Source organism: Melopsittacus undulatus, chromosome Z, assembly GCF_012275295.1.
Source record: "Melopsittacus undulatus isolate bMelUnd1 chromosome Z, bMelUnd1.mat.Z, whole genome shotgun sequence".
Lineage (NCBI taxonomy): Eukaryota > Metazoa > Chordata > Aves > Psittaciformes > Psittaculidae > Melopsittacus > Melopsittacus undulatus.
In genome coordinates this window covers 97,587,944-97,647,060 of record NC_047557.1, presented here as the reverse complement: position 1 = coordinate 97,647,060, position 59,117 = coordinate 97,587,944, and the positions used below count along the sequence as shown (strand labels likewise).

The 59,117-nt window shown below is 39.8% G+C and overlaps 2 protein-coding genes across 2 annotated transcripts; both read left to right on the top strand.

Annotated features, from left to right (window-relative positions):
* Positions 1–3,288: 3,288 nt before the first annotated feature.
* On the top strand, positions 3,289–44,347 carry LOC101876300 (polycystin-1-like protein 2). The gene is given in 43 exon segments (XM_034073116.1): positions 3,289–3,589; positions 4,126–4,290; positions 7,201–7,386; positions 8,129–8,239; positions 8,659–8,806; positions 10,483–10,712; positions 11,350–11,754; positions 12,836–12,934; positions 13,651–13,700; positions 14,810–14,924; positions 15,527–15,734; positions 16,458–16,578; positions 16,829–16,970; positions 17,666–17,866; positions 18,110–18,255; positions 18,720–18,914; positions 19,769–19,894; positions 21,261–21,443; positions 22,524–22,648; positions 23,472–23,598; positions 24,748–24,882; positions 25,565–25,772; positions 26,166–26,401; positions 26,830–27,060; positions 27,284–27,385; positions 27,601–27,779; positions 28,125–28,271; positions 28,789–28,988; positions 29,109–29,335; positions 29,865–30,078; positions 31,328–31,556; positions 32,066–32,294; positions 32,722–32,818; positions 34,663–34,803; positions 35,458–35,643; positions 36,486–36,813; positions 37,272–37,405; positions 38,286–38,413; positions 38,768–38,928; positions 40,358–40,568; positions 41,845–41,946; positions 43,028–43,159; positions 44,080–44,347. Coding segments are annotated over 43 exon segments (7,467 nt in total). The 3' UTR covers positions 44,206–44,347.
* Positions 44,348–44,605: 258 nt separating this feature from the next.
* Positions 44,606–52,469, top strand: GCSH (glycine cleavage system protein H). Its single transcript, XM_034073081.1, has 5 exons — positions 44,606–44,732; positions 48,112–48,191; positions 49,356–49,419; positions 50,967–51,098; positions 51,655–52,469. Exons 1-5 carry the CDS (start codon positions 44,606–44,608, stop codon positions 51,750–51,752), a joined length of 501 nt encoding a protein of 166 aa, XP_033928972.1. The 3' UTR covers positions 51,753–52,469.
* The last annotated feature ends 6,648 nt before the right edge of the window (positions 52,470–59,117 follow it).

Below are 59,117 nucleotides of genomic sequence, written 5' to 3'. Positions count from 1 at the left end.
ACCAGCCTTTCAGGTGGATAGCTGTAACCGAACAAGGATTAACAGGTCTTGGCTATATGCAAAAGGCTCACAATGCTTACATGCAGACTTCTCTTATGTGAGTCTGTTCCAGTTCTTCAGAACTATGCAACAGGCAAAGAAAAAACAGCAGATTAATGGTTTTGGTGTATCCAAAATCTGTGTAGCTGACATTATGCCTGACACATGCCTGAAGTTTCTGGAGTGGCTTTAAAATACCTGTTAGGAATCAGTTACACTTCCATGGGCACCCACAAAAGGAGAACTCAGTGTAATTGCCAGCCACCCCTTTGAGACAATGAGAGAGCTTGCATTAAGCACGTCCAGGACTGCCTTTCCACACATGAAAAATGAGGTTATACAACTGACTAATAAAGTCACTTCTTAACTATTTAAATTATTTAAATTTAGCAAGCTATACAAAAGCAATAGCAGGGGGAAAAACACCACCACCACTGCCCCATTATACTTTGGAGCTTCCATGTAGATTTATGGCATAAGAAAATCGTGTCTTAAAAGTGTCTTTCTGCTGAGGAAGAATGCAAATGCATGTTTGCTAGAAAATGGTAAATCCAAGGAGCACTGTTTATTTGTAATCAAGCCATTTTTCACTTAGTGGTGAAAAAAGCTTTCAGGAATTTTCTTTCTTCTTGAGGACCCCAGCTGCTAATTTTGACACTTTTAAAGCAGTATTTTCTCTTCTGTAAATGCTTTTCTTTTCCTTGTGGTAAACAAAACAAACTGACTGCTTTACTGGTACTAAAATACAGGAAGTCAACAAACTGCAAAAGAGGGAAATTGTCTTTCTTCTATTCCCCATCTGCTGCAGGCAGCTGAAGAGTTACTTATAGCAACCATAGATTAGGAAGAAAAATCACATTGCTGTAGAAACTGCCAACAGTAGATTCACTTGGAGAGCTTGGCTTTATTTGTAGACGTTTCCAAACATTATTTGTTCTTTTTTCGGGCCTGTTTCAAAATCTGTCAAAGCCAGAGACAAGACTTCCTTTAGTTTCAATGGCTTTGGAGCAGATTCACAGATGATGGATAGTCTGTGGCACCTCCAGCATTTGTAGGACTATGTTTATGCAGTCCAATTTCCAGTTGCAGAGAGAGAACTGGACAATGCTACAGAATCCATTCATCACAAATGTGAGCCAACAGCACCTACTGGATAGTGGTGCCTAGTCCGCATCACTAAGATTGATACATTTGAGTACGATCTCCTTCATCACACATACATTTTCAGAAGCAGGCTGTTTCTCATATCGAAAAGGACAAAATGGGAGGGCTGGCTGCCACCTTCTGCAGAGCCTGGAAAGTCAGTCTGGCCCACGACTCTGAAAGAAGTATCATAAAACGTACAGCAGCCAACAGACTGAACAGCAGCCGCCCTTACCCTGGCTTTTGCAATAGCTTCAATATAAAGCAGTTGGGTTGGGGGTTCCCAAACTGCAGCCAATGAAGTTTTTTATGCAGGCCAAAAGGAACTCATTTGTGGACATACTCAGCAGAACCCCCAGTTGATAATCACAGTTATATGGTCTCTTCCAGGAAGGGGATGGGTGTCTGGGCACTCACTGGGCCATATCCATCAGCTAATTAGTGTATGGATTGGCTTCTGCAGAGCTCGGAAATCCAGTCTGAATATTCATATCTCAGCTGTGCCATATATCCTCCTTATTAATCAGCCAGAAGTAATGAGTGATCTGCTCCAAGGGTTCCATGGTTCCATAGCTAAAGTAAGTCTTGATTTTCAAGTGCAGTAGGAAAAGAGACATCCCTCCACCACAGTGCATTTTCTCCCCCTTTCCTCTCCTCCCCACAACTGTCCTACACATTAAACTTTATCTTGAAAGCCCTGACCTCAGTTCTGCTTTATTTGTGAACAAGATGAGTGAACTGAAGGTCCAGAAAGGATTTGGGATTGAAAAACACTCTCAAATGCTTACTGGATGCAGTACACATACTTCAATTTGCAAGAAAGCTTTAGAGTTAGAGCTGCCTGGCATGCTGTCCAATATGTGCATTACCTTCAGCTCAACAGTGCAGTGCAGGTAGCATTTCTGCAATGTGGGAATTCAACCAAACATCTCTGCTCCCTGCCTCCCTGCGATTCAGTAGCTGGCTCACTCATCCATGTCTAAATATAAGTGCATGTTCTTTCAGTGTCAGGTTATGGTGGCATAAATTAATAATAACTGCATCGAATTCAGTGGAGTTAATGCCAAGCACAGGAGGATTGCAGTAGCCAAAGACCCTTATTTGGACTGTATTTCTTGTCAACCAGTGGCCTTGTAAGCCTGCTGGGTATCTTTGTAAGGAAGTTCAGAAGCACTTAGGGATTTCAGCTCCTAAATGTTGCTGGGCTGGCTTCCCAAAGTCCATCAGCAGCCTTTGGAATGTGCACATAGGGCTCCCAAGTAGTTGTGATGATTGAAGCATCTTTTCTAAATCACTGTTTTAACTTCTGGCCTTTGCTTCTACCTTCCAGCAGGTATAAATACTGTAGCCCTATATAGTTAAGAGCTTAGCTTTTAACAGAATGCTTTTAAGGTATTTCATTTGGGGTGTGGAATTCTAAACAGACACAACACTTCAAAACAATGCTTACTTGGGACAGTAGAGATTAACCTGTGCATGTGTAAACAGGTGGACAGGACAGGACACAATAATTATAGGCATTGCATTAGCATCCAAAAGAAGCACCTCAAATTATAATTATTGAAAATAAAGCTATCCAAAACTATTAAACGTATCTAGAGGACCACTGCTTTTTCCCATCTCATAATTCCTTGTGTTTCTCCTTTTGCTCATTCTCCTCTCATTCTTACTGATTTATCACTTTGCTGTTGTAAAGACCTCCAGTTTTAATGGTCACACAATGATACCTTTGATGTAGGAGCTTTATCTCACTTTCCCGTATGTCCAACAGCAGCATATATCAACTTTATCTTCTCAGCTCACCAGAAAAGCAATACTCTAATTAATGTCTTCTTTTCAAACTTCACATGGAATGAGGCATTTATACAATAGACCTCACAATGGCCATTACAATAACTTATCATCAACACCTGTGTGTATCCTCAGACACAACCACCATTATGTGTTAGAAGCAATCTGTTTGATGCTGTATTCTCCTGTTATTCCAAGCAGCAAAGAGGAAGGAGAAACGCTGATGACGTGACATCTCAAGCTTTTGAAGGCAGCAGCAAAAAGAGAGGTGCTGTGATAAGCGAGAAGAGTGCCATGCAAGGCACTGTGCTGAGAATGTGGCTTGGGATCACAGTTCTGATTTCTCTCACTCTATGTTTGGCTGTGGAGGAAACAACTGCTGATGAAGGAATCCCTTGCTCAAAGTACCAGCTAGCTTTCAACCGTTCATGCTATGAGTTTGTTAGACTCCAGCGTACCTTCGCAAGTGCCCAGAGCTGGTGTGAGAGAAGAGGAGGGCACTTGGTCTTTATTGAAAATGAGGAAACCCAAGAGTTCTTGCAGAAACATATTGCCGAGGATCAGGAATGGTGGATAGGACTGACCTCAGACTCCCTGCTGAATGAAACTTCTGACGGTGGGTCACTTGGACATCATGTCTGCTTTAACAGTGTGTGAGTGCTTGCTTCGCATGGTAACAAATGCAATGGTAACAAATGCAAAAACTTAGTCCCTCCATAGGCACCTGCTGAAAAGCCACTGTCTCTTGTTTTTCTAAATTCAGATTTACTTTAAGATGGTTTTAATTGCCTGCTTCACTTCCCAGTTGCATGTTGTCACCCTTTCCATTGGGTCGTGTGGATGTATGAACACATGGTGAATTAGTTTCCTGACTTAGTGAAAAAAATGTGCTGTGTTAGGTTTCTAGGGGAAGAACAAGCTGAGCCAATGTGTTGCATTAGGAAGTGCTGCAAGATCTGGTGCAAGGGAAATGGTGGAATCTTGAGTCTGGGAGCACAGGGGGAAGTGGTGGTGGCTCCTGTAATGATTATATCTGATTAACATCTAGTTGAATATACCTGCATATACTAAACAGCCTCTGCTTCAGCAGGAGCAGGGCTACAGACTCTGTAACTGTATTGAACATTCAGGACATGCTTACTTTGTTCACAGGGTCAATGATTTGGCTGGACACTTCAGTTATAAGCTACAGTAATTGGTACAAGGATCAGCCATCTCCCTTCCCATCCACATGTGGGTATATCCTGAAGAATGCCAAGTACCAGTGGGGTGTGACTGAAAATTGCAGCCAGGAATTTGACTTCATTTGTGAGTTTGGTAAGATACATAACATCTGGATCTGAGAAGTGAACATGCCATGTTCCCAGCTGTGCATAAATTGCCTTGTTGCTTTGAAAGTGGCTGCTCTATAACTAAAATCAAGCTTATCAAAAGTGGACAAGCAAAAAGCCATATAACCGCAGCAGGCACTCTTTTTCCAGTGTGCTGATGTAAGGTCTGATAGAAAGCAAGGAAGAACCAGGCGATGTAGGTGCTTGACAGCTAGCCATTAAGGCCCATGTTTCCAGCAAAGGCTGGTAGAATAGAAGCTGATCTGAGAGTGCATCTGCGTGTGTAGCAGTCCATGTCTGCAGTGGACATAAGCTAGCTAGTTTAAGTCAGTTCGAGAGCAAGCTTTTCTTGTTTCTTCTCAGAGCCTTCCACCAGGTGATGTCTGAGAGCTTCCCCAGGATAATGAAGCAGAGAGGAACCTGTACTTCCTGGTGGCATTTTAGTCCTCAGGCAGAAAATCTGCAGACCTGGAACAAGCAGTCCTGGCAAGGAATGCCAGCAATATCATCCCATCCAACATGTAGATACAAGGAAAATCAGTGTTCCTCACTCTTTGCTCATAAGCCAAGCATTTTAAACTGCAACTAGAACTAAGGTCATAAGCAGTAAAAGGACAGTCTGGCTGTAGGTTCCCTTATATAAAAGCCTTCAAATCTCGTATGCCAATACAGGTATCCACAAGCCCTAGAATTGCTGTTGCTCTTGTCCAGTACTGTACTGCTTCCAATGCAATTAGCAAGTCTTTCCACAATCAGCAAAATTAATAATGTTTGGTCTCCTGTCCTGACTTTCTGTTCTACATTTTCTCCCTCCCCTCCTCCTTCACCACTTCCATGTCACTGCCATGTTCCCAGCATGTCCTGCCTCTACAAACACTTCTCACTCCCTCAGTTCCCTCCACACCAGTTCTGTGACTGCTCCAGAGCTCCAGCTATATGTGCTGGCAGTTGAACCCCACATTGTGGATTCAATAGACAATGGGCTATAATCCCTACTCCTATTAGAAGCACTGATGTGGCTCTTTCTCTTCTACCTAGCTATGGATTTTTATGAAATTTTAAGGTGTTTTGAGGTTTATGTCTGTAAGTCAAACTTTGCTGAAGATGACTAACATTAAAAATAATGGGGGAGAAGAAACTGGCAGACAGCACAATTCCTGAAGCTTATTTTCCTTGCAAAAACAGACTAGAATTGTTTTTTCCATTACATCCATGGTAGACAACTATCTGTTTGTAAGGAAACTGTCATCTGTTACCATAGGATCTGACTTCAAGCCCATAAAATTCAAAGTGCATTTGCATTACTGAGCAACCATGTCATGCACTACATCCATCATTCCATTACCCAGGAAACCGAGAACAGAGTGAGGCAATTATAGCCTTGTTTTCAGTATCTACAGCCCATGGCCATTCATACACCTACAGAATTTAATAACAGGGTAGAGTCTTCACATGCAAGGAATTACATCAAACATCCCAAAGAAATAAGGATCTTTCTAACTTCTATTTTCAATCTATTAGTTTCGCTAGGTGCTGAAGGTATGGAAGTTCTGCAGACAAATATAGTGATCCTTAACACCTTCATTTGCAGCTTCTGTGAAGCTTGGTTCACATTAACATTGAAACATCAAATGAAATGTATAGGTAGCTCCAAGTGGTACCACTGTTTGAACTAAATATCTCTAATTACTGATAACTTATTGACTTGATCATCTGAGCTAGGTATGTGTGCAACCAACCAGACAGACAGTGTTCTGTCCTCATCTTTTCTTTGATCATCTATCCTAGGACTATTTGTGCTTCTCAATGCAAATAAAAACTTTCCTTATTATTATTTCTTACTATTTCTTTTCTTACATTTGGTGCTGTGTAGGTTAGCGATTTGATGTAATAAAAATATACATATTGAAATAAGGTTTGTACTTAGGAACACAGACTAAGTTCTATGCATTTTTTCCATAGAAAAGCTGTTAAGACAGCAAACACTGTGAGAACACTACACAAAGCAAAGAACAAAAAAAAATGCTTGCGATGATAGTCTGTATGAGAATTGAACAGAAAATTACTTTTCAAGCTTATTTAGAAAGCTCTAATCTGTAAAATGATCATGTTGCTATAGTTACAGCCAGGCTTAGATTTAGCCTTTAAATAACAATAGCACACAATTACTGCAGTGTGTACACATCTGCACTGGTAATCAAGGTTCTTAAGAGGAATGATCACAACAACAATTGCAGGACAATGTTTAAACCTGAGACAGCTGAAAAAAAACATTCTTTTGCAACACTCTCCTATGAGAGCAGCCTTTCACATCCTCTTTACAGGGTAATAAGTATCCTGATTACTACAGGAAACTAAATTCTGAAAGACAATTAACTGTGCCAGATTAATCAAAGAATGAGGTGTATGCATTTAGAAATATGACCTTACTCTTTCGAGCAGGTGTGCTGAATGAAGTCAGTCAAACATCACACGGGAACAAAGATGTCTCTGTAGCAGAAATGGGATCACGTCCCATACTTAATATGCAAACTGTGCTCCAGAGCAATTCCCTGAATTGCCACAAGACTCTTTGGAAGTAAGGAATAACTAAACCTTCCTTACTGCAGGTCAAAAAAAATGATAAATGTTTTCCACAAATATATGTATACTTTTTGGTTAAATGTTTTTGTTTATTAAAAATGTTGTCTTTTCATTAAAAGCGGTAAAAAATATAGATCTATTATGCTGGATTTAAAAAAAATATTCTTTGTTCTTTTCTTTTTATAGTTTTCTTAATTGTTTAACTTAAAGGGAGAAAAAGGAAAACAGGGAAACAAAAGCATTTGCAAGAGAATTGTAGCAGGATTTTTCAGAAATTCAAAAGGTTAAATCTGATTTTTTTTTCTCTTATTAGAATCTGGACAGAGCATTGCTTGTGATAATTACAATGCCACTGTACAGTGTGGATCAGGAGAAGTTATTCAAATTAGAGAGAGCTTCTATGGACGGAAGACCCCCCACTACTGTGTATCGGAGACTCCTCTCCAGGATGATAAGGATGAAGACTGTAGTTGGATCAGTGTCAAAGATGAAGTAGCAGGTAGTATGTTATGGTACTGCTTGCCAGAAGCATAGAGTGATTGCCAAAGTTCCTGGTCCATATAGTACTTTATCTTGTAGTTCAGTAGAGTTAGTGAATGGGAAAGTGGATTATTCCTAAAATGAAGGGAATCACAGAGAACTTCTGGCATAGAGGAGGTTCTCACAAGAGGCTGGATAGAAAGGAGGGACTTTGTGAGGAGCAAAGAGAACAAGGGTGGACCTGGTTCCTCTTACTGTGTGAAGAAAATATGGGGTCACACCAATTCCCCAATGGACTCACTGGGAGATTCTAGGTTTGACAGAGATGGAAGAGAATATATCCACACAAACCTAACTCCAAACCAGGAGGGGTGACAATGCTGGCACCTACAGAGACACAAAGGCAGGAGGGATCTGATGCTGCTACCATGTGCTGTGTACACAGCACACTGCAGCTACCAGGCTCTTCTATCAATGTGACTATGGCCTGTCTCTATGGTGATTCTTTGGGCTTTCAGCCAAAATTAAACAAAACATGTAACTTCTTTTACCCTCTCCAAATCCAATAAAGTGGGATGGTGCTGGGAAATACCAGGCCATAAGGAACACAAAAAAGTCAAAGTGATACTGGGAGCTTGTCTAGAAATCAGTACCATGGTATTGCTCCCCTGCCCCTTTTTGTTTCTGTAATCGTCTCTCACCTGAGTTGTTCTGACAAAGACAAAACTCAGTAGTTCATATAAAATGATCCTTCTTTCCAGGCCAGTGTCACGGTCTTCAGGCCTGCCAGGTGGCAGCAGATGGCTCATTCTTTGGAGATCCTTGTCCAGCTTCCAGAAGCTATTTGTCCATTCAATACCACTGCAGGGAAGGTAAGTGGGAGAGAGCTATCAACCCCAAAAGCCTGTTCTGCTATTTGCTGTAACAGTGTGACCAATGATACTTAAAAATGACTGCTCCATCCTCAAGGAAGAGCCTGGAGAAGCAGTGACCACTAAAAATAGGCACAAAAATGTAGTGTCCCCGTCCTAACTGAGGGGTTGTGATAGGATGCAAAGACAGGAAGTAATCACATAAAACACACTTAAAGGAGATTATGTTCAGAAAGAAGAGTCTCGATCAGTAGATATGGAAAAGAATCAGCTCCTTGTCACACCACTAATACACTCATATTAGCAGCAGTATCAACTCTGTTTTGAAGACAGCCTGCTCTCAAAAAATGAAAATTAATTGCTTCTGTAAGAAATGTAGACAAAACAATGGCAGTGAATTTTTGCATTATGTGTTACAGGTCTGCAACTGGTTGTAGCAGATACGTGCTTTGTCTTTGAAAATATCACGATCAGTTTGACCTGGTTGCTCTCTCCATACTCTGGCAACATTTCCTGCATTATTAGCACTGGAGATGGACACACCATTGATCCTTACTACCCTCTAACGTAAGATATATCCTTCCTGTATCATCAAACAACCAGTAAATTTTGTTGCTTTTTTATTGAACATTCCGAGTTTCTTAAATAAGATGTCAAAAATTAAGTAAATTGATAATAGACCATACATACAAGACATTTGGATTCTACAGAAACTTGTTTTGAAATTAACACAGAATTATATGTCAAGCTGCCAATGACAATCTTTCTTCTGCTTATATTTTGACAAGTGATTTGTGTTTCTTACTGAGAGAATTTATTCCAGATCCTAAGACAAAAAACAACTGAAAACATGTGAGTAATTGCCAAAGAAACAAGAAATCACAGATTTTTTAAATTAAAAGAGTATTTTTTTATAATATTTAAAATAATACAATGGCATTCTGGAGGGTTGTGTTTGTTGGTTTTTTTTCTTGTTCTAATTGCATAAAAATTGTGTCTTTAAAAGATCAAACATTTTTCTGCTGGATTTAAAAGTTAGATTTTGTCCTGGTACTAGGAATAACAGAGAATGGATCTAGAAATTAATTTGTCTACTAGTGAAATCTTAATTGAGTCAACTAGAAAGGTAAGAGTAGAATGAAAATTAAAAGGTAGTAACATACTAGAAACAGTTAAAATAAATGTTCTGTCAAGCTACAGACAAGGGCTCGTAGCTGTAAAGAACCTGAAAAAAAATCTTTGATAGCGAGCCTTTACATATTTTATTATATTTTACATTTACTAGCTGTAAGCAGAGGCTTGTTGCTCTTATGGGAAGATCTTTTACATCACCTACTAAGTCACTCACAGTCATGCCTATCTGTTTTCTGTGTCCAGTCTGAAACTCGCTCCTAAATTGTCTTTTCTGGTCTGATCTTGTCCTTGGCATGCTCTAAAATGAAACTTTTTTCTTCACTCAAACAGCTAATGAAAAATACGCGTTATCAAGGATGATAGGCCCTGATCTTTTCTGCATTTGCTAGGTGGTACCATGATAAGATGATGAAGAGTTCAGAGAGAATAGTGTCAGGAATAATATTTATTTGCCTTCCATGGTGTATGTCATTCAAGAAGGATATCCTTAGGTCCACTGCATTATCTCCCTAAGCTTGTTAGTAATAATAGCAGCTACCACAGACTTCATACCCATTCATCTCCTATGACTGGAGCTGCACCAGACCCAGGAGTGAAGAGATATTTTTGTTGCCTCTTCATAGGCAAGTGTAGAAGAAGCTGCACATAAAAGAAATAAAAAACCAAGGGAGTGCTCTGACAACGTGCTGAGCAGCTTCCACTGATTTATCTAAGGGACAGTAAACAGCAAGTAAAATAAAGAATAGAGAATTAAGATCACTGTTACATGTCTTAATGTGCATAGTCACATGTCTGTGCTCAGAGCCCAAATCACAACCCAGATCTAATGTTGCATGTTACTGAACTGTAATCTACCTACTTTACAGCACGATCTACCTACCCTTATAGATATGCTTTGAGAATGACCACCTCAGTACACAACTTTAATGACTCTGTAGCTGGGATAAAGCAACATTCTTCAACCCTAAAAATTCTACATAAATAGATGAGGGATTACAGCGAGAGTGCTGAGTCAGAAACTTGGGAACTATGACCACTGTTAGTACTTAAGGCTAAGGGCCTCCCAGGACAGTATTTCACATCAAGCAGCTGTTCTCTTTCTATTCTAGACTGGTCAGCAATGTCACATACAGATACACATCTCCTGGGGAGTTTACTGTCTTTGCAGAATGCACCACCAGTGAGTGGCATGTGCTGGCACAGAAGCTGGTGACTGTTCGAGATAAGATGGATCGACTGAGCATTACTGGGTGCTATAGCCAATATGAAACTGGGAACAGCTCTCACTGCCGTACACTGTATGGGGAGTTGTTGTGGATTCAAGTTGAACTCAATGGAGGTGAGAGTAATTATCTGCATGATGTAAATGCCAGGATAAACATTACACCACCCATGGGATAGAAGCAGGATTTTCATTATGCAGAACAATGCTTCCTTTTAGTGAATGCTTTCCCTCTAATTGTTATATTCCTGCAACTGCATGCTCAGCTCCATTGGAGGGGTTCTTTCTCAGGGCTATTACACCACCTCAACCATAAGTATAAGACCTTTTTTCCCTCTACACAGAGATGACAAAGCATGAGCATAACTTTAGTCACACACATGAAGCAAGTAAGAATATTTTCATATTTCAAGATAGGAATCCATAGAATTGCTTCTCTCAGGGTATGAGGATTCCACACTGAGCTGATCACATTTGCTGGTGTACATTTAATTCCTGGAATCCACATATATATGCTTAAAAATAAAATTCAGCAGCTTGTGCTTGAATTCTTTTGACTGCCCTAACACTCCTGGCAGAAAACATGACAGAATTCAACAGGGAGACTAAAGGGGCACAAAAGCACTTGAAGTGACTTTATTAAAAGTGACTGCATTGCTGCAGTGCTCTTTGGATTCCTTTACAATACCTGAATGCTGCACAATCCAACAGCCTATTATTCAAACTGTGAGAAATCTGAACTGTCTTTTTGCAGGCAGTGGAGTGACCTACATCATACTGGCAGATAACATGACACTCACTGAATCCAGTGCTAAGGAAGGAATTGTCCCTCACAATCTGACACTTGACAGCACCTCTCAAGAGCTTCTAGGCCCAGGGATACATCAGCTGGAAATCCAAGCATCCAGCAACTCAACTGCATCAGAGATCTCTGAGAGCATTGCTATTCACCTGATTGAGCCAGTATCTGGTCTCCATGCTGCATTAGTTTCTCACACTGTGCAGCTGGGGGAGGATTTGGAGGTGAATGTCTCTGTGTCTCATGGTGCCCCAGATAAGCTGAAGTTTGAGGTGATTGGATCTAATGAAACTCACTCTCACAAAGAAGATGGCCCTCACGGGGAACCTCGGATATACATCATTCCCATGCACTCTGAAGGTACAGCATGCTGACATCTTCTGTATTTCCAAGACACTCACAGCTGAGAGGAGTTCTCGTAAGCAGCATCCTGGGGTAGGGGGTTACAGTACAGCTGAATTTGGTAGCTTTTCTAGCTGCTCAAACTTGGTCTCCAGAACAGTGTTAACAGCACAGTCTTACCCACTTGTGAGCAAATAAACTAAACCAGCAAATGGGTCTCCATACAGGGACTGAAATCAAGGCTTCACCTGATTTTTGCAGTAAAAATGCATGGTGCACCAGGATTTCTTTTTTCATGCCACGGCTGGTTTAAGTACAAATGATGACATTTTCCTTAATCACAAAGTGTTTTCCTCCTGTTTGTTCATATGTGTAACTTTTTGAGTCTACACACCTTTGCATTTTACACCACAGTAAACAATAATCTGGGAGATCTCAGTAGAGATAAAGGGGAAATTTTCTCTGTGTCAATCTCCAACACTTAGTTTTTATTGGACTTACGAAAAAGCTTTTTAGTAATTTTTTCTTTCCATTATTGAAAAATCAGAGTCTTTAAAATGTGAGATTAAGGAGATTGTCCTTAAAAGTTAATTCAGTGGCAGATGATAAAAAGGTTTCTTCCTCTAATGAACTATGAAAATCCCATGCCAAAGCTGGAACACTAAAGCTAATCACCATTTTATTTTATGTTTTAAAATTATTCAATATTGAAAGTGTTACTGGGTCTCCCTAGGCCCATCTGAACGTCCCTTCCCTTCAGACAGAAATTTTCAAACAAGACAGCTGCTCTCTCAAGATGCCTAAGCTCATTTGGACTGCAGTATTTGCACATCCCTAGTCTCCTGTGTGGTAATATCATAGCCAGCTGACAAAGAATAGCATTGCAAGTCCTAAAACAAAGGCAGCTGAGTTATTAAAAAGCTGAGATAAAGAGGAATAACACTCCTTGCAAAGCCTTTTCAGCAGTGGAAACTCATCACAAAACTCTCAAAGCTACTAACAGAAAAGAATAGTATTTTCTTCAGGAACTGGATTTTATATCCTGAACATGATGGATTGGTCCCACTGCTATTCTTAACTGGCCATTTGTCTTCTCTAGGTACTTTCCTAGTGAAAGTGGTGGCCATGAATGCCTTCTCAAACATGAGTGTGGATCTTGGGTTCATCACTGTGCTAGCAAACAGTTCTCATAAAGAAGGTAATTGCATTAATCTGGCAGTGCTGGGTTTGACCACATACATGTCTTTTTGCAATCAGAACATTTCATGGAGCATTTATGGTTTGCATCTAGTAATTGCTTTCCTTCCAGTAACAATGCTGAAAACACATGTGGAGGCTTCTTCCTGATGAAGGCAGATTCTCTGGCTTTGAAGTTGTCGTAAATTGTCATCAGTCTGAATATGTTACACATCACACATTTGCAGGTTGTGCTAGAAATAATTAGTGAAGTTTACAGCCTGGGAGATAGCTCTGAAACCAGGAAATACTTGCATCACAGCAGTCTTGTGAATTACTGTCAGTAAATGCTTCTAGATGGCTCATCCTTACATTTACAAAAGCAGATTATACCAGTAATATGGTAACTTTAGTACTAACCTCACTGATACTTTTCCTGTGCTTTCCCTCATTTTTACTTTGTACATATATGAAACTCCATCATGTGAATTTATTTTGATTTGCACCATTACATTTGAAGAATCAGGATCATCTTTTTTATAGCATGTGACTAGCTGCTTGTTGCAATTTGTCCTATTGTAACTAGGCTGCTTATCACAGTTCTAGAGTCTGATTCTTACAGCACATCTTTCAGACTGCAGGTCATAAAATCCTGTGTCTTTAAGTCACATTCACTGAAGATGTCTGAAAGCTTTATGGGTACCACTAAAATATCTGGCTCTTTTTTGTATTAAACAGGTTCTGTTAAGGAAGAAGGCATCTCTGAAACAAATGCCCAAAGAACAACTGTAAGCATTATTTACAGGTTTTTCTTTAAGATTTGAATGCTTAGAAGTTTTTCTTATCAGTAGAAGTGCTGCATGAGATAATGAAAAGAAGTATCTGTAGTATGCTCAATCATGAACTAGATTTTCTGTGCCCCATGTGGCTTAACATAAAATCTCCAATAAAAGCCTCTGAGACAAATGTGTTTACAGGCATTCAATCTACAATTCAGAGCAGACTGCAAGTAACAATTACAAGATTAGAGAAAATTAACTCTTCACAATGATTCAGTTTTATAAGTTGCAATGTGCTTAGATGAATTTCTTTAATTATCTACTTGAATAAAGCAAAGCTGTCTTAGAGGGGCTATACTTCAAGCACTTTAATGCATTAACATGTTGTTTCTAAGGGTTTTCTGCTTCTGTGCTGGAATTTTCAAGTTACTCTGCAAAAAGGAATTTCCAATTTATGGCAAACTGAGTAACTAATGATACACCAATTGCTAGCAGCTGCAAAACTTTAATAAAATTATTAAATGGCATATTCTCATAAAGGTCTAGCTTTTAAGTATAACACTAGCAGACAGATGTCAGCTACAGAAGACATGCTGCTTCACAAGATGGCATGATGCTTTACAGATTGCCTGTAATAATATATTGCATCAGAGAGATATAAATCTAACTCAGAATTAAGTTTATCACAGTTTATTGCACAGAAAGACAAATTCAGCCATCTCCTCTTTATAGCTGTAATGTACTCAATTCAGGTAAAAAAGGAATGTAGTAGAAGAGGTACTAGAAAGCAAGTGATTGGCCAGGGGTTAAAAGTCTTGGTCCAGAAGTGGAAAATTGAGATGAATTAGTTTCCTAAGTACCTGCATTAGTTTTGAAAATGGAGCTGGGCTCCTGAGCCATTTTGCATTTGGGAGTATTTTGCCACAGAAATTCTCTGTGTCATCTGCTCTTATTCCCATAGCTTTTACTCCTGTTCTACATACAGGGAAATAGAATTCAAAGTACAGATCTGCATACAGTGATTTGGAGTTTAAACTTTAAGACCTTTTTCATTACAAAGAAGTAAGATACATGATTATATATGCTCCTGTTCTAACTGATATTTACTTATTATTTAGGATCACAAAAGAAAAAACAAAATATATATTAAACCAAGTCGCCATGTGGATCCTTTCACAACTGTTACACTTGGGTGGCCAGACAACAGTAATTCCAGTTTCCTTTGGTCCTGCGGTATGTGCTTTTCCTGAACTTTACACACCATCTTCTATTCGATGAGTAACAAGCTCACTATCATGTCAGATCATGTGAAAATCTGACTAAAGGATGGTTTACTTTCTGACTTTAATGTTTGCCTGTACTGTACATGAATGTCCTTCTACTTTACCCTGGTTTTGACACTGAACTAATTATTCTATATAATATGGATTAATACTCATTGTCTTTTCCCAAAGGTTTCATTTTTTCAAGAGCTGTCTAAGCCGTCACCCTCATAGCCAAGAACTAATCCCAGATGACTTACATAGTTAGGCATTTGCAAGGTACATGTGTCTCCATAAAACAGCAAAAATTAGCATTAAACATGATGCAAAAGCTTTTCTGGCTGAAAACTGAGATTCAGGACATCTGTGTTCCGTCCCCATATTTATCCCTGATCTCATGTATTACTTTGAAGAAGTCAGTCTGTACTCTGAAATCTGATTACCCACTCTTTAAACTGGGACTTGGAAACTTGTTTGCTCCATAAATTAGTTTGAAACCTATGGTAGGGAAGTCCTTTATAAGGGACCTGGGATGTTATGCCTATTCTAATTATAAAGGTAATGTTTGTGCAGGAACTTGCTGGCCTGCGTGGAACAAATGTGTGCAGCAACAGATAATCCTAACCAACCAAAGTGAGGTGCAAATCCCACCTTCCTGCCTGCCTCCTCCAAAATCAGCAGTGACTGTCACAGTTACAGTCCAAAACCATGGCAATGAAGAGGGGCAGGATGAGCAATGTCTCTATGTGACTGCAAAACAAGGACTGCAACTGGAAATCAGGTCTGTTTTAACATCCAAGTGTTCATTGCTTAATATTATTACTGCTCAAAAATAGTGCAAGGTCACAGTTACCAATAATTGCAATAATAATAAAGTGATAATGTACTTACTGTTGTAGACATATTTTAGAAATTATCATCATAGGAATTAGAGGCAAAAGGGGCCTTGCTGCATCTTCCCGTCCATATCTCTGAACAAAATCTTTTTATAAACTGAATAATATTCTTCCCAAAACCATTTAAGGTTTCTGACCCCGCTATATCCTTTCAATGTTGGATATTTCCATATCCAAACCTCGATGAAATAATGGGAATAAATGCCTAAGATATATCTGCCATTTGTACTAGACACCCAGATACACATTACTGCCTTAAAAATACTTGTTCTTCAAGCCTGTTTTATCAAGAGTCTAGTGCCTTGTTAGAGAACAGTGGCAGTTCAATGATCTACTCATATAATCATGTAAGGAGCTTAAATAGAAGCAGGCTTTGAGAGCCTGAATCTGTTTTGTGACTTAGTTTGCGGGTTCTGGGCCACAGTCATGTTGAAAATGAAGATGAAGGTTCCTAAAACTCTTGCTTTAAAATAGAGTATTTTACCATTCGCAAGCCATGTGTCATTTGTCTTGTATTGCAGGGCTTTTGCGGAGTAAGACCAACCAGCATCAAGGACTATGACATCTCACACAGTTACCCCCTGTAATACCATCTTACTTCCTTACAGGTGTGAGGCAAACTGCAAGCCAGTGAATACTAGTGAGGATGTTATTTTGAGTGTCTCTGGACCGAAGGATTCCCAGGCCATATATTATAACTGGTATTTAGATAACACATTCCAAACCAAGGTGAGAGCACCACATTCACCAGAAATACTGCACACATTAAAACAAATATCTATCCTGAGGGAAAGCCATAAGGGTGTTATGTTGTCAAATGGATTCTCTGCAAGTAACAGTGACAACTGAGACAAGACGGTTTCTGGTCTGGGAGGGGTTACAATGATGGGCACCTACCACCCTGCTCCTGATACATCACAACAGAAATCAGAGCAAAGTGTCTCTAGTGTCATGTTTTCTTTCCTCTCTGATTTTCCAGCCTATGACTCTCCCTCCAGCCTGTGGCCTGACTGGTTTCTGGCAGAGCTCTTTGAATTTGCTTCAAAGCAACACATCCTTGTTGAGAATAAACTGCTCCTTCTTGCAGACACAGGGAGAAGCTTTTCAGATTAAAGTAACAGGTAAGGGCAAGCAGGGTTTTTCAGACTATCTTTGAGATAGTCTCTGCTGTTGTGACATCACACTGATGTTACACACACAGAGCCTTGCTGATGAATATGAAGTTAAATTAGTCCACAAGTTGAAAGGTGTTACTTTATATGTGGGTTCTTTAAAATAATTAAGAGCTAAGTTTGTTCAGGGCTATTGCACAGCAGGACAAATTCAGTTTTCTTACTCCAAGCTGTTAATAACTTTGTTAAGGCACATGTGATAATGAAGCTAAATGCAGCTTCATAATGCAAACACTACTATGTTTATAAGCAGGAAGTTCTTTACTGTGAGGGTGGTGAAGCACTGGCACAGGTTGCCCAAAGAAGTGGTAAATGATCCATCCCTGGCAGTGTTCAAGGCCAGGCTGGACAGGACCTTGGGTGACATGATCTAGAGTGAGATATCCCTGCACACGGTAGGGGGTTCAAATTTGATGATCTTAAGGTGCTTTCCAACCCAAACCATCCTGTGATTCTATGCTGTTAATAGTTTTTTATTTCTTATGGCTTATTCGGTAGCAGGATTTCATTTCTGATTAGGCCCACCCCGATGCTCGTGGTGCCTGCACAAACAGCATCACTGCTAAGCAGGCTAGATTAATGTCTGAAGATCGGTGCTGCTGAGGCATGATCAATTGCTGACGCTCTGCTCCTTCCACTCCCAGCAATGACTCAGCGTGGCTACGGGGAGGAAACATACCTTGTCAGCACCGTGCCTCCGCCCCAGATCCCCACTTGTACTGTGTCTCCCAAGCAGGGATCAGTGCTCACCATGTTCACAGTCTCCTGCAGTGCTCCTTGCTTGGCAGGTTCATGCCAATCCAGTCACAACAGGCAGCTCACATACTGCTTCTACCTGAAACCAAGTAAGTCCTGAGGTGAACTGTTTGACTAACTGCTTCTCCCTGTTCCTAGCAAGCTCTGTTACCTGATGCAAGCAAGAGCAAAAGCACAAGCTGCTCTGCTCCCAGGGAGACTAACAGTTGGGCCTGTATGGAGCTCATCCAGAGTCCCATGTTTAAAGACACATTGGTTTTAAACAGGAGGCTGTTTAAAAACATACCAACATGCATGGTATCTGGTAGGTGACTCCCTCTTTCCTGTTTCAGATTCTCTCCTGGACTGTGGTCCGGATCCTGAACTCTTCCCAGTTTATCTTCCACTTGGAGAAGAGAAAAATGATTTCATTTTACATCTGACAATTACTGTTAGCAACATCTTTGGAGATACAGTTCAAACTAATGCTTCAGTGAAGGTACACAGTAGAATTGCTTTATTTCAAGACTTCTCAAGTAGATATCTAACCCACAATTCACTTTTGGAGCTTATTCCTATTTTATATGTTTCACTTCCTTCTTAATGTGCCGTAATGACCATTTTCTATCTAACAGAGACTATTCCCTGTGGACTCAAGGCAGCCAAAAGAATCTCCCACTGTCCTTTTTCTAGAGTAAAGTTTAAATGATCTCTTTGGACATTGAGCAGCATAAGCTGTATTTAGTGAGACTGCAGCTATTCTGTGTAGACCCCAGAAAACTGCTTCTTCCCCAGTGCTCAAGTAAGATCATCAGACCACTAAAACTAAACAATTAAAAGCTGGGGAACACAAAGTTTTCTGTCCCACTGCAGCAAGGCTGTCAGTAAGATGATCGTGAAAGGAGTTCAAAGATAATTATAACAGTGTTGGCAATGTTAGGAGCATATCTGATTTCTTCACAGGTTGGACATGCAGATACGATTGATGGGAACCTGACCCTGCAGGCTATTGTATCTGAGAAGGCAAACACCATCCTGAAAGACAGCAACAACAGCATGAGTCTTTTCCAGCTGTATAAGTCAGTGACCTCCATCCTTAACCAGGAGAGCCAAGAGGAAAGTTTTAACATATCTTCACAGACAAACACACAAAAAGAGGTCAGCCAGACACCTGTTTTCTTGCAGTACAGTGCAATATAATGGAATGTTCATATTCTTTGACAGCTCTTAAGTAATAAAAAGCACATATATCGCCACCTGAAATCAATGGAAGTTTCAAGTTTCCAGCATCTGTCTCAGTGTTTGGCACAGGTTTCAGCTATTTTTCACTATTTGCCCACATAAATAATTTGGTTTATCATCCATCAGTAAAATAGTTTATTCTCAATTCTTATTTCATTAATGTAAACTAATTTGGATGGTGTTTGAAAACTTAAAATCAACTTGATTTTCCACAAACAATTTAAATATTAATAAAATGGCCTCTTCTGTGGGATAAATATAATATCTAATTTTCCCCAAAAGTACTAGATGGCAGGTAATTTTATTTTGTTCATTTAAGCTACCAGCTTATTCTTCAGTTACAAGCTTATTATTTGCACAGTGCTTTGAGTCCTTCAGATTAAAAGATCGAGAGAAACGCAATGTATCCTTCGGTTATGATTCATTACTGGAGTAACATCAATCATGGCTCTGGTTTCACTGGAAGTGGCATTTATAAAGTAATTCACATACATTAGTACAAATTCTCACAAGTAAATCTCCTTGCTATTAATGGATGTTAAATATATAAATTCTCCATACTGGAAGGTAACATAAATCTCATGATTACACAGTTACTAAGGCAAGTGGCATCTTGTCAGTAGACCTAATATCAGTTCAAATGATCCTTGTTGTGGAGTCTTACTCTACCACATAATTTACAGCAAGCCTAGCTGTCAATGTACAGCATTATTTGCACAGTCCTAATTAACATCTTATTCCTTTGCCTAATTATGCCTTTTCATCCAAAGCTCCGAGGGCTGATGCTGACAACTCTCTCTGCTGTTAATGTGACATCAATGCAGACTGCTCTTAAGATGTCAGAAGTATTGAAAGAAATCACTTACAGGAGTGAAGAGCTGTCTGTCTCAGCACAAGTAAGAAGCAATCTATATTACACCTTCTCACACTAACAGTATAGACTCTATTGCACCCTGCTGACCTTTGAAGAGTTTCAGTGCCTTACGATTATCTGTTCTTACCCATTTTTTCAAGTGCACCAGCATGTGTATTTTGACCAGAAGGAAATATATTTTTGCTGTATAGAGTAAGTGAATTTATTCAGATATTTACTCAGATATTTATTCTACAAGTCAGGGTATAAGCATCTTACATTTTAGGATACATTTTTAGATAGAAATCTTCACTTAGTCAGAGGCTTGTTAGGATGTATGTTTTATCTTGAAGAAAAACTGTCCAGCAGTGTTTATCTACAATTTTCCAGATCCATTTGTTCCTGATCCATGTGCTGTCACAAAATGAATGTAACAAGCTGTCAGTGAGGCAGGGACTTGTCAGCACTCAGGAGAACTGGGCACAAATGCTCAGATTAGCCTCATGAAAGTATTTCTCGAATGTCATGGCAACATGGCACTATCAGTAGATTATGCTATTTATGCATAAGGAGTGAGTGAGCACATGGGAGGACAGAACAAACTGTTACTGGGGAAGTTTCACAAACATGCTGGCAATAAAAGGAGCTGTCCTGATTTCTGATGTATTATACAGTTGCAGCCAGACAATGGCTTGGGAGCATTTCAGCAGTATGTGGTTAACTTTGGCAAGACAAGAGCATAGCTCAGATTCAGCACTCACCCTACAGGAAGGCTGCTAAGCATTTGCAGACTGTGGGAATGGCTATGTTCAAGCTAGCAATGAATTTGCTTGGCTCCCTCACCATCCTGGGCTGAAAGTTGGCCAGTGCTTTCACAATCACAAAGCAATCACTGGCTGCATTCAAAGGCACCAGATACAAACTGTAAGACTTATTCTCCCTTGTCACTCAGCACAGCATAAGGCCAAAAGTATTACTTGCTGTTAATCCAATTGGGTTTGTGACAACTGAGATTGAAACACCCAGTCACTTGACATTATAGTGGTATTTTTTGATACATCACTCAAGAATATAACTTAATTTACAACATTACTGTATATCTAAACTGTATCCTTGCCCAGTGTTTGATACACAAGCTTCACTCAGATGTTATTAATCTTGATTATGGAGTAAACTTGTAGAAGCAGGCTGCATTTTTCACGTCTGTGTTATGTTTTAGTATACCACCTAGTATATCATCTTTATTGGTGTTTGAATATTACCCCAGCACAAATATTATAATAAAAACAGCATTAGCCACAAATAAAATGTAATTACCTATGTTGCAATGTTCAGTAAATGACACAAGTATAACTTCTGTCATTTATGGCACCAACATATATAAACTTTTCCCCTTGTTTCCCATGCAGGTGGAAGCTAGCAACATCCTAAAAGGTGTCAGTGCTTCCTTGCTCACTGTAAACACAGAGGACAGTAGAGATGATCAGAAGCTAAAAGATGCAGCCAATTACCTATTTAATGCAGTGAGTAACGTTCTTAAAGCTTCTGTAGGAACCAGAGCTGTCAACACTTCAGTGCCAGAGGGAGAACAGGTAATTTTGCTTTGGTTCAGGTTGTAGTGGATTGTTTGTGTGAACATTTGCTTGCTCTTGAGGGTCTGTAAGAGGTCTGCTGGCTCTCATATTTTTAAATTGCCACTGGGTAGGGGTCATGGTGTCCCCATGATGGACTTGAACATCAGCCAAAACTCTGCAGTTAGTTAGACCTGTTAGACTGAGGTCTGCTACCAAAGATGATAGAAGCCTCTTAAGATTTGTTACATTTAAGGCTGAACAAGACAGAGTACCAGAGAACAAAGCAGCAGTGTAGGACCTCGAATGGATGACAAGCACACACAGATGTTTTTCAGATCTTATTCTATACCCTCCTTTCCCCCATAGTTCAGGGAAGCCACGGGTATTCAATATTCCTGAGTAGATCCACTGCTTCAAAGCTGGAATCAGCTCTGGTTGCTGCTTACACTTTTCCAGAAAGCCCACTCTGGTTTTCTATGCAGAATTATGCAACATGTTTGTTTTGTCCTGTCCTTTCTCTCAAAACATGAATTGTCACAGTTTCCTTTGTGTGACTGGGCATATTTTAGGGTACGTACAGTTTATTAATTTTCATTTTATTAATTAGCATTACTGCAAGGGAGTAGGGCATGAAATAAATCTAACCTGAAAGAAAAGGTTATGAACTGTTCAGACTCCCCTGGGATAACACACTAATAATACACAATGCATTCTTGCTTCTGCAAGTAACTAAACCCTAAAGTTTGCTGCTAAAGGGCATTAGTGTTCAGAAGTACAAGAACATATTGAATTAAATTGATGTCATATTTGTAGTGCTTCAAATTTCGTTGTGTAGAGGTATAAAGAATAGAACATAAACGTAAAAGCTGTAAAATATTTATTTCCTGTCTGCAATGTTTTAATAAGAATTACAGAAATTGAATTCCTCATTGATTGGAATAACTTTCTCTAAGTTTAAGCAGCACATCACCAAGTTTGCCAGCTTTGTAAGACACTGAACATCAGTATTTATTCCTTAAAGTATGTAAAGGATGTAATGTGCCTTTTGATGATTCTGAAGAGCTCTGTTACAAGTTTTAACTTCTAATCCTGTTCCAGAGTTCAGTGTCTCACCAGCTTCTGAACACAGTTGAAAATCTACAGAGTGCCCTTCTGTTCGGTAAAGAACCAGATGATGAACCAACAGTCCTTACCACTCCCTCTGCCACAATGTATACACACAGGTAACAGTAACAGTGTCTCCCACCCATGCTCCTCCCAGTTAATCAAATTTGCCCAAATATTCATTATATGGCCCTTAAATGGAACCACCCAACTAAATATGTAGCATAATGACAACTTACATGACAACAGAATGTTTTTGTAGTTTATTTGACAAAAGTGCAAAGAGGCTGTCATTACTAGTAACAGCTCGGACTCTGATTAGCTTCAATAATACCATCTTAGAAATTCTCATTCTGTGTCTTTTTTGACCAGTAGAGAATTTACTACTATTTCCTGGATGAGGCAGTACTCACTAACCTTTGAAATAATGCAGAAAATTCATGTAATATCAGTTAAGCTTTCTTTCTTTCCAAGTTTCCAATAGTGACATGCTATGCAAAATTGTAAGCAGCTTGGCAGAAACAAATAAAAAAAAAATAAAAGAGCATCCTAACAAGCATTCTTCATTCCCTATAATCATCCCTAAATTGTTTCCCGAGAGCCTGGGTTTCATCCATCCACATTTAACTGTATATTTAAATCAAGAGCATGTTCACAGAGAAACAAGGTACATCTTTCACAGGTACAAGCTGCTATCCAGATATACCAATTCCATCTTTATTTTTTATGCTTCTGTGGTAGCATTGTGTGGAATTCAGATTAATGTGCAAAACATTTACTGGCAGAGTTAGAAATAGTTCTGCAACTAAGTTATACTCGTGGAGTTAGAAAGCTTTTTCTCCAGATATGAAGTCCATGCTATTGACGTTCTTTTCTGTTGTTTGTTCCTTCCCTCTACCTCCTCTTTCTTTTACTTGCTTGCCTTTAACCCTAAATGTACAGGTTACAAACAGAAAACATGGATCGCACATCCATTAGTATCTCCAACTCCAGCTCTGCTAGCTTTACTCTCCCATCTGCTTCCTCTCTCAGTGTTTCAGGAGTTGATGATGAAACAGTGGATATAAGGGCAAGTAAACAGCTTTTCTCTGAATCAATATGATACATAACTTACATTTGTAATCTAGCAGTTTTAGAATCTTTTCTCCTTTTACAGTAAATACACAAACATATAAGTCATCCCTCCTGTCATGCCAAGAAAGTAATTTGAAATATTTTTGGTCAAAGAAGGCTTCATTTAGCTTAATTGCATGAGGTTGGTTCAGCAAGCTAAGGAGAAAAGCTTAAATTCCCCATTCCATCAGCCCCTCATATACACCCATGATTCATACATGAATGGCTAGACGAGGCAATGGAATGAATCAACACCTATAAACCTATTTGCTGTTTGTTTACATCTCATGCTCTGTGCAGGACACAACAGCTCAGAATCCATGTCACCATTAACACTAACCTGCAGCAATCCTGTCTCATACAAGCTAGAAATAGGTGAGTTTAAGGAACTCAGATCCTACAGAAGACAAAAGTTCTGCAGATATCCTGCTAATAACACATCCCCCATCTGAACTGGGAGGCAGCGTTTTCCCCCTCAGAACAATAGACTTTATATTATTGCCATATTTTTATAATACATTTTTAAAGACCTCTCTGGTCGATCTGACACTCTCAGGAAATACCTGCAAAAAAATTATTTTTTGCACTGCAAGTTTTTCAGCTGTGCTAGAAAATGCCCAGAGCCCACTGAAATCAATGGGAAAACACATCCATTGACTTACCTGAGCACTAGAAGAGGCTCCTGAATTGTTGGACCAATGACTGTAACATACTCTTCCGTGTATTGCTATCACAGCAGATGCAGACTTCTGTTCTTAATTCCAAGAGGGGTGCCACAGACTAGCTTTGGTGCAGTTACTTCAAAAAAGGCTTACGCAATTGTGTTTTGATATCTGGTGTCTAAAAGGCAAAAGGGTCACAACGAATGGACAACAATAAACATTGTTGTACACATAGCACAGTTCACAACCAAAATCACTTTCAAGGTTTGTGTTTAACCTGCCTCTAGAGATATGGCAACTTCTTATTTAAATCTGGATGCAGGCCTCTTTTAGGTTAAGTGCTGTTTGGGTCTAAGCTCAAGCTTTCACTATTCAGCAATTTAAAGTGTGAATATAAGAAATATGGGCAACAGCTCAACTGATTATTAGTATCTTGCCAACAGATGGTGAGCTTTGCCACGAATCCCTTTTTCTCCAGTGACACCAGTTTTGACGTTAGTGGAACAGTGGGAGGTCTAAGTCTAACTGGTCTGGATGGCTCAATGATACCAGTCAGCAATCTCAAAGAGAACATTGAGGTAAATGCACTATTTCCTATTCCTTTCCCTCTTTTTTAATTTTTAACTTTTTCTGTTAATGAACAGCCATTTATGTTATCATCTTCTGTGAGATGACTGCAAATGGTGGTAGTGTTCATTACATCACATAACAGAACGTTGGTCTCTGCATTTGTGATAGTGGATTTGTGTGATGTGCCAAATGAAATAATAGGTATGTCTTTTCTTAAAGAGGAGGTATCTTATTCTTCATTTAAATGGATGTGAGAATGCTAATGGTTGTAGAAAAAGAGTCTAGATTACAGTCATTCCAAAACACAATGTAATGCCGTATTTCATCATCCACCAACTATGTATTTATATTACTACTGTTTGAGTGTCTTAGATGATGTATAAGCTGACATCCAAATCATTTGTACATGCACTTCATGTAGCCAGTGTTTCAGTCATAATCTCAGTTTTTAGCTGAGAAATGCATCACGGGTCATAGTCTTTGGGATGAGTCTACACAGGTTTCAAATTAACTTTTCAGAGGTTAGCTGAAAGTACTGAGAAAATTACTTTGAAGTCAGTATTTCTGATGGCCGTGCTGTCCCTATATTATGAAAAAAGATAAGCTAGCATGTGGCTTTATTGTGCTCACAGATAATAGAAGCAAGATGCTTTGCTGTATTCGAAACTATGTCTTTTTGTTTTAAAATAGATAATGTTACCAAGGCTTTCAGCAACTCAGGAAGATAAGATTCTGTTAAATCTGGGCAATTTCAGCACTTTCCAAGTCAATGTTACCTCAGAAAACACATCTATAGTCATCCACCTGGAATCTGAACATGACATTCCACTAATACTCTATTTAGGGTATGCTTATCATCCAAATGAAACTAACTACGTTTTGAAAAATCATCTGTTTTGTAAGAAAACCGCTGGAGGTAAGACAACTTGTTAGTGACCCACAGACACTGTGCATTCTGGGCTCATACAAACAAAACACATTCATCACCCATAGCAAGCCAGGTACAGTCAGTGCGGGGAGTGCTCATCCATAACCTAGCAGCACATGCATATATTTGCAGAATGAACCTTGACCATGAGTTCAGGCATCTGACTGGAAAGAAACCTCTCAAAGGAGTTTCAATCTGTCATGCTTCAGGGTTCTAGTCTCTAGTATTATGTTCTATTAGTGTTCACTAACAGAAGCAAAGGGTGGGATGCTTTGAACAATGAGTTGCTAAGAATCATTTCATCCCTGTTTCTTCAGTTTGTTTATTTTATTATATGCAATAGGGCCACATCCTGCTTCTCAGCATTTCTATATATACATCAACACTAAAATATTTATGTTCAAGGTGAGACAAACACCTGGGTTCTTAGCCCAGAAGAACTCATTTTTGGAGAGGGAACCTACTATTTCATGGTTTTACAAGATATGGGAATGGATTCCACAGCCTATGACAGGCTAACTATAGCTGTCACTTGTTTTGCATCCCGCTGTGTGTTTTGGGATGAGCACCAGTGGAACTGGAACAGCTATGGATGTCATGTAAGTAGAGCCATATAAAACAATGTTTATATTACACTCTTCAAAGCCAACTATTATAACTGCCATCTTGTAGTAAAAAGATAGCACTGAACACACCATAAAAAAAAGATGATTCTGAGATGTTTAAATAAACGGAAGTTTACTCATACTGGGCTAAGCTCCAAATGACATTTCTATTTCAATTTCTTGGGACTGGATCTTTTATAAGAAGAAATAGGACCATTCTGACAAGGTTCTATTACATTATAATGCCTTCATCCAGCTGACATTAGAACTAATATTCCTTATCGGAACCAAGCAATTAATTTCTGTATAGTAGTTCTTCACAGTAACTTACCAATCTCAGCACTGTCTTTTCATTTGCTTGGTAAGTTATCTAATACTTTGAAGTCAAATATTTTATCAGGATATTTTTTTCTGTTATTTAGGTAGGACCAAAAACAAACCCTAGAAGCACACAGTGCCTCTGCAACCATCTGACCTTCTTTGGGAGTTCCTTCTTTGTCATACCCAATGCTATAGATGTTAGCAAAACTGCACAGCTTTTTGATACATTTGTGGACAACCCTGTGGTGGTGACAACCGTAGGATGCATCTTTCTGATATACGTGCTTGTGGTTATTTGGGCTAGAAGGAAAGACATCCAGGATGATGCCAAAGTAAGTCTTCAGCTAATAAAGACTGAATGTATTTAGGCCAATTCCCACTTCGCCTAGCCTGTTTTAATAGGAAGTCTTCAACCAGTCCTACTCCCTTCCCTATAATTCTGTTTACTAGTAAGTATATGTATTGTTTACAAGATGACAAACTCCTACACACAGCTTTAAGGAATTCATACTTACAGAACAGCTAACACACTACTTGTATTGTGTCACTCTGTAGGTGAAAATCACAGTACTGGAAGACAATGACCCCTTTGCTCAGTATCGTTATCTTGTGACAGTTTTCACAGGACACCGCCGTGGGGCAGCCACAACCTCTAAGGTATCAATGGCACTGTGTGGTAAGACAGTTTAGGCACTCATTTAGAAAACTGTATGAATAATGGAGCACCTGAGGCTGTTAAACAGGACAGTTCAAATGGAACATCTAATCCACAAAATCCTTAGATTTGATGAAAACAGGAAGAGCATGACAGAGGAATAATCATACATAGGCTCAAAATGTGCAAGTCCTCATTTTGCCATCTTATTCTCCAGGTGACTCTCACCCTCTATGGACTGGAAGGAGATAGTGAGCCACACCATCTAACTGATCCTGATACACCAGTCTTTGAACGGGGAAGTGTGGATGTTTTCCTACTCTGTACCTTCTTCCCTCTTGGGGAACTACAGAGTATTAGACTGTGGCATGATAATTCAGGGCATAGCCCATCCTGGTAAGTGGAAATCTGGAGATCCTGGGAAGTAAAGATCCACAAGTATTTTTTTATAAGAATAACAGGTTTTCTTCTGTAGCACTTGATAATTATTCTTTCTACAGTTCTAGAAAGGAAAGAAGTGTTAGTTTCTCATTTTTGCAGGTCAAATCATAACCTAAACTGCAGGACCAGGAGTGCTTTCCATATCCTGTGTCCAAACAGGATGGGATGTGTTCTGTGCCTTACAGTTTAGACACAGCCATAGAAGCCAAAGGCCAGAATGTGTCCTCCATAGTCCTATTGAGTTCTGATTTCACACAATTCAGTTACAGATAAGTGTGCCCTGTATGTTTGTTCCAACAGGTATGTAAATCGAGTATTGGTCCATGATCTGGCATGGGATCAGAAATGGTACTTCCTCTGTAACTCTTGGCTAGCTGTTGATATTGGTGAATGTGTCCTAGATAAAGTGTTCCCGGTTGCTACAGAACAGGACATGAAGCAGTTCAGGTACCTTCTATTTTATGTACATTTTTTTTTACTCTTGATAGCAATCAGTCTAGAAAAGCAAGTATGCAAAAAAAAAATCACACTCTAGATAAAAATGAAAACAAGGGAGGTCTTTCCATTGCCCTCAAATGGCTCTGGACAAGGAAAAGACGAAGTATGGTTATGTAAGTCTAATAGTAACCCTAACAGTAATACCATACTGGAAATGTTGGTGTTAAAGGATAGTCTGATAAGACCTATAAAAACCTAAACATCTTCTCTTATGTGTAATTTCCCTAACAATTTATATAGAAACTGTTCACAATTAGCTCACCCTCCATGGTGAGGCCAGAAGGAAAGGACATAAGTAGCTATGACCATTCAACACAAATTCAGTCATGATATTTGGTAATTTCTCATAGTTGTTATTTCTTCTAATAATGTCTAGAAGCATGAACAGGTCAGGATCCTGAACTACTGCATTATTCTTCCCCCTCTTTTCTAAGTATCCATTTGATTTCCCTCTCCTCTTTCCCAGCAATCTGTTTTTCATGAAGACCTCCAAGGGTTTCCAAGACGGACACATCTGGTACTCCATTTTCAGCCGCTCCCCACGCAGCTCATTCACAAGAGCTCAACGTGTGTCATGTTGTTTCTCACTGCTTCTCTGCACCATGCTGACCAGCATCATGTTCTGGGGAGTGCCAAAGGATCCAGCTGAACAGAAAATGGATTTGGGTAACACCCTTCACCATTGCTTGGGCAGGGAAATAGAGGCAGCAGAATTTAGAGGCAGAACAGTTGAATAATTTGGTCCCGAGTTTATTTTTACTCATCCCCTCCATTTGATCTTGACAGGAAAGATAGAGTTCACATGGCAGGAAGTAATGATTGGCTTTGAGAGCTCCCTCCTCATGTTCCCCATCAACCTGCTCATTGTGCAGATCTTCAGAAATGTACGACCCCGGCCAGGCACACAGGGGAGAGAGAAGAAGCCGGGAAAGAATGGACGAGTGTCTCCAAGCCTACCTCCCACCCCACAGGTCACCCCGGCTGTCTCACTCACTCCAGAGGCTGTGATGAAGGCAAGTCACTATGGCTGCTCCCTACTGAGTCCTGCACTGCCCTCTGCTGCCATGCACTACCCGATATCCCCCGTTTAACAGCAGAAATCTTCCCTGAGATGCCTTCAGTCTGAAGCAAAAAGCCAACTAGTGGTGCAAAGCGCTCATTTACCCATCTACATGGAATCCCGGCTTTGTTAAGATCTGCCTATTTACATTCCAGCCCTGACACAATTATTATATGTAACCAACATCATTGTATTCAGGGGTTAAAGCAAGCATTAAGCAAGACAAAGGAGATAATGAAAGGTATCAGAGACTTCATCTTTCTCATCTTAGGTTCTCAGGCAGGTAAGCTGTACTTCTGAATGCTGTCCTGCTGAACTCGTTGAAATCTGCCTGTCACATCCAGCTCTGTAGGATGTGCTATCCCTATCTATTCTGGAGATTTTAGCAATTACTGCAACTTCCAGCCAGTGGTGTATTCAGATCACATTAGCTTAAGTCACTGCAGCCAGAGTTACTGCTGTGTTGCTGCTGTCTTTTCTAGGACATAAGAAGAATTGCCAACTCACTCTGTAAAGCCCTGAAGACTCCATCTCTCACTTCAGTACCAGATCTTCAAAAATCAACTAACATCAACACACTTCTGGCATTGGTTGAGGACATAATCTGCCAGCAGAACAGAGCTGGGCAAGAGCTTTATGATGACAGCAAGAAGGATGATCCTATAATTGTCACATTAGGTGCTATGGATATACAAGGTAATCAACACAATGTGACATGCCTACTGAAACTTTTGTAGTGAAAATTATGGTCATCATAGAGTTCATAGAATCATAGAATAGTTAGGGTTGGAAAGGACCTTAAGATAATTAAGTTCCAACCCCCCTGCCATAGGCAGGGACACTTCCCACTAAACCATGCCACCCAAGGCTCTGTCCAACCTGGCCTTGAACACCACCAGGGATGGAGCATTCACAACTTCCTTGTGCAGCCCATTCCAGTGCCTCACCACCCTCACAGTAAAGAATTTCTTCCTTATATCCAATCCAAACTTACCCTTTTTAAGTTTTAACCCGTTACCCCTTATCCTATCACTGGATGTCGTGACCGAAGTTCTTCTTACATTCTGACCCAAAGACAAATATGGAATCACAGAGTAGTTAAGGTTGGAAGAGATCTCTGGAGATTGTCTAGTCCATAATCCTGCTCAGAGCAGGGTCAGCTGGAGTAGATTACCCAGTCAGATGTTTAATATCTCCACAGATGAAGACTTCACCAATTCTCTGAGCAACCTACTCCACTGTCCAACAGCCCTCACAATACAGAAGTTTCTCCTTATGTTATAGACAGAATTTCCCATGTCTTAAGTTGTGCCCATTGCCTCTTGTCCTTTCGCTGCATCACTGAGTGCCCAACTGAGTAGACACTGAAATCTCCATTCCTATGCTATAGAATTAAATGTTAGCCACCATCCAGTCTTGGGAGCAGGATCAGTATCTAATAGCAAAAAGGCTCACAAATATCAGTTGCTTCATAGTCCTTTTGTTCTATTCTTTATTTTCTTCTTGGCCTTGTGCTGTTGTTCCTTTCAGTCTGACTCTCAACTTAGGTGTTCATTTATTTTCAACTAAACAACAATATATGAATAAACAATCTCACTAATTTCATTAAGACTCACATTTAGCTTTTTCAATGAGTGTAACAAGCTACTAATTGAAGAGTTAAACTATGAACAAATTAACATTGATCTTATCTGACTTCTCTGTTAAGGTTTAGGATCTCTGTCTAACTAAGTTGCCTTCTGGCGATGCTTCCAGCTCATTCCAGCAGAAAAGAATTAAGCTCTACTACTAAAGCTGCTTTTACATACCCCTTCAAATGTTACTCTTCACTTTGTCACATTCATGAGCTCCAGTTCTGCTACTCTTTGTACTGAACAGTTATTTTAATCTAGGAATAGCTATGCTGATATTCTTTTAATTTAAAGAAATAATTTTTGGCCTGCAGAAAAAACAAGAAGCCCAACTCCAGAGAAAGGAATGTGTGAGCGACTGAAATCTAGTGATTACAATCGCTGCTTGTACATGCAACTCCAGCATGTAGAGCTGGAGCTGGAATTACTGGGGCCCCATAAATTTCAGATGCCTCAGAGTTACACACAAGCTGTTTGTCAGGTTCAGCACATGAAGAACCTCCTGGAGAACCGGATCTGCTCATCAGCGTCCATCAGTGAGAGGTAACCTAGTTCCCATCTCGTTCTCAGAATTAGTGAATTCAGGTCGTAAATTCAAAAGTGGTCAGAATGACGGAGCCCAAACAATTACTGCTTAATATGTGCTAGAAAACCATTTTTATAGCTGTAGAAACATATTTTACTATTATACTATTGTAGGAGCAACAAAGAAATGTCAATGCACTGTGTACTGCACGCAAAAGCAATAATGACACATCATCACTCTTTGTCATTTTTGGCACCAAAATGGTATGTTACAATAAAATGCCACATGCTACTAAAGGGCTGGGATAATCACTGAGCTCCAAGGTCTCAGTAGTCTCTTAAAAGGTCTGGATAAAGACAAATTAATAAGTACACTAAAGTATTTCAGTGAAATACAATAATTAAGCTGGAAGTATTGAAAACAATAGCACTAATTATCTCTCTCTGGCCTTTATATGGTGATCACAAGTGATCTCGGTTTCTGTTCCACTGCAAACTGACTTTTCTTCTTCTGGTTGTCTCTCAAGGCTGTCCCTTACTCCAAGCTCCTCCAGTGATGGCAAGAAAACCTCTTTCAAAGGGCTGCCCTGGTGGTTTGTGTTCATTGCGTGGTTCCTTGTTGCAGCCACCAGTGGTGTATCTGGGTTCTTTACCATGCTCTATGGGCTGCATTATGGCAAGGAGAACTCCATCAGGTGGCTGATCTCCATGGCCATCTCCTTCTTGGAAAGTCTTTTCATCACACAGCCCTTAAAGGTGAGTTCCTAAGAAATACAACCATTGGCCATTCTATCATTTCAGGAAGAAAAGTGATATAAAGAACCTCACGATTTAACATGTAAAATGAGAAGTCTTTGCCCTTAAAGTAAGAGCTAGCAGGGGGTTTAGAGGGGTCTGGTGTCTTTTGCTGGTATTCACTCCATTAGTTTCATCCTCCTTGTTTAGGTAGTTTAAAAGGCTATGACATTTCTGATTAGGGACAATGTATAATATGGCAAAGTCAGTTTAGCTGGATGTGCATGGCGCACTGTTCTCTGGTTTATCAGCTTCAACTGCATGAGTTCAGCAAAGCCAAAGTACACTTGTTCTCCTGCAGTGCCTGGATTCAAAGGAATCCAGATCAAAGACTGAGCTTCTTCATATGAAATGGGCATATTGTGAGTCTATAGCTAATTATTTCCAGGTGCTGGGATTTGCTGCTTTCTTTGCTCTGGTTCTGAAGAAGGTGGAACATGAGGATGAAGAAAACACAGCTGTTGATGGGCCTTTAGCTGCACCAGGTAACTGCCTATAAAGTGAGAAATTATTAAAGGGAGTGTTCTGCAAGCTTTTGGAGTACTTTATGTACAAATATGTGACCCAGTTGAACTGAGAACTTCGCTGTTTGTCTTTATATACCTGAATCTTAGCTAGTAAGGTTAGAAGAAATCACCAAAATCCACATGAGTTGTGATTTCTATGTGTCTACATATTAGCATTCCCAAGATCAACATGGAAGTGGAAACAAACCTAAATAACTAGTTTTGTGCCAGTTGAAGAACATACAAAGAACACATCCATACCATTGTACGCTGGATAAATCTTGCAGAACACTTAATGGAAGAGACCAAAAGATGAAAAAGATTTATAAGAAGTTCTGGATCAAAAAAGTATCTTCTTGTTTATCCTTTTACTTCTGCAAATGCACATGGACATGCACAATCTCCCCTAGTCCTGTTGTGAGATTTTCCCTGTTACTAGAGGACATACTTGCTGCTAGGATATTCAGCTCCTTCCTTCCCTACATCCCTGGCTTGCCTATGTCAGGAAAAAAATATTCTCCTATATTGATTCATACTAGATCAAGAATTGTGCAAGAGTTGTAAATAACTTTTCAGAACTTACAAGAATTGTAAATTTTTGTACAAGAATCACTTACAAGAATTCATAGAATCATAGAATAGTTAGGGTTGGAAAGGACCTTAGGATCATCCAGTTCCAACCCACCTCTCATGGCAGAGACACCTCACACTAAACCATATCACCCAAGGCTCTGTCCAACCTGGCATTGAGCACCACCAGGGATGGAGCATTCACAACCTCCCTGGGCAACCCATTCCAGTGCCTCACCACCCTAACAGTAAAGAACTTCTTCCTTAGATCCAATCTAAACCTCTGCTTTTTAAGTTTGAACCCATTACCCCTTGTCCTATCACTACAGTCCCTAATGAAGAGTCCCTCACCAGCATCCCTATAGGCCCCTTTCAGATACCGGAAGGCTGCTATGAGGTCTCCACGCAGCCTTCTCTTCTCCAGGCTGAACAGCCCCAACTTTCTCAACCTAAATTGTAAATCACTTTTCAGTCTATCAATGTTCAAGTAACAGCTAGAAAAGAAAATAATAAAATGTGACAAACTGACTGAAACAACTATAATAACATGAATGAATCAGTGATGTTAGTATGCAGTAACCACACTTAAATATTTTACTCTCACATCAGATGTAAGAAAAAACAGATATACAAAGAGGCTTGGTTTAGTTCTGTACAGACACCTCAGCATTCATGTCTGTAACTATTCCACAATCTAGTGAAAATAGGCATGTGATACAGCACAAAATACATTCTTCAGCTAGACTGGTAGATCTTTATCTGACAAGCATATCTAGAACTTCCTCCCAGGAAAATTTCCCACCTCCTTTAAGTCTTCTATGAAAGTTCTCAGTTCACATACTTTTCCACAACCACAATTATCTGTATTACTCCATTTAATCAGTGGATTCTGCAATCACAATCATGTCTAAAAAAAGCTGACACCAGCAGACAGGAGTCTTAGGGCACAGCAAAGAATCCTGATATATACCTTCCTCCCTGATAGGCCTCAGGATCTGAATATGTTATCTTTTGAGATGCTCAGCCTAGAGACAGAGTGGACCTAGACTGGACCTGCTCCTAAACCTAACACACTGTGTTTGTGAGCTCCTTTCCTCCTGTTTGCCTTACTATACTAACTGTTTAAATGACATTCCCTGCCTTCATAAGAGAAAACATTAAAGAGAAATGTTAACTTAAAATGCTAAAAGAAACAAAAAACAGGACATAGACAATCTGTTGACTAATTCCAGGGTTACTGCTCTCACCCACAGGGGATTCACACCCTCTCTTTGGAGCCCGACGGGACAGTAGAAGTAATATTTACCTGCCACCGCCTGTGACTGATGTGGAGAAAATGAAAATCAGCTGCATGAAGGAGCAGAAAGCATATGCCCTCATCAGAGAAATCCTAGGTATTATCCATATGTAGATTATCTTGAGGTATTCAGTAGTATTCATAGGTACTTTTATCAGTGAAAATATTGTTCTCTTAGGTGAAAAAGTTTTGGCATATCTTTAGCTTTCTTCCAGCCATAACAGTGTAGAGATAGCTGTTCAGTGGTAGCTGGAGCTGAAGGGAGGTGGGAATATTAGCTGGGTAGCTGGAGATAAAAGTGTGGCTAAGACTTGATTTTATGGTAAAGAAACAGATTACATGTGAGGTTACAGAAGAGTTAGAAAGAGGAGAATGAGGAGGTCAACATTATAAGAAGTTGAAATAAAAAAATCCCCAAAAAACAGATGGAGGCCATCTTTCTAAAAGCAGAGAGTATCTACAGATAATTATTTAAATCCCAGTTTCACTTCCTCTAAAAATAATGGGAAAAGATTACCTCAACTTTGCTTGGAACAAAGTTAGACTACTCATTTTATTTACAGCTGACATTCCAGATGTGATATGCTTGTAGCTCGTGTAAATTCATTAGTACTGGTCAGTCAGAGTCTAGCAAAACATCTCCTTAATCTAGTAAATTATGATAATAAGCAGTAACCATCCATGTAATCTCTTTTGAACAGCAGCATTAAATCTGAGCTCACATGCATTGTTTCTTCTTGTTGTTTTCCAGCCTATCTGGGTTTTTTATGGATGCTGTTACTTGTTGCCTATGGGCAGAGAGATCCCAATTCTTACTACCTAAACAAACACATTGAGAACAGCTTTACAGATGGATTCCACAGTGCCTACAGTTACCAGGATTTTTTCACATGGGCAAACACTACCTTGGTCAAAAATCTTTATGGATCATATAAAGGTGCATAGTCACATTGTTTCACTTCAGCTTGCCAGATTCTGAAACATTATCTTTTGTACATATCCCTTACTTGCACATGCATATTTGACTGGAGGAGACTGTGAGTGTATAAGGCTAGTATGGATTCTTATAATATGAATATTTGTGAATTACAAAAACCCTAAAGCTTGATGCCAAGTTTAGTGTGCTCTGATATTTTCCTTATATTTAATATAAACCAAAAGTGCTGCACTATAAATTTTTTACCTACTTTTTTCAGATATTCATATATATGCCTCAATTTTACATGAGTTTCTTCCCATAATTCAAAGAAAGAATGGCAGATACGTGGCCCTGTAAAGCTTTTCCTCAGGAGAGCTCTGTTTGCATCATGCCTTAGGTCACTGTGAAGGCTAATTATGCAATACCTTTGTGTTTCTTTAGGCATACTCAGTAATAAATATGGCTCATTTTCCTGCTCACATTTAAGAGTAAATACTGAAATACATTAGCAAAGCTGTTTATTGGACATAACAGGCACTGACCAGCTGTGACCAAATGAACGCTGCATACAGCTACTCTGCTGTGCGATTCAAAGCAAGTCTCTTTTCCCCTCCAGTCCTCACTTTCCCTCTGTATAAAACACAGGTAGTGATACTGACCTCTGTTACATATGGATGTAATCTAAGCGTTCAGTTCAAATCAACACAAGGGCTTAATTTTCATAACTATTTTGCTTACAGTGTTTCTCAGTAAAGAATCTATAGCAAAATATTAATATGTCAGCGAATTATGAATGAAACTAAGAAATACTAGTAATTCTGTCGTATTGCCAGTGCTGCTCTTTTCCATCTCCTGTTTAGGATTCATTACAGATGGCAATTCCAAGCTGGTGGGTAGTGCTCGAATTCGCCAAGTAAGAGTGAAAGGAGACACTTGCCCTATTTCTCCCAAACTCCAGCATGTCATTCAGGAATGCCATGCTCCTTATTCCACAAAAACAGAAGATACATCGGTTTATGGGGAGCGCTGGAACACTTCGGTTGTTGATAACTCCTCTGACTTGAGCTCAGCGTGGCAGTATCAAAGTCAGTCCAAACTGAGAGGGCAGCCCACGTGGGGCAAACTTGCCATCTACAGAGGAGGGGGATACGTGGTTCACCTGGGAACTGATCCTAAGAATGCCTCCAGGTACCACTTGTATTCTTATAAACTATTGGTGTATCTGCTGTGGTGTCAGTGATGCTCTTTACCCTAGTTAAGATTCATTTCAGATTGCATCCTGAGTTTTTCTGCTATGCATTGTGCTGAATATTGTAGATATTACTGTGGTGCCATCATTGTGGTTTATGATCCTGTCATCTTGCTGTATGATAGGTAACAACCAGAATCCCAAATCAGAACCTTTTATGCCTAACCTATATGAGGTAAATGATTGGATACCTGAGGCATCCCCGGTTCAGCACTGGCCAATATCTGGTACCTGTTTCTCCTGAAGAGCCAAAAAAACCCTATACTAATAGTAAAAATATCCCCTATACCCAGACATGACAAACCAAATGTCCTCTTGAAAATCTTATCTCTGTTTTTCTCTGTGAGTATATCCAAAAACTCATGTCCTCCATGTGATACTATACATTTTTATGCAGAATTCTCCAGTACCTTTTCAACAATGTCTGGCTAGACACCTTCACAAGAGCAGTCTTTGTTGAATTCACAGTCTACAATGCCAATGTGAACCTGTTCTGCATTGTATGCCTGATGTTTGAAACCAATGCTCTAGGTGAGAATGTTTTGTAAGTTACACATTTCTGAACACAGCAAGCAATGCACCTACAGAGGGTAGATTTACATGTTCTCAATTTTACCTACTTTATTCAGTAAATATAAGTGTTTTAATAAGTCTACTCATAACAGAATCAATACAAAATTTATAAGCCACTTAGGAAAATGTAGCATCACGTTAATACAGACCATAAGTGAATATCTTATGTTTGCTTATGCTGTGGCCATCTGCTGAGGAAGAAAACATACTGAAACTTAATTTACAGAATTTACACAAGAGGAACAAGAAAAAGTATGCTTACCAACATTTCAGCTAATCAATACAAAATTAAGATAAAAAACTACAAATAACAGTCTGTCTTTCTTGTTCCAGAAGACTTCTAACACACAGCTGTGTAATCATGTAACACATAACCTGGATACAACAAAGGAAATTGTGAAACTAGATTCTGGTTTGAAGGCATAGAAAAGCATTTAATCTGAGCAGTAGTCCCTTCTAGTATTGCAAAATGCCCAAACCAGGCCTCAAAACTGAGCTCATTTTCTTTTGAGAATGAGATTCAGATTTACACCTCCAGCTTCTCCTCACTTCTGCATTTGTAGTCCAATCCAAACTCAGCCCTGCTGAGATTGCTGTCATACAAGAAAGACTAGCACTCTAAAAGCCATCGACTGAAATTCTTATTGAAGGAAAATTTCAAAGAACACTTATAAGGCTACTCACATAATCAAGTAGGAATCTTAGTTTAGTAATTGGATTCAGTCTCACACTGACGTGAATGTGAGTATAGAAGTCTTACTGATGAACTGAGTTGTTTGGATGAAAACAGAAAGATGTAATTAACAGAGCACCAAGGTGAATGTTGCTTGTTTTTTAGGGGCCTTCTTCACAAGCGCAGAGCTGCAAAGTGTCCAGCTTTACCCATACACCAACAGTCTCCACATCTTTGTGGTTGCAGCAGAAGTAATTTATTTCCTCTTTATTGTGTACTACATGATCATACAGGTGAGGCCCAATAGAAAGGTCAGTTGATGGCATCTCATGTCTGGTTTTGATTTCACTTACAAAAACTGTAAGACTGTACTTGATTTCAGGAGTGCTGCTGTTGACTTGTTTCAGTGGAGGTGAAGTCTTGATTTCAATGGAAGACTGAATCAGATACTATATCTGTATTAAATAATAGGAAGGCAACACTTCATTTGGATGCAATGCTTCTTTTGAGAAAGATAATGAAAAGATAGCATAAAATATAGCTTTATTGATGTGCAGCAGTCTGCTTTTTTGCAAAGGGGACAGACCTGCAGAGACATCTTGTATGACATACAGACACAAGACTCAGCAAAGCTGTTCGTTTCACAGGGAAAACTGATGAAGACTCAGGGATGGAGATACTACCAGAGCAAGTGGAATCTCCTGGAGATGGCCATCATACTGATTAGCTGGAGTGCTCTGTCAGTGTTTGTGAAGCGGACAATCCTTGGGACCAGAGACATCAGCTACTACCATGAACACAAAGAGGAGTAAGTACTAATGCTATTTAGTGCAATATTTGTTGGTGCTACTTATGCAGAAACAATTCTATTTTTCATCTTCCCAGACAGCAGCTTGTCTGTGCTAGATAATGCTACCCCATATGGCTATGTTCATGAAGCATGTAAGTATTTCTTGGCTTAGATGTGTGTCAGAAACAGGATTTTCTTCTGATACTGCTCAAATAGAATCCAGCAGACTTGAGCATCAAGTCCCTATCTTAGTTGCTAGTTTCCCATCTATCTGCATTGCACTCTTCTCAATCAACAACTGCTTAGAAGACAGCAATATACTATTAAATACAGAGTGGAAAATGGTTAACATATGTTAAAAAGTGTTCAACACAGGAGATAGATGACAGAATCACAGGATAATTCAGGAAGGAAAAGACCCCTGGGGGTCACTGCTCCAACCCCCTCCTGCGGAATTAGGTTGCACAGGGCCTTGTTTGGCTGAATTTTGAGTATCTCCAAGGACAGAGGTTCCACAGCCTCCCCGGACCCCTGTTCCAGTGCTGAACCACTCTCACTGTGGGAAATAAAAAAAAAAAAAAATTTTCATGTCCAGATGGAATTCCTCTTGCTGTAGTTTGTGGCTGTTGTCTCTCATCCCTTCATTGTGCATCCTCTCTACAACCACTGACTAGGTATTTACAGACTGTAATTAGAGGACTTACTTAGATTTTCTTTTCTCCATGCTGAACAGACCCAGCTCTGACATCCTTCTCTTGTTCTATACCCTGACTCTCAACCATGCCAGTGGCACTTTATTGGACTCTATGTCCTCCTTGCACTGGGGAGCCCAAAACTGGACTCAATAGTCTACATGGCGCCTAAGCTATTTGTGGTCACCTCTGTTGTAAACAAAATCATAAACACATTGTGCTACCTTTATAAATGGTAAGTATTACAAAGCTTTTTTTCAGCTAACACAGATTCAGTCACAGATCACAGTTCTGATCTTCAGTCTTCTATTTCTTACCTTACAGTAGCTTCTCACACAAGTGGTTGGAAATTGGCTAATCCTGTCACACCTAGTGCATCCTGCTAGCTGCACAGCGCCATCCTCTCAACTACACATGCACAGAAGAACCCATCTGTCTTTCTAAAAGTAAAAGTTTTGATAGTAAGTTTGCATTAGCTGGCTTTAAGCTGTGACTTGCTGAAACTGAGCAGTACTTGGGCTACAGCCTAAACCCCTTCTCAGCTCTAGCTGACACTGATAAAAAGCTCTGCCATGTGTAACTGAAAGTTTTGTGTGCACACAGCAGGAAGTAGAGATGGGAACATTGAAGAGGAACTCAAGTTAGCTTGCCACTGGAAATAAGGACAGCATGATTGAATTTTCCAGCATACTCATTCATGCAATTAACGGCTTCTGTATGCAGGGTCTACCACATCCTTTCTTTTTTCTTACCAGCTGTGTAAGCTTTAATGAAACAGCAAGAGCCGATGCAGTTCTTGGCTACCTGATTGCGTTCCTAGTGCTTCTCTCCACAGTGAAACTTTGGCACCTCCTGAGACTCAATCCTAAAATAAACATGATCACTTCAACCCTAAGGAGGGCGTGGGGTGATATCTCTGGATTCATCACTGTTATTGCAATCATGTTCCTCGCTTACTCCATTGCTGTGAGTATCACTGTGGTTTCTGTTGTCTGCAGTCTGTATCCACGTACTGTCAAGTTAATTATTTCTGAATGGTGAAAGCAATATAGCTTTGAAATTTAAAACTGAATAAAGCTGCCTATCTACATCTTAGGTTAACAGCTTGGAGCCCAATTTGTTAGTATGAAAACCAAACATGGAGATGAAAAAATGGATTATCTCAGTGTAATAGTTGTGACAAAAAAAGAAAGTATAGAAATATTTTCTGGATAAAGCCTAAATTCGGGAGAGTGCAGCAAGTGTCATTTTCTATTTCACTAGTTTTTAAGTGGGAAATAATTATTTTTCTGCCTGTTTCAGGAATACTTATGCAAATAAAATGGTATTTTAATTCTAACAAGATTAAAGAATTATTGGACTGCAACTGTTTATGTATATTTACTGGTTTAGCTTAAATGTTTCATGTAAATGTTCTGGCAGAGTGATGGAGGAAATTCAGCACATCTCAATTGCAAAATCTCTGGAAATGTGGAAATCATCTGAGCCAAATCCAGACTGTCCTATAAAGGGCATGACAAATGGGACCTGCTGCACCCTCACACTGCTTGACTTCACATTCCTCATCTCTTCCTCCAGCACTGACACTTTAGCAACTGAGTAGCTTTAGGCACTGGTGTACCCACAGGCAAAGTAAGTGATCAGATCAGTTCCACAGCAAAGCCTGTTGTCACATCATGAAAATGATAAAGCTGTAAAAGAAAGAGGCAGAGGGATGAAGAAAAGTTGAAATTGCAGCAGCCTCCATTTAAAATCAGACACAGTAGGCCCACAAATTAAGAAAATAGCACCTTGAGGGCAAACAAGAAGGTTGCCTATTTGGAAGGATCTATGCACTGAAAGGTATGTGCTTGTGACTATGATTAATTTGGTTAATTATGCAGGGATAAATCTGCTTCACTAAGGTAGACTAAAATATGACATGTTTTGTCATGTATTTGCATATTTTTTACACATATAGTGAGTGAGCAGATATAAGACATTCTCATAGCCATGACAAAAGGTCTTACAGCTAAACACAGTTCAGGAAGTGTAAACCCAGTTCTTAGTTCTAAGCTAGTCTTCTGTGACCTTATCTGGTGTTTCCCCTGTTTGTAGACAAACAAAAATCCCCAAACTGCAGAAAAAGTTTCATGGCTCTGATAACAAGGTGGGAGGGCTTCCTCTGCATACAGCAGTCATTAGGTGATTTTGCAGCAAGGACTCGGATTGTGACACAAGGTATGTCTTCTTCCCTCTGCAGACAAACCTGATATTCGGCTGGAAGCTCTCCTCTTACAAAACTCTCTTCAATTCAGCAGAGACCATGGTTAGTCTTCAGCTGGGAATCTTCAACTATGAGGAGGTATCACCTCTAATTTTCAACATTTATCACTGTATAATTGGCATTTCAGCTATCAAATGTGCTTAGACCCAGCAAATAGAAAGACTTTCAGTTAGTACCAGAAATTAATCTAATTTTGGAAGCTCCACAGCTTCCTAAACCTTTTCTCATCAAGAAAAAGACCCCAGACAAAATGTATCTCACATCCCATTTTGAGCATCAGTCTCAGATGCAGAATGAACCTTGTATTGACAGAAGTGCTCACATTTTAACTAGATATGTTACTGATTACAGAAACTTCTCAGCAATTTCCTTAGAAAGCTACAGACAGAAATTAACACACATTCATCAGCTTCCCAAGAAAGGCAAGGCCTTCCACAAGGGAACTTTACATTATATTTGTTTTTACTATTCTTGAACTTTCCATTAAATTCTTTCAAATATTACAATGTCTTTTGAACAGCTCTTTGTGGATTAAGCCAGTTCACAGACATCTCTAACTCTGAAGTCCTCCTTGGCAGATGCTTTTATACCACAAATAAAACAGGGTATGGGTAGCTTTGAAGATCAGTAATTGGACACAAAGGTTTTCACATGTTCATCCCACTGATGTTGTTAATAATCAAAACATATTCTTAGGATATAGCTTACATGTAAATTATAGGTTTTTATTTTTACACAACGCTTAGTTTGTGACAATCTGACTGGGCTTCTTTGTAAAGCATACAAGAAAATAAAATAAGAGCATACAGAGATTTCATCTATACTTTGAAAGCTGAAGCATAATGGAGCTGTTCTGCTCATAAAGACACCTCCAGGCTTGTCAACCCTTCACATGAAACTTTCAGACCAACACAATCAAATGCAAATACTTAAAAAAACCCAAATACTACCCATATTAATATATCACAGATGTAAAATATTCTATCAGCAAAGGAAAGTGACAAGAGAAGAAAATGCATATACATAATACATACAGTATAATTAGCCACAAGGATTCTCGAAGAGACAAACTCCTGACTGTGTCTTAACTGCTTGTATGTATGCTTTTTTGTTTCTTTTTATAACCAATATACAATGTCTTACACTATGAATACTACAGGTCTTGGACTACAATCCAATTTTAGGCTCCTTCTTGATTGGATCCTGCATAATTTTCATGACATTTGTGGTACTGAATCTGTTCATTTCAGTGATTCTGGTTGCTTTCAGCGATGAGCAGAAGCACCACCAGGTATGGTCATCTATGATCTCCCTTTGTGTTTAACATTTACTGTGCAGTGCTTACTCATGATTTAGGTATTCCACCACTGAGGAAACCCTTGTAAACTCAGTCCAACTTTTAAGAAGTTACTCGTTTACTTATAAATCACACTTCAGATTTTCCAGATTTATGCTGTCCATTCCTGTTCAGACAAATCCCTGATCAGATTCAAAACAAGATCTGATTTGTAGTCCTCTGTTCACCTATTAAATCCAGCAAAAGTCTTATGCTTGTGCCTGGCTCCATTGAAATCAGTGCCAAAACAGACATCAAAGGCCATGAGGACTTTACAGCTCCTTTTAAAAGTGTCACTGTGTCTGACCCATTTAAGCTATTGACAGCACAGAGCAAAATCCAGCTTAGTACTCCAGTACTGCCCAAAATTCCGTGTTTAAATGAAGTCAAGGGAGATGAAAACAAAGTACAAGGTCAGTAGAAAACAAGATATTTTTTATTTTATTTTTTCTCATTTACTTCATCTAGAAATGTTGGGTAGCTCGCTGTATGGATACAGCACTAGCTGTATGGATACAGCACTAGCTGTATGGTAGCTACCAAGGGAACTCCAGGCTCCCGTAACCAGATTTCCATGAGGCTTGATAGAGCCCAAACTTCCTCACCCAGGTTCACAGAATCCCACAACAGAAGGTTGGAAAGAACCTCAAGGCTCATCTGGTCCATCTGGGACTTTTGTCTTGATAAAAATACTGGCATGGTGTTTTGCTTTGGCAGCCACTCGTAGCCATGGTTTAACTCATGCTTTACTAGTGAAAGCTTATCTCACCTCAAATAGTAGTGATCTTCTCTTATGGCGTTTTCCTGCTTCAGCAGAGGCTGTATCCACTTCTGGTCCATGCATCCAAGTAACTTACATCTCATTGTTATTTCAGGCTTCAGAAGAAGAGGAGATTGTTGACCTAATGCTAGTGAAACTTTTCAGTTTCTTTGGGATTAAATGCAAGAAGGAAGAGACACCAGTCACTAATGACCAACTGGAACAACCTGCTAACGATTAAACAATAATCACATCGAAAAGTCACTTCTGGGGTAGAAGATTTACTTTTTAACTACCAGCTAAAGTCGCTTGACTTAGGTTACCATAGCTTCTGATTGAAAAGTTGTGTGGTATTCAACCAATAAACCATAGTCGACATGTTATTTAGGAGCATTAGCTAAGAAATCGCCCTAAACCTAAGACAAAGCGTCGTGCGGGCGCGTACTGTAGACTTGTATTTAATAAACACAGAGCGTGTACAGCACGGTTTGGGTTAAAACCACCCTCTTCCCACTGAGCAAGCGCTATAGGAACACACCGACCCCGGCACCGCTGCCCTGAGGGGACCCGTACCGGCCGCCCCTGACGCGCCCCCGTGAGGCGGGCGCTGTGCGCGGCACCGCCCTCTCGCCGCGGTGAAGATGGCGTTGCGAGCGCTCCGGCGAGTCGGGCCGGGCCTGGCGCCGCGCTGCCCGCGCCTGCCGCCGCCGCTGCCGCCGCGGGTGCTCGCGGCGAGGAGGCTGGGCACCAGCTCGCTGGTGCTGTCGGGTGAGCCGTCTGGGGAGCCTTCGGTGCCGCTCTGTCAGAGCTGCCGGGAGGGGAGGGTGGGCTGCGGGCGCAGCCGGGCCGGCCCTGTGGGGAGCGGTGCCACAGCCGGTGGGGGCTGAGGTGAGCCCCCCGCTCGGTGCGCGGAGCAGCCCCAGAGATCGCTCTCCGGCTGCGCGGCCCTGGCGAGCATGGGTACTCCGTGTGCGGCGTGCACGGAGCTGCGGGGAGCGGGTGCTGCATCTCCCCGGGGCTGCGGCCGGACATCTCCACCCCGGATGCCCGTTTGGGGGCCGAGAGGGCCCCGCAAGATGGCTGAAAGTCGGCGAGGGTTTGTAGCCGCAGGGGACAATGAAAGCGCGGATTCACCTGCCCGGTGCCGCCTCCCCTGAGGAGCAGGTTCGCCTCCGTTAGTTGGCAACAAACTTTTAACCTCCACTCCGTGCTGCAGCAAAAAGCCAAGTGGCCGTGTCCCTTTCCAACCCCAGCCAGGGTGCAGAGCAGGGCGAGCATGGAGAGCGTGAACTTGACAAAGGAAGTGGGTAGTTTGTCAAGCGGGATCCTTGTCTGAGGAGCATCAGTAGCAGGACCAGAAATGGGCACAGCCGGGAGGAGGGAAGCCGGCAGCAATTAGTTTAGGTGGGCTGACAGGGAACCTAAACCAGGGGTTTAGGGCCTTGGGGCTGTTTGAGCTAAAGTTTGGCTCTGCCTCAGCAGCTGCTGTGCACCACAGCTACAGAAAGGGTAAGGCAGGAGATGGGGTTGCACATTGGTGCTTGGTGTGATCTTGCACTTAAAAGTAGTTAATTCTGGAGGTATCTGCTGCTGTCAAAGCTCCCTTTGAATGGAAGTCTGAAAAATAGTGATACCCCACCAAACAAAATGTTGAAAAGGTAAAGAGGGAAATATGCTATAAAAGAAATTATTGCCACTAAAAAAAGGTCATGAATTTCCTTCCAGATAGGTTGGAGACTATCTTTTTAATGTCTTCTGCACCAAGTGAGAGAAATTTTACTTATTAGTCATTACTTGCAGATTGAATCAAAATCTAAGCTTTTTTCACTATTCTAATTGTTTAATGTACCCATTGTTTTTCTATAGCTACAAGTTGAAGCAAAACCATAAACTATGCTTTTGTTTTAGGCAGAGAGGAAAAATGTTGCATGCCTCTTTGTGGAGGTGTCACATTTTCCTTCATTCTTCAGATACATATTTATGAAATACATAATAGAGGCAGGCTAAGTTAAATGAGGGTCTGAATTCAGAATGTGCTGGTTAAGCTGATACCAAGGTCCTGTTGAAATGGATGAAGCTAGAGTAAATTTTTCTGCTTTCCTGGAAAAGAATGCTCACAAAAGAGACTTGGTGTGCTTTGACAGTTCATATTTGTTTAATTTGATTTATTTAGTGAGCTGATTACATAAGATCGAAGGTCAGATTTTGAGATTACTTATTAACTCTTTAATTCGACCTTTATTTACAGTGGTTTTGTTGCGTGCTTAGAATTGTTCAAGTCTAACTTTTCAATTTGTCCTTCAACAAACTTCAGTGCTCTTCCAACTGTTGAGAACATTTTACTGCTCTGTTCTGAACTGATGTGGAAGTCTTCTGGTTTTCCTTCTATTATTTTTTTTTAACCTTGACTTGTAAACTAATCATATGCTATATTGTTATTCTGCATAATAAAAAGACAGTGGTTGGCTTCTTTGTGACATGTGGTGTCACAGATGTTCAGCTTGGGTTTGAGATTGCGTCATTCTCCATTCTTATGGTTCGTTACTCATTTCCAAAATTCCTGTGGGTTCAATATCTTGACCTAAAATGATTTAAGACTTTTGATTTCTTCTGTTTATTAGAATGTGTCCTGAGGGATTTTTGTGGGTAAAAATAGTGCTACCTGAAATTCTCTGGGGTTTTGGAAAATTTGGAAAATACTTAATATTTGCATTTTAGTCTAATTTTTTTTTTGTACTGTACTTGCAAAAACATGCATTGCTCTACTGAGGTCTGTAAAACTTGGATTGTCTTCAAACATAAACCATTTTATCTGAGACGTACTTCTCATAAACATGTTCAGATATAAATGAGAAGATCACTACAACTGAAACAGCTCAAAATATGACTGACTTAGAGAGGAAAGATTGTAGGAGGTGTACAGTGAGAACTTCTGTTTTCCTTCATGTTTAGACAATGCAGAAGGATTTGCACAAGTAGTTTCTCCAGCCAGCATAAGGAATCCAGCCTAGAGGAGGAGCCTGAAGGGAGAATATGGAACTCAAGAGAAGGTCCGGCTGTGCTATTCTTATTCTGGTGCTTGTCACACAGGGAGCTCTGTTTAAGAAGTTGTATTCTCCAGCTTCTAGCACATCCCTTGCCTGATTGCATAGGTGCTACAAGTAAAAATTAAAAATAAGTTAATAAAAAGGGGGGGAAGTTCCATGTGGAAACCGTGGAACTGAGAAAGCAGACAAACCAGGCTGAAAATGCTCTGAGTAAGAAAAGTTCCAGGTAAAATGTCAGTGAGAAAGATGTCTATTTCAGTTAATTCTTTTGAAGTTTCTCCATATGACTTTATAGGAAGAAATTTTAATAATAAAAGATGGTACAAGCTGCCCCAGGTGTTACAAATCTAAAATATATGTAGAATTGCCAGATTGCTGTGAAAAGACTGAACAGGGTCTTAATTATGCTGATTTTAAAACTATACAGGATAACCATGGTATTCTTACAGTAACAGTAGTAACAGCAAGCACATTTTCTTAAGTTGTCTGGATGAGTAGCTTTGTTAATCTGGTCTGTATCAATTTGTCTTAATTTTACACAGATCTGTGACAACATTAAACTGAGAGAAATAGACTCTGTAGGAAATGTCAGGGGAGGGAAGGGAGTCAGCCCCTTTTGCTAGGCTGCAACTTTTTTACTTCATGGTTCTGTAAGTACTTTGAATTAGATGCTGTAGTGCTGACAGTTTCTAATGCATCATTAACACTGTCCTTCCCTGGAATAATAAAGTGGTTGTCAGAAACAAGCAGTAAATATGCTGGAAAAGCCACGATGCCATTGTAGGAATGAGTACACATATGCTTCAGACTTAGACTTTGAAGTAGAGCTACTCCTTTCGCACCTGTGTTTTATCAATCTCTAGATGATTACAGGTCATAGAATACTCTCAGCAGAACACCTAGTGAGCTTCTGTTGCATCACTAAGAATGTCACAAGCAGAACAAAATGCTTCTGTAAATTTTTTATCCTGTTTCCCAAGAAAAACTAACAAAACTGACCTCACTAAAAAAACAAGTGCAGTTTGACAGTGTAAATATGTTACTGTGTCTAAGTGAGCAATGTCACTTATTTCTGAAATACCAAGTCTGTTTCATTTTAGCCCGCAAATTCACAGACAAGCATGAATGGATATCTGTTGAAAATGGCATTGGAACAGTAGGAATCAGCAATTTTGCACAGGTATCGATCCCTCCCCCTTTACCCGAGTCTGCAATATTTATTTATGCATACCTGCTCTGTCCTTGCTCTGTGGACAGGTTTTTTTACTGTTTTTTTTTTTACTGTTTTAACTGCATACACTCTCTGCTAGGCATGATTTTTGGACTTGGATCTGTCACGTTTTTTGTGAAATGAATGTTGCTTCAGCATCCTGGTGGATTCTTAATCATTTCAGATTGAGCCTATAGAGAGCTGAACTTGATGAGAAACTCAGTGGTTCAGCAGAATTCAAAACGTCCACTATTACCTGAGTTCTTACAGGCCTGAGGAGTTTGTGGCTACATAGAGGATACTGTGCACTTTTTATGTCAAATTTCCCTTGAACAGGAATATGGTGCAATCCCTCTGATTAAAGAACAGTTGTGAATACTAGTACAACATGGCACAGATTTATTACTCTAGGTTAGGATTTCCTCTGGGTTGTTTTGTACTTGTGCAAGTGATTGATTTGAAATGGTCACAGGCAAATTCAGGTTAAGATTCACTGTATGTGAAACTTCAGAAAATGTTATGTGAGACGCTGTCAGTGAAGTGGAATTAATGCTTTGTAGGACAAGCAGCATTTCCCATGATCTCTGTTTTTTATAAGTAACAGAATACACTGTAAGATCTCTAGTCTTTTGTGAGATAGGGTACATTTGTCAGTGAAGAGGCAGGTGCCTGTTCTGGTTGAGCTGATTCCTGTGGTGGTAAGGCTCCTCATTAGGTCTGTCAGGACAAACTGTCCAGCTGTCCATGTGTCTGGAGAGGAAACACTATATTTGCTTTCAAACTGCACTGGAAGAAACAAAAAGGATATGCCTTCCAATCACTGGGAACGTTTCCTTTAAAACAGTTGTTACTCTAGCTAATGTGAAGATGAGCTGATGTATATATGCCTTGTAACTCAGCCCGTGGGTTATTAACACTGAGATGAACAGTAATTGGGCATTTGGGTCATGATAACAAAGCATTCTTTTCCAAGTTAAATGTTTAAAAAGTGGAAAAATATGTATTCCTAAGAGAATGAGAGCTAAATTTAGAGCCAGAGATTACTTACATACACATTCTAGAGTTACTGTATCAGGTCTCTCCTATGTATAGTTTCTTTAATGTATGCTTTGTTGCTTTTGTTTTTCTTTTAAGGAGGCATTAGGGGATGTTGTTTACTGTAGTCTTCCTGAAATTGGGACAAAATTGAATAAACATGGTAAGTTTTGGTTCTAATTTCTAATGAAGTAAGTATTCTAGTCATCCCACTCGCTCTTTGCAGAGATTAATTTTATGAGGTAAAATTCACGCATTTTTCATAAATTTATGAAGTAAAAAATATGTTCATTAATATCATCTGGATGCAAAACAAATCCAGGCTATTTCTACAAGAGAGTTTTATTTCAAATTCTCACTGTCAGACCATGTGTGGTAGCAGAAAATACCTTCTTATTAAAATGTGAAGAAATTATTTTAAAAATAATTGAGTTTTTTGGTAATGGTTTTACCTATGCTCTGGTTTTAAAATATTTATGCTTTAATTTGGACTTGCTAATGTGCAGGCTGGCTTATTTGTGATTGTGTATTTAGGCATTTCATGAGTTGTACAATGTGAAGCATCTAATTGATATCAAGCTCTAATTTTTCTATGAACGTACAAACCCAGTAATTTTGGAGTATCAACTGTAATCATAGGTTTTTGCTTATTAATGATGTACAAATTGTAACATTTTTAATCATTCAGTTAAGTTGTTTTCTACGTTAAAAAACAGTGGGCACTAACAGGTAGAAAATAAAAGCCTATTCCTGTATTTACAGAGAACTCCTTCTATAGCATATGAAGAAAATTAGCTTTAGAGGTTGCAGAAAAAGAAAATAGGTTACTGTGGTAAAGTAGCAGACCTCTCTTTTGCCATCCTACTTGTGGAATAGGTTCGTATGGAACTGTTTTGGCCAAATCTAGTACATCACATTGAATGGTAAAACGCTAAACAAAAGGTCTTTTTGTTTAGGGCTTTAATTAACCAACTTGTAGTTTTATCTGAAGGAATTTCATTTCCATTTAATTCTTTTCTACTTATTCTGGCTTTAGTCTAATTCCAAGCTTTCTCAGAACATGCTGTTCTCTGATTGCACTTGCTTATGCCTATCTGCTCTTGTGACAGCTCTGTGTGCCTCCAGCCTGTCTCGTTTGTGGAGTTACTCAGGACTAACACTGCTCCAGGCATTGTTTCTGTAACTGACTACAAAACAGAAAAAAGGGGAACAGCAGCTGGGTGATTCCATCATGGTGCTTGCAAATACTAATGTGTGCTTTCTGAGTGCAAATGTAGCACTTGATAGTGCTTCTGAAACAAAACTGGCATTTCTCAAATAGTGGCTGTGTATATTCTGTAACCGAATTATATATAAAAAGGTTTGAATTATAGTTAGAGGGTTTATTTAGGTCTCTTGCCCCAAGGGTTGGAGGTGGTTCCTTCTAACCTAATCAAACCATATGCTGCAGGGCTTTAGCCAAAGGATCAGCCTATGTGTAAGATATTTCCATCCCTTCTGTAGTAGCCAGCTAGCTACTAGCAAGAATATCAAATTTAATACTGCTAATTGTTGTCATAAAGTTGGTGACTTCAATCTCTTGACAGTTTTCCTTGCTCAAGATCCAGACATTGTTCAATGGGTAGGTCATCACCAGAACGTCTGACTAAAGAAAACTAAAGTGCTTTGTATTTTCCTTTAAAAAACGTTCCACCATATTCTGTGTTTCAGATGAGTTTGGAGCTTTGGAAAGTGTGAAAGCTGCTAGTGAACTCTACTCTCCTCTCTCAGGAGAAGTGACTGCAATTAATGATGCCCTTGCAGATAATCCAGGGCTCGTCAATAAATCCTGTTATCAAGATGGTAAGATGTCATTTTTATCTTTGGATAATGAATACCACCTGGGTTCTTGCTAGCAAAAATGGCTCTTCATTTCCTAGTTCCTTCCATTTAATGGTGTGAAGATTTAAATAGAATATATTGAATACAGTTCAAGTGCAATAGAATTTAACATGAAAGCATTAGTGTAGTCTCTTCTTAGCTGGCACCTGTTTTTACACCATGTTCTTTTCAGACATAGACTGTGGTTGCATTTAAATCTATTTCCCTTCATCACATTTCTTTTTCACTCTTCTAGCAGCTCATAAGGTCAGGCTGTCTTTCTAGACAGTGTCTCCTTGATGCTACTATCAGACAGTACTAAATTAGACAGCTGGTCTGGCTCAAAGGCCATTTCTTATGACAGGTTGTTTGTTCATTTTATAAGTATTAAAACATTGTTTTGCCTGCACAAGAAATCCTGTTGATTGTACCAGTGTTAGAGGGCTTGTAGCCTACTGGGGGCACTTTTTTAACACAGAGACATGAATGAATCTTTCTTGTAGGATATTAGCAACTGTTTTCCATTTCCTACCTTCAGGTTGGCTTATCAAGATGACTGTGGAAAACCCTGCTGAACTTGATGAACTGATGAATGAAGACGCCTATGAGAAGTACATAAAATCCATTGAAGACTGAGCTGGAATAATGAAATAAATCCATATAAAATATTTCAATGTAGTTTGTCATCAATCAGTGAAGTACAGAATATCCAGTTTTGGCAACCTGAAAAATCTCACTTAACGATCCCACACGTATACAGTGCCATAAATAATTACAGTGATAAAAATGTTTAACATCTGTATAGCTGCAAGGGTGTTTTATTCTGTCTGATTTACGTAACTTCAGGATGTTCTCTATAATATATTGGAAAACAACAGTTATTTGCTAAAATATATACTTTCCAAGAATGATTTGACAATCAAGTTTATTAATAACAGCCTTAATATGGTAACAAGTGGACACATGACTGTTCTCATAACCTGGACTAGAGCTTTCATTGAAATGCTTTTCTAATGCTCCCAAGATACTGAAAAGGGGTATCTGCCTAGCTTCCTAATATTTTTCCTAATTATAGTTGCAGAGATAATACCAAAAAAGAAGTCATATCAGCTACCTCTTTGCATGGCTATTACTTCTTTATAGAATTTATTAATCCTTTGTTTTCCTTTTTCACTGTACTATGTAGTCAAATAGTTCTGCCTTAGAGACAGAAGGTATGGTCCTTGTCTTCTGATTTATATGCTTCCTTAGTACACAAAACTCATGTGATGATAGTTTATCAGTGTTCTAAAATGTTCAGGCTGTATCTTTTTTTGTCTAGTGAATAGTAAACGCTACCTATGTCACAAGTAATTAAGGAATTCTACATTTTTTTTCCTAGCAACTGGTGATTTCAGAAGGGTAGATATTCGTGAAAATTGTGTGATCCATCATGGTTTGGCATGTAATGGCAGACACAGGTAATGTGTCTGTCAGATCCAGTCATCACACTGCTGTAAGGACATTACGGTCATGCAGCTAAAACTTTCATTTGGCAAACCATTAAACTGAAGCAGCTGATCCCATTAGATGTAATAGTTAATGAATCCACAAATGTGCATTCAGAGTTGTGGCATCTAAGGCTAAGGTTGAGTTGTACAGACCTGCACTCCAGGGAAATGTAATAGTACAGCAGAGTTTTGGTCTAAAACTTTCGTTCCACAATTTTAAAGTAATGATTAGAAGCGAAGCACGAAATGGGAATGAAAGCCAAGTATCTATAAGTTGATCTAAGAGGAAGGAGGGAAATGTTTAATCTGTGTAAGATGACAAAGGCAAAATTCACATTCCTTTGGAAGTTCTGTTCAAAAGCACAGCTCTTCCAAAGGGCAGAAATACACTGCAGGTTATACAGAAGCCTTTATAATATGTAAAAATGTGGGGCTTTATTATGATCTGAGGGGATGCCAGAGTGATTGGTGTTTCTTTGACATCTGAGGGTCTGACTTTTCCTGCTGAAGTCACAGATAAAAGCCCTGCCAAGAGATGCTCCACTGCGTATTTAAGATCAAACTGTCTTCTCCATAGGAGTTAAACTGCAAAGTACCTTAAAGGAGAGAGTGGGTTTAGCTGTGCCACAGGAGTCCTGGCTTGGCAGTGTTGGATAAGCAAAAGGCCCCAGTAAACCTGGTGTAAATGCTTTAAAAACTGCCAGTACTTATCCATTATTCACAACATCATGCACTATTTACTGTAACAGGCTGAGAGAGCTGGGAGCTTGATCCTGGCCTCTTTACAGGCTCCCTGTGGAAGCTTGGATCTTTGACCTCCCTCTGCACTTTCCAAAGGGAAAGGGAAAGTTAGTTTCTAATTAGGCTGAGTGTAGGCAGATGGAGGTAGGAATGCATGAAAGTGTTTCTGTTTGATACTGTTTCTTCTACTGTACTGTTTCCAACTTTACTAAAGAAATAGGCTCTTCAGTCCTTGCCATGTAATGTATGAGACTTGTGGATCTCCCTTTAAAGGTTTGCCCAGAGCATTCTAATGCATCTGTCATGGGTTGAGCAGTAGCAGTCATTTTTCTCCTTCTTGTAGCTGGTGCAGTGCTGTGTTTTGACTTCTGGGCTGGGAACAGTTGCTTGATAGTGAGCATGTTTTGAGGGTGTTTTTGTTCAAGGTTTTTTCTGAGCACGTGCTCCAGCCAGGTGGAGGAGGGGAGGCTGGGAGGAAGGAGAGACAGGACACCTGACCCAGGCTAGCCAATGAGGTATTCCATACCATAGCACATGATGCCCAGGATGCAACTGGGGGAGAGAGCTGGAAGGGTGGAGCTCTGGAGGAAAATGGAGGAGGGAGCACGCGGTGCTCGGCCAGGCAGGGTGGAGTGAGTTATGGGTCGGTGGCTAGTGGGATGTTGTATTCTTTTCGCTTGTTATTGGCTGTATCATTATTATTGTGTTATGCCTTAGCTATTAAACCGTTCTTATCTCAATCCGTGGGGGCTGCATTCCTTGGATTCTCCTTCCTAACTCTCCGGGAGTTGGGGGACTTGGTTTAAACCACGACAGTATCGTAATACATTTTTTTTTCCCTTTAAAGTATTTGTATTTCCTTTTGATGAATTAAATGTGGAATAATAATTTCTGTACTCCCCTAAGGAACCCAGGAAATAGTAAAATCTTGCAAATGTGATCTCTTCCTCAGGCTTTGTCCTCATCTGTGTATTAGTGTTTATGAGAATCGTTATCAGTCGTTGTCTGACATGTAATGTACCCATGTGTCTGTCAGATCCAGCAGGCACACTGCTGTAAGGACATCACAGGAATGAAACTGAAACTTTCACTTGGCAAACCATTAAACAGAAGCAGCTGATCCCATTAGACTTAATGAATCCACAAAGGTGAACCCAAAGTTGATGTGACATCTAAAGGTCAGGTTGAGCTACACACCAGTGTGTCTAAATGACAACTTCCCAGAGAAACCACCTGAAACAGAATTAATTCCATGCCCATGGCAGGGGGCTGGAACTAGATGATCTTAAGGTCCTTTCCAGCCCTAACTATTCCATGATTCTAGTTCAGCCTTTTCTTCCTGATGTGCAGTTGGAGAATGCACATTCAATTGCTTAAAGAGAAGGACCAGGAGCCTCTCTATCCCTACTACTTTTAGGGTTCTTATATGACCTTAAAGTGATTTATTAAATTTCCCAATACCTCTTACAATGGGAGCAATAATACATAGGTGCTTTTCTTGTGTGGTTTATGCCAAGAGCTCAGGTGTTCTGCAGTTATTTAGGCTGACGGATGTCTATTGGAGCAAGTATTTGTACGTCTTTCTACAATTCACTCAAACTGAGTTATGCTGCCAAAAGAGTGTGTTTGTTCTTCTTTGATGTATGCTACTCAAGCAGAGCTCCTAGCTGTCAAACATCCCATAGTATCACCACACTCAGCAGCAGCAGCAGGAAGCCTCATGTAGGCTACCATCAACTGCATGAAGCCAGACCCTGCAAGGGTATGAATGCAAACTTGCCAACATGAATCTGTAGTGAATGCCTTTCCTCAAAGTAAAAAGATGGAGTGAATGTGCTTTAGCTCTGGTCTGTGACACAATTTGAAATGCTTTTCTATAAATCATAGGGGAGAAAAATCAAAGTTGTTCACCAGTATGTTCTCCTACAGAAAATGAATAAAGGAGATGAGTTTTACAAAATAACCTTTTATCTGTGACCTCTTAAGTCTTCATCCTGAACTTACGAACTTAATACACAACTACGGGATACTAAATGTTGCAGGCTCATTAGATTGGTTTTATGGGAAATGATGTTTTACTTACTTTTCCTACAACCAACAATTATGTCTCTATCCCCTAGGGGTTAATTATATCATCACCTTTCTTCTTGCCAACACTTCCTTTCTGTACGACAATTACCAACCCCTTTATCTCTCAATATAGCTAGCTGAATAATATAAACTAAACTTGTATTTTTTGTATATTTATTCTATTTTCTATTTTATCTATATTTAGTTTTCTAAGACTTTTATCAACATCAGTCCTGGAAAAGATTGCATGCCTAAGATTTGCTCTGGTTTTCAATCAGTGAAGTGCTGCCTCTCCTTGTGAATCTTTACCTGTCATGTATATAAATACACATCATGTAACTGCTATTTCTCACCGGAGGGGAAAGAATCAATGTTATAAAACTAGAGCAGAAGAAGTACATAAATAATAACACTTGTTGATGTTTTGATGAGCATGAAATAAGGGCAATGCCAACTTCACTTACGAAATTAGCAGTAAGACAATTACCTCAGCAGCTGTGGTGATTGGTTTGGAAGTGCAGCAGATCTCAGTTTCTACTGCTGCCCTTCAGATGTCTCCAGACAGTTGATGTCCTATGGATGAGGATCCTCTTTTTCTTCACACTGAAAGTCTGGGAATTCACAATCTTACTGTAGTAATGGCTCCCATCACAGTGTTCTAATACACCAAACATCCCTAATACATAAGGGATGTAACATCTATCTTTGCATCAACCTAGTCATGTGAATAAACAAAACTGTGCTGATAAATCGATCAGTAATGATCCTCAGCTCCTCAACGGAACATGTGAGGATTTTCTGTTGTGATGCTGGGAGACATCACCCAGAGAGAGGCACAGAAGTTGCACCACCTGCACTGTGTGTGTTGGAGAAGAAAACGAAACGCTAAGAGCAGCGCATGATTCCTTAACAACACGAGTTCATCAGTGGGTGGAAGCTCCCGGTTGTCAAACAGTGACGTGATTTATTAATTCCGTGTTAAAAAAAGACGTTATTGCACAATTTCTCCACGCGGTGGCACTCAGAACGTTGAAAATGGGAACAGGGAGGGAAGGGCGGATATGGGGGAGAGAAGGGCAGGTACCTCACTGCTCGGTTGCTGATAAATGGCAGCTCAGCTTCAGTGGCAGATAGCTCCGTGCGTCAGCTTATCATAACCAGTATTAACCATATCTTGCTTCCCTGAGAATGCTTAAAACCCTCTCCTCACAGCGCTACATGTAACAAAGGAATTAACTCGAACCTCATTTTATTGTACCTATCACGTTAGTATCTCTCTCCTCCCTTAGGCTGCTCTTACTCCTTACAGCACATCTAAAACCTGGCCCGGTGCAGAAGGGGTGTCTGTAGCAGACTAGAATGTTACCAACTTCCAAACATGATGCCAGCTATTAAATCTATAGGAGCCTTTCAATAATAGAGCAGAGATTGACTCAGAGCTTAGGGGAACACCAGTTTTACCATCAAAAGTCAAAGGGGAAACTGCTTTAACATGAATGAAGCTGCATCAAGCATAGGGAGACTACAGAAACCATCTACATGACACAGTGCCATTTCTTCAGACAAACGTATTTTAATGTGATGAAATGGGACTGGACTAATTGCACACCAAACACCTCTGGGTAGGCCATTTCCAGGGAATATGACCTCATGGCTTTAAAACAATATTAGGAGGCTCCTGAGCAATGTCCATCAGCATAAGTTATCAGCACAGTATGCAGCAGATGGCCCAGGCAGGCTTTGAGAGTATCCTCAATGTAACTTTCTCCAGTTTCCCCACACTACTTGAGACACAGTCTTAAGAGGAACAGTCCTTGGCAGGAGAATTTAACCTGAGGTATCTGGATTGGCTAGTGTGCCCCACGATATTGACATCCCTCTCTTCCTGACAAAGCATAATTGAGCCACTTGATCTATTTTAATGCAGTACAAGCATCCTACATCCTCTGCTATTAGGATGTTTTATTTGTCATTTGTTTATAATGTTAAATTATTTATGCTATTGGATGTTTTTTTCTGAAGAGATGTATTTTAATGGAGGTACTTGTACCTTTCTCTAACCATTAAAATCAATCCACGGGATAGGATGAGTCTGCACTTCTCAGGATTCAAGAGCACTTCTGGTTTTCAGCCATCATACTTCACTGCTTAAGTATTCTTGGCCACTCCTGCCTGTTCTGACAACCCCCACTTGTGCCACAACTGGCAGGGCAATGCCACTGATAAAGCTGTGCAGGACCACCACTACACAGCTCTTTCCTTTCTGCAATATATCATCCTCATTTACAACTGAAGCATGTTTTTGTCTATTTCCCATACCTTCCGTAGGTGTAACAAGAAACTGAAGGACATTGAGGTCCTTTAATGCATGTCTCCACTTCTATGTAATCTAAAGTAGTGTTTGTAATTGGGAATCTAACACAGGTTTGTAAAGGGCTACTCTTTAGAGGAAGCACAGAACCCCCCTATTACTCCTTTCAACCGGCCCCTGTATACATGGAGAGATGCAAGGAAGAAGAGGCTGTCATCTTCAGGCCAAAGAAAAAGGCTCAGGACCGTGGCTCTAGACCATGACAACAGCTTTAGCTCCTGAAATGAGATTGCATTATAACCTGAGCTGCCCATGGCAGGGGGTTGGAACTGGATGATTGTAAGCTCCTTCCCAACCCAAAGCATTCTTTGATTCCATGATCTCACAGTCCCTACTGTGGAAAGACCAGGCTCTTGCTCTCTTCCCCTCCTCTTTGCCCTCTCCCTTCTCTCTGTACCTGACCCTCCTCACTCCTGCTTTCTCTGCCCATCTCTGCCCAGGGCTCCCCATGATGAAACGGCCATTCATGAGATGGCCATGGCTTTCAATCATAGCCCAGTCCTTCAGCCAATTCAACTCATCAGTCAGATCAAAACGTGTTGGTAGAAAACACCCAGAGAAGGACATTAAGAAACAGGGACTATTATTATCATTGTCAATAGCATTATTGTATGAATACTTCATACATTTTAACACTTGTTATTAGTAAGGTTCTTTCATCTACTGTAATTCTGATTAGCAGTCAGATGAATTACTGTAGCAATATTTTGCCCTGTGTGTGAGTAAAAAAAGTAATGAAAAATTAAACCAAGATGAAAGAACAATTTAAAACTATTCCTGTTTTTTTATTATTTTAGAGCACCATGACTTCATTATGATCTCCACCCAGAACTGTGATCTCTTTATTTCAGGATCACTCAAGCATAATAGCAGTTCTAAATTCAAAGCATATGCCTCACCAAAAAGAAAAGTGAAATTACATTGTATTATACAAATTATGCAGTACAATATTTATATAATAGCAACTTTAGAAAACAGTTCTGGATTCTGTAATTTATGTGAGTTAGGTGTTCACTTTTTACTTGAATAAAAAGATTAGATGTTAAATCAGGAAATATTCCCTCTGGGGGGAAAAATTAGATCTGAGGCTCCATTTTAATTATTTTGTCCTTATAAAGAAACACATGAAAATATTATTACTATTAATAATGAGAAAACTAAGCAGATGTTTCTGCAAAAGTATAGGAAAAAAGTTGTACTAATTTCATAAGAACAAATATGGAACATTCCTTCTTCTTATGCTATATGGCTTTTATCTCTATTTCAAAAAAGGCTTTAAAACTGTTGTTCAAGAAAAGCTGGAAACTTCTGGCCATTGTAAGGTAAGAT

Excerpts from the sequence above, each read along its gene's own strand:
- GCSH (XM_034073081.1), top strand. The coding sequence starts at position 44,606 with ATGGCGTTGCGAGCGCTCCGGCGAGTCGGGCCGGGCCTGGCGCCGCGC. Across the intron at positions 49,420-50,966 it reads GACAAAATTGAATAAACATG|ATGAGTTTGGAGCTTTGGAA; the intron begins GTAAGTTTTGGT and ends TCTGTGTTTCAG. Across the intron at positions 51,099-51,654 it reads TAAATCCTGTTATCAAGATG|GTTGGCTTATCAAGATGACT; the intron begins GTAAGATGTCAT and ends TCCTACCTTCAG.